This window comes from Melanotaenia boesemani, chromosome 2 (assembly GCF_017639745.1).
Source record: "Melanotaenia boesemani isolate fMelBoe1 chromosome 2, fMelBoe1.pri, whole genome shotgun sequence".
Classification (NCBI taxonomy): Eukaryota; Metazoa; Chordata; class Actinopteri; order Atheriniformes; family Melanotaeniidae; genus Melanotaenia; species Melanotaenia boesemani.
This window is the reverse complement of record NC_055683.1, coordinates 8527433-8599521: the sequence shown is the minus strand read 5'-3', so window position 1 is coordinate 8599521 and position 72089 is coordinate 8527433. Positions and strand designations below refer to the sequence as shown.

At 41.4% G+C, this 72089-nt stretch overlaps 1 protein-coding gene across 1 annotated transcript; it reads right to left on the bottom strand.

Moving 5' to 3' along the window:
- Window positions 1-25503: 25503 nt before the first annotated feature.
- On the bottom strand, window positions 25504-52853 carry LOC121653889 (NLR family CARD domain-containing protein 3-like). The gene is made up of 10 exons (XM_042007647.1): window positions 52830-52853; window positions 52633-52746; window positions 51762-51840; window positions 51397-51601; window positions 49462-51250; window positions 49268-49362; window positions 38653-38731; window positions 31925-32098; window positions 26217-26266; window positions 25504-26085 (listed from the first exon to the last, which is right to left on the bottom strand). Exons 2-10 carry the CDS (start codon window positions 52686-52688, stop codon window positions 25544-25546), a joined length of 3069 nt encoding a protein of 1022 aa, XP_041863581.1. The 5' UTR covers window positions 52689-52746; window positions 52830-52853; the 3' UTR covers window positions 25504-25543.
- Between the last annotated feature and the right edge of the window lie 19236 nt (window positions 52854-72089).

The window sequence follows — 72089 nt, the reverse complement described above, 5'->3', positions numbered from 1 at the left end:
GCATTGTAGAATAAAGAGAGCATTGTAGAATAAAGAGAGCATTGTAGAATAAAGAGAGCATTGTAGACTAAAGAGAGCATTGTAGAATAAAGAGAGCATTGTAGACTAAAGAGAGCATTGTAGAATAAAGAGAGCATTGTAGACTAAAGAGAGCATTGTAGAATAAAGAGAGCATTGTAGACTAAAGAGAGCACTGTAGAATAAAGAGAGGATTGTAGAATAAAGAGAGGATTGTAGAATAAAGAGAGCATTGTTGAATAAAGAGAGCACTGTAGGGAGCGAAGGCAATCTGTTTTGCAGAGAGAACACAAAGTTATCCACCATACATGCTGACCAAGAAGCCAACCATTGTCTTACCCATACCTCAGTCCCGAGCAATGCAGCTCTACTCCAACGCCACTCCAGAAATACCAGCAGCACAGTCTAGTGTGGAAGAATACACATTAGCCTGGTGTTTACATAATATGCATCCTACAATGTCATACTAGCATTTACCTTCACCAGCAAAGCTTGGAGAAAATCCACGGCCCAACCAATAAAACCAGACGACCTGGCTCTAACAACAAACCACGGCAACCAGCTCGTGGCGACACGCCGCACCGCCGCCAACACAGCCAAAGCTAGAGAGAGGAAGAGTAGAGATGTGACGTTCATGAACGGATCGATTCTTTTGAACGATTCTTTTAAATGAACGATAGGAACCGATTCACAACTGTGAGCTGTTCATTTGTGAGTCATTCTTTTTATATACAATTTTTTTTACACTGTCTTCTCAAATTAAATCAAATCAAACTTTATTTATAAAACGCTTTTCATGCCATAGGCAACACAAAGTTCTTTGCATGGTTAAAAACATAAGAATAAAAACACTCAGTGAAATCTTTCACACAGACACACGTATACACACACACACACACCAATGAATTTTTTTTAAGATATTGTGAGAACGAGCCAGTCTTTTGAATGACTCTTTGAAAGGAACGGATCCTCAAGATCCGGCTGCCTTCAAAGTACCATAAATCCCGTCTCTAACTAGCTACCGCACCTGTTTTTACTCTCCCTGAAGAGCCTAAGCGGAGAAACAGAAGCAGAAGTACCGCCCGTGATGCCTTCACAACCACGCATAGGGTCGGAAAACACACCGCCACAATTATCCTGGAGTAAAACCACCCGGTTACACTTCTCTGTTAACATGGACATATGTCAGGTGTGTGTGTGTGTGTGTGTTATATTGACTTGATGCTGAGAGAGAGAGAAATGCAGACCAGAAACTCATAAAGAAACGAAGCAAAATTGCATTAACGGGCTGTGCGCGCTCTTGTAGCCACGTATCTGTCAGATGAGCCCCTATTGCGATGTAAGGCAAAAGGAAAAATCATCCATGTCTCTGGGGGTTTCCGTACTAAACAAATATCAAAGGAATGTTTTTTTTTTCAGAGATATTCTGTCAGTAACTTTCTGATACTAAGACACTTCTTCCAGAATGTGATGCACTACTGAAAGAAAAGTCCAGGCAAACATAAAAGAACTGTGGACTAAAATGAGGATGATTTTTTATGAGCTTTTCTTTGTGACCTTTTTATTACTGTTTTATTATTCTTTCACCTGCTTTTACCACTTGATCACATGTTTTATATATATATTATAATCTTGATGTAAAGCACTTTGGCCAACTGTTTATAAAATGCCGTATTAATAAAGTGGAGTTGGAGTTTAAAGCAGAAAACTTGTGTGATCTGTCTGCAACACAATGCATTTCATAATCATCTTTTCCAAGCAAAATTAACTTGAGGTCATTCTTATAAAAGTTCTGGATTAATCTTTTTCAATCAAGAACAGAAGACATGTCCGACCACAGACTGTGAAACCTGGAATTGTGTGTGTTCCCAAGTTGTCCACAGTTATCTGTCAAATAGCGCCGTGGACTTCTTCAGTGGAAAGTTAAGGGTGTGGCACTCCAGTATCTTGGTGTCATTTATTTTTATTTATTTATTTATTATTATTATTATATTTATTTATTTATTCTCTACTAGTGGAGGAAGGAAAGAAGATGGAGCTGCTTCACTAGCTCGATTGCAGCAAGTATCACTAGATAATGTTTCTTCATTTGAGCATCACCTTTGTTTCTAGCAGCCACCAGTCTCATACATTACAGTGTATCGACCATCAAAACCTCCTTCTGGTTCTATTCTATTCTACTATTCTACAGTCATTTGGCAGACGACTTACATCTAAGAACAACACAAGCAAGAATTCAAAGAGGATGGATGTCATAACTAAGTAGGAGTCAGACTGCTGTGAGTCCAGTTGGACACAGGTGCTGTCATGTAATGCTAGAGGCAGTGTTTTTTTTTTCTCCTCTATAATAGTCCTTTGTTTAATTACAAGATCACAATTTTATCACACAATATCATCTTTATTCAGTGCTGAGTTGATCCACAGAGCTGGACAAATCTTTCTAACTCATTCCGACTAGTAGAAGAGTTAAAGCCCCAGTGTGTAAGAATTACTTCCATCTAGTGGTGCGCTAATATAATGCAAGCAACCGAGTAGTGTCTCTGGAACCTCACCGTTAAACACGTTATTAAAACTATGGAAGCCGCGGAGAGTCATAAATGTGAAAATGTCAACATCTTGCAAAAGTTCGAGTGTCCTGTCAGGTGATGAGGTACAGAACGATACATAAATCTGTTTATTTTTTTATTTATTTATTTATTTTTTTTGCTGTTAATTTTTGTTTGAGAAAGTTAAGTTTGAGAAAAAATTAAATAAAATTAAATAGAGAAAGAAAAGAAGGTGTTGATGTGTGTGACTGCAGACTCTCGCAATCCGAAGCAGTGGACAGAGAGGACACCTCACCGGTGTTAACGAAGCTCTTAAACAGTTGAAGTAAGTTGTGAGAAATCATGAGGAATTAAAATGGGTCCCTGTACCAGCAAAACTGAATGTATGTATGTAAAAGATCCAGATAAAGTAAAATATCTAAAGAAATGGAAAGACACATTGCTGGTAAAGGAACTATCCCATCATGCACACTGCTTACAGGAATTAAAATAAAAGCAAAAGACAATAAGAAAAAGAAGCATGAGTTAAAACAAGCAAATAAATGGCTTGAGGAGCCAGAACCAAGGAAAAAGAGGATGACTTCGGTCTTAATACAGTGTTCTATCCTCCCCCAGCAGTTTCCCAGCAACCTATACAGACAGAGGTCACAGCAGCCTAGGTTCTGCAACCTCCTCCACCTGATCCTCTTCCTCCTCAACCTCCTCCCTGAAATCCAATCTATCCCCAGCTACCACCTGAATTACAAATTCCTGCATCATCCACAGCCAAACCTGAACACTTCAATCCACCTGATACAGGTGTAACAACCTGGAGAAATGTGACAGAACCAGATAAAGCCTGGAAAGAATTAGACATGAGTAGTAGGCGTGCTCTCCCCTCTTAAAGAGTGAAGGACTGAGCCAGAAACAGAAACTGAAGAATACCCAGTGATTGAAGTACCAAACCCTAGAGCAGGTCAGGGTGAAGGGAATAACGTACGACCACATACAACGATGGTTTTTAGAGCATGAACAGACACATGTGGCTGAAGCTGTATCAGGACTGAGTGACACAAAGACAACCTGAAAAAATTAATGAAGAAATGACAGACTGGTTCAATAGCTACAGATTAAACAGTTTGGAGGTTGAGAGGGGTTTAAGGAAAGCTGTAGGACTCTACTGGGTACATGTAAGCAGGGATTAAAGTCCCAGAGATGGACAAAGATTTCCTGGTGTTAAAAGAACAAACACACAAACAAACCTCCCTGCACACATAACAACTAAATGGTCTCATTAAATAGACTCGACTATCATATAAAAGACCAAACAAAATGAGGAGGAAAGTTTTTAATGAATACTACAGGAGACTGGAGGAAATACTTTGTACTCATAATGGTTTAATTCTGGAAGCGAATGAAGACGAATATCACCAGCAGTTAAAAAATACCTTTCATGTGGGTAGTTTGTCCTCTATCAAAGGATTTGTAAAAAACACATGATAGATTTTTCATCAGGAACGAAACAGTTTTACCTTGATCACACTAAACATGGAGAAAAGGTAATGAATGAAAGAAAAAGGAAAGTAAGAAACCCCAGGCTGTTTTTGTTGTAGAAGACGTTATGTACAGTAGTAGCGGTTTAAAAGTTCCCATCCAAGCTGAAAGCCAGCCAAATACCTGCCGGCTTCCAGCCCAGTTCCATTCCAGTTCCAGCCAGCTGCCTTCCGACATCCAGCCGCCGGAGAGGCCCCCCTCCTTCTCCTGGGAGTGTCGATGTTTTAATCAAACTCCACCCATTCCTTGTAATATAGGGTAGACCCAGAAGATGGCGCTTCGCTCACAGACTTCTCATCGCCCGTAGTCTGTCAGATTTTATCTGAATTTACACTGACCGGCAGAGGCGCCACTCAAAGCACCTTCTGATGGCCAGTCACAATTCATAAAAATGCATAATACAAATCATCGTTTGACGTGGAATGTGAAATTGTAACATGCTTGTGCGCTGGCAATTGTTTTATTCAGAAATGAATGCTAGTAGGTTAATAAAACCTTTCAAATACTGGATCACAATTTATTCATTGTAAATCTCCATTTAAAAATGAACAATTTCAGGTGATGAAAAATACTGCTGGAGTGTAATAAACCTTTTTCATAAACTACGACGCCGCTGTCAGCTGCAAGGAGATCCAAATCAGACAGACAGCAGTTCGGCTCATCTCAGCGGCACTTTATTGTTTAGAAACAGACGTTTCCTTTCTGCGGATGTTGTAAAACAGCTCATGCTGCTCAGAAACAACGTTTACATGTCGGTTTTAGTCGCTTTGCTGGTTTAAAACAACAACTGCCCCTAAGTATTGCATTTAATGCGTAAAGAAACCGAGTAAAGAAAATTTCTGCTGTAGCCTATGATGAACGAATAGGTCAATCAGGGTATCACAGATGGTCAAATATGTAGGCAACACATAATTTCCATAATTTCAATTGGAGAAGTAAAATAAATTTATTAAGTCACGTAAGTCACGGGCCAGAAGTATAATGAATGGCGGCAATCAACCACGATGCCATTTGGCAGTCCGCATAGTAATTTTACCCAAAAGACTTGTACAAATGGCACATATGGAACTACGTAAAACTGTCTGGCTAACCTATTGTACGCTCTGATTACCTCTGATTATCATTCCAAAAGGTACTCAGCCCCCAACTTGAACATGCGCCTTCTTCAACATTCGCACTTGCTCCAGAAAATTACCATCTCTTAGGCTCCTCCACCACCACTTTGACTGTGGATTGATATGTAAATGAGCCGCAATAAGGCAGCTGAAGCAGTGACCCAGTTTTGTGATTGTTGCACATTGGGTAAGAGTGGTAGTCAAACGAGTCCAGTTTGTGTTGTCATGCTACCAGAAATTCAGTATGGCTAGTTGGTCCTAATGCAGTGAATTTCCATGTTAATGTTGCCAAATTCAATAGCATAGCAAGAGATGAAAAAAGAAACAATGATATTTTCTTCAACATGTTAACCAAAATATTTACCTCTTAAAGCATAAACCAAGTATTTACAACAAGCAGTGTGCTTTTTAACGTTAACGTGTGCCATAGCCTACTGCACCGCTGTTCCTCCTTCCAAGTCTTCTTTTTTATTATATTGTTGTTTTATCATCTGAATATACTACAACAACACAGAGAAATGAAAGTTTATTTTACGCTGGTATTTGCGCAGCAGAGTTTTCTGCCGCCGGATTTGTAGTCCAGGAACGGAGAACACAGCTGCTGCCAGGAAAGGTGGATTACATTTTGTTAAAGCACAGCAATCTCCGAGTAGCCTATTATAAATACCCTCTCAGTGGCAAAATAAAACACACTGGTCTGGTTTAGTCTTCACTCTGAAATGGTTCAGTCAGAGGAATATAAAGCTGTTTTAAAAATGTTGAGCAAGCTTAAAATAAACATTCATAGGCTATCTATGTGTTTTAGATTAACACAATGATAAAACAACAATAGGCTATAATGGAAAAGAAGACTTGAAAGCAGGAGCAGCAGTGCAGCATGGCAATGATGCGTTAATGGCTCGGGTCGCGGGTTAAACATCAGTCTGGTTCGGATTTAAATGGAATAAATATATTGGTGACGAGTCGGGTTCGGGAGTCATTCTAACGGGTTAGGGCAGGTATGCGTAGCAAAACAGAACCGTGCAGGACTCTGCTCTAAGCAGTTCGGACTTGGTTGACCTGGAACCATTTGACAATAAAATCTGGAGCCATCCTGCAACGCGCTTGCTTAGGCGTCCAGTTAAACCGTGTTTATTCAACCAGTCCCTACTTCATTGCATTCATTCTTTCCTCATAGCCTACGTGCACATTTTTTTTTCAAGATTGTTTATGTCAGTTTTGTTTTGGAAAATGAAAAAGGAGTCTTTGCGCAGAACTTATAACATTATTCTAATCTTGCCACTTGCCTATTTTATTATTGTGTATTTTTGTAATAACATGTAAATTCACTGCATAGGAACCAACTAGTCTACTGAATTTTGTGTGACAAAACTAACAGAACTGTTTTGACAATGCAACAATTACAAAACTGCGGCTCATTTACTTATCAATCCATAGTCAAAGTGGTGGTGGAGGAGCCTTGGAGATGGTAATTTTATGGAGCAAGTGCGAATGTTGAGGAATTTAGCCTTTGTTCAAGTTGTGGGCTGCATACCTTTCAGAATGATAATAAACAGAACAAGACACACCAAACCAGGAGCTAAGACCACCGAAGTTCAGCATCATGCTTATCTATCTTTGGCGTTTTTACACCAACATTTTTATACACTGGATAATGATAATAATTATCGATTAAAGTCACGGATAAAACTGCTGTTGTTAAAACACACCCATCTCTTACAAAATCTAAAATGTAAAACAAAAAAAACAACAAACAAAAAATCTGGATCACTGTAGAAATATCTTTATTCATTGCTGATCATCTGGCCATGGAAGCGTTTTTTCTCCATCTGACAACGGATTAGGCCTACAGCTTCTCACTCAGGCTATTTTATTCATTTCAATTTTTCGTTTTGTTATTGTTTCATGATAACAAATAAACATCAGCAGAACCATTATTTACCACTGTGACCCCCTTCATTATCAACAATAAACCTCAAAACCTTTGACAGTCCTGAGATAAGTCTGTTGCAAAAGTCCACGGTGACTCTTGTGTTCCAAAACATGTGGATGGCGTCGATGAGCTCCTGTTTGGTTCCTGGTTTAGCCTCCTTTCGAATAAAATCTTTCATGGAGTGCCAAACAAGCTCAATGGGATTTAAGTCCGGTGACTCTGGTGGAGTTTTAACCCAGTTGATCCCCTCGGACTCAATGTACGCTCGAGCAGCGGTGTGTTTTGGGTCATTGTCCTGGAAAAAGCGATGGTCAGACCCAAAATATTTTCTAATGTATGGTGCAGCATGTTCTTTAATTATGCTCTCTTCAAAAAATTTTCGATCCATTATTCCCTCGAATATGATCATTGGGCCCGCACCATACCGGGAGATCATTCCCCACACATGCAGCTTCAATGGATGTTTAGGCTGAGGTTTGGCAATGACATGATCCTTCCTGTGGAAACTCTGTCTGGCGTAGTGTTCCAACGCAACTGTTGTTTCATCTGTAAAAAGAACATTATGCCAGGTCTCTCCAGAGGTGTTCCACGTAATTGCCTGTTGCAGCCTTGCTCCTTTGTTGCGTTCTTTCACCATTTTTCTGCGAGCCGAGCGTATGCTTGTCAAACCAACTCGAACACCGAAATCTGACAGGATTTTCTGCTGCACTGCAATGGCGGTCATCTCATCGTTTGACTTTGTCATTTCATCAATGGCAACCAGAATGGCTCTGTGAGAAGAAGGAAAAGAGACCAATCCAAAATCATTAGACTTGACTTGCAGAATACAAGTAAATTTAGCCTATCAATATCAGTTTTAGCTTGTTTTACATGGATGAAAAACTTACCCGTGCATTTTCCTTGGATGTGAACGGCGAGGTTGCGGCTCTTTGAAATGCTTTCTTATAGCTCTTTGTGAAACTTTGATGCCCCGGTCAGCAAAATTTTTCTGAATTTCCCTCGTTGATTTCCCTGTTGCTCGCATCTGACGTACTTGCTGAGAACTTTCTTTGTTAATGCGCGTCATCTTAGATGCAATTAGGCTCCGACTCCGAGTGTGATAGTGTGGGAAGGGGAGCGTTTTGTGCTCAGGTATGTAAATGATGTGTCGTAAATGCATGCATCTGATTGGTGGATGCATTCCCCAGGTGTAAACAACCAATGAGGTTTCACTACACCAAAGAACAATTGTGCAGGTAGACAACAAATAGCGGATAAAATCATCATCTTTGATCATCGACTTTGCAACAAAGATGGAAGCTGGCATATTCTACGATTCAGCTGCCAAGAGGCCAAAATGTGTGGCATGGTAGAAGGGTAAGAAATCTCTGGGTTTTCTAGTGTTAAACACTGGAAGCGCCGCCAGCGGTCTTTTGATGACCGCCAGTCATGCTATCATGCTTATAGTGTATTAAAAACTAAATGGCTGAACCTGGTATTTTAGGACTTTTATTAGATAGTTGTTGTCTATAGTTTTACCTGCTTACTTGTTTGGAAAAGTAAACACATCAATATTTACGAGCAGTTTAGCACGTCTAAACTTCCACAGAGCCGCTCAGGAAGACTCTTTCTCAGCCAAACTGTCGTATATAACAAGGCTACGGACTTGTAATAAATGCCCGCCCTACTCTGCTTCTGATTGGCTGTAAGATCACAAACCCTGTGTGCTGATAGGCTGCTGGTTCCTGTCATTCCTACCAGCCTTTGCGCATGTGCCTGCTTCAGACAGCAGGCAGGCGGCTGTCCCACCGCTGATACACAGCTGTATGACGTTTTATCACGTTTTATCACTAGATCGCTATGAATAAAATCCAGGGACACTTCATTTCACAGTATAAACCATTTATTTACTTATCTACTTAGGATAATAGCACTTTGAGGCCTAATTCAGAATATAGGTTGGGCTGGGTCCGGACTTTTGTGATCCCTGCTTTACACATTATCAGTATTATGTTATTTTTACCTGCCGATATTACGTTATGATTTTGTCAATATTCAGTTATGCAGCAGCTGTATTAACCCCCACTGTGAATAACTTACGTTGCAGTCAAATGACCGCTGGCAGCGCTCCTCGGGATGTTTAGAAAGCTCGCTGCTAGTGACATTCACCACTTAGCCGACTTGAGGAGGTTGTGCTTTGCCTCATAACACCATTAGCTACACATGTCGGCTTTTTTGATACATTTATTTGACGCCATTTTCAAATCAAATCATTTTTTAAATGTTGGCAAAAATGCAACAAATGAGCGACACAGCTCATTATAAACTGTTTAGAGAGCAGCAAGATCAAATCACTGCTCCTCCCCGTGGACAAAAGAGGGATTGCAGCTATTTTTTTACTTGGGCTGCTTAGGGGCAGAGCCTCGCTGACGACGTCATTGCGGGGGATTACATTACCCCCACAGACCTGTGAAGGATCGGCCAAGGATCAGTCAAGCACCAGTCAAGGACCAGTCAAGAACCAGTCAAGGACCCATCATGGAAACAGGGGAACTTTTAAACCGCTACTACTGTATGGAGAAGCTACGAGAGGTGGAGCAAAAGGACGAGGTCGAGTCAGGTTCAGGGGCAGAGGACGAGGACAGAGAGGACGTGGTGGACGGCAAAATAGTAGGAAAGAGGCTGCCGGGGGAGACAGGTGTTACAGCTGTGGACATTTTGGACACTGGTCATGAGACTGTGCTGACTCAGAAAAAGCCTGACTAAAGAGAACGAAAAGGGAAACAGGAAGTGATGCAGGTTTAGGGGAAGAGGAAGTTTTTAACTTAGAAGAGATGCTTTTTTCAGCAGATGAGAAACCACAAAAAAACATTGTGGGTTTCGGGCCAGACATTAACTTTACTGTGTGATTCACACAGAAAACACAGAAACACACACAATAATAAACAGAACAAAGATCTGAAATTCTCACATTATTCTGTTCTGGTCCGCTGAGCAAATGGAAAAAAGGAGAAACTAACACAACCACTTAAAATAACTGACCCTAACTCTGGGAAATACATGTAGATCCTGTAGTATTTTCACCCAACTGTCCCGTCAAGCTTCTAGGACGATATTTCATGTTTAATTTAAAAATAGGTGTAGTTCCAGGAACCGTAGAAATGAAAGTAGTCAGACTGGATGAAGCCCTGTTGGTCAAAGGAAGCAATGAACCACATTATTACTATAGCTTGGACCTTATTCCTGGAAAACCAAGTAGGATTCCAGAAGATTTAGAAAAAGAAAAAAAACTAAACACATAGTAAATTCCATGTCTGTCTTTAAGTTACCTGAAGACACGCAATGCACCATCTACTTCAAACAGGCCACAGGCCCTGATCCCACATATAAAAAACTATTAAACAAACAGGACAGTTGAGCGTTAACGCTTAAACATCTTGTCTGGAACAGCATGGACTTGTTGTTTAACTGAAGAACAACTACAGTTATTTTACTCAGTCTACACGCCACACGTCTTCCTAGCAGCACAAAGACAATGTGGAAATTTTGGGATAAAAGGCCAGTATGTCTGAAAAAGGACGTGACTGGGAAAATAAAGATGGGACAGTACAGCCCATCCATACAGATGTACCACTAACCTTTCAACTGGTGCATCTGTAGTAGAAAAATTACAAAGAGTCTGGTTTGAGTAAAAGCGTAACAAAATTTATTTTAGCAGAACAAAGTTTAAGACAAAATTACTTACAAGTATGAGAGCTGTCGACCGACTCGCATGAAGTCAGTTGAGAAACTCTGATGATAAAAGTTCAGACAACTTTTATTGTTCTCTGTCTCCTGTACTTTTTTCCATCAGAGGCCTGGGGAGAGAAGGTCAATCTGACTGTTACATCCTGTCATGCCACTCCTCCACCTGCAGTTCCCTGATCCTCCACCTGCAGTTCCCTGATCCTCCACCTGCAGTTCCCTGATCCTCCACACCTGTCCCTGATCCTCACACTCCAATCAAGTCAACCTGTCTCACCTGTTTCCTACGGACTCACTAGCCCTTATATTTCCCAGCACCACACTCACTCCCTGTCAGACCTTGATGCTCTTACCCTCATGGACCCAGCTCCTCTCCTGTGACGTAAGACGATTCCTGTTTATTCCCTATCCAATAAAGATATGTTAATTATCTTTGTCTATGTGAGGTTCATGCGCAACACTGACCTTGTATTAAACTCTCACAAGCAATAGAAATGGACATCTGGATATAAAATGTAAAAATCTAATTATAAGATCAAGCAATCAGTGTAAGACAAGAACGCCTACATGAATATAAATGGATTACCAATAATAAAATGGATAAAGGAAATGAGTACAAGTGTGATTACTACGAGTATATGATGAGTATATAGGTCAAAGCAACATAATTTCATCACAACCAAACCTAATGTTTACTCAATAAGTCATGACAAAACTTCTCCATATATCTTACACAAGAAGAGGAGGAAGCCATAAGCCACCTCCCCTCTACTTTGTGGATGTAGGTCTCATGAAGGGTGTAGAGCCACACTCTAAGAAAAGTCAGTAAATATACGGACAAAAGCCAATATTTGACGGAATCTTCCATAACTACCTTTTTAAAGGAGCTTTTTCTGTATTCCTCCACACTGTCTTCTTCTTGTGTGTCATTGGCGGACAACAAACAACATTTTAGTAGTGTATTATTGCCACTAACCAGTAAGGACTGTCGATCAGAACAGGTAGGCCACAAAAAATATTGGAAAAACAAAAACAAAAACTAGAAAAATGCTGTTGTGCATTAACAGCACGTGGGATTGCGCTGTGCTGAATCATGTTGGATGAGTGAAATTAAATGCACATATTCTTAGGATAGTAAAAATGTTTAATTTTGTACAGCTGAAAACTACACTGAATAAATATATTTACATAAAGAATAGTGTAAGACGGAAAACATATGTACTCTGCAGACAGCATGTGAAACAACATTCCTGACTGACATTGAACCTGTGAGTACACACACCAGGAGCAACTTACTTCACCATCATCCTACTAGGTAGAAACCATGAAGTCTTTGACGTTGAGAAACATACACATCTTGGTATCGTTACAGTGACACGAGTTGAGTTCAAAAGTGTGAAGATGCACCTGCAGAAAGACACACTGAAAACCATGAAAACAGCAGCAGAAAGTGTGTGTGTTCTACTATTCTTACACTTATACTTCACAGTCTGGACGGGGCTCAGCTTACATGCATGTTGTACTTGTATGATGGAGCATGTTACAAAGAAACTTCTAGAAAAAACTAAACATGTTGCTTTGCGTTGCTCGTTGCTGTTACACACTGGATGATCAGACACATGTGGAACTAACAGTTCTGGTCTTTCCTACGTTTCTCAGGCCTCCATCTATTGGTGGTTTTATTGTCATTAGTTTAATTTAATTCAGCCAGTGATGAAAATAAAGAAGCTTTGTTAGGCGTCATTCACACACAAACATGCAACAGAATGAAAGATGAAATCACAACAAACATCATCATCTGTTCTACAGTTTTTCTTCCTCTAACTTTATACCATAAAACAATAATAATAAATTCTATAAAGTCCTTTGTGCTGAATTAATTTAAGGTAGATTCTCTCCTGGAGCATTAGAAGCACTGCTAGGTATGCGGCATAATGGAGTGAATAAAGAAGATTTATGGTCCTGTTAACAGTTCTTGGCAGAGGTTGGTCACCACCATGCACCTCTGGAGGAACGTCAGTGTGTCTTCAGGTGTCTCGGGTTTGCCAGCTTGAAGACAAAGTCAGTGCAGAAGGCAGAGATGATCCCTTCCTCAACATCGTCTGCTTTCACAACGTTTGGAGCTCTTTTGGTGAAGAAGGACATTTTCCAGTCTTGACCAGTCAGGAGAATAGTTGTGTGTGGAGATGGAAGGTCACGCTACAATCACACGGAACAAACACAACGAACCACATTAGAGCTCATTTTTTAATTCTTTGTAACGTAAATAAACTATTTAGTGTGTAGTCAAATGTAATTAAATAATAAAAAGTTTATGTATCCTTTCAACTATTTCTGTTTTAATTACATAATTTCAGTCATACAATCAATAAGAAAAGTTAACTTGCTGACTTTGTTGTGTGTGTTTGGTTCAGTTAAACACCACATGTCTGCATCAGAGTCTCCAAGAGGGATAAAAAGGTTCATGTTCTCCTTATAGACGTATGGGAGAAATATAAAGAGTCAATACCTGCAAGAGAAACAATACATTTAACATCTAAACCAGGTTTTAATGCTGGAAATTCTTGTTTCTGTATTTCAAAGGTTTCAGAAACCTGAAGACAGCAAGAGGGTGACGTAGAGAAAATGTTGCTTCACTGGTCTGGGCGACATGGTTTAATATGCAGCTGTTAACTCCTGGTAACTCTTCAACGAGAGCCTCCTCTCTGGCCTCCAGGTACAGCTGGTATGGCAGAGATTTCTCCGGAGGCAGGTGAAGCACTTTTTGCAGACGCAGTCAAATCTTTGTCACTTCTTTCCCAAAGCTGGATGTTTTCGCTCCACTTCATCACAAACCTGCAGCTGAAGAAATATCAAACTGTCTTCAGTTTTACAATAACTGTAAATTTGTCCTCAACTAATCTGTGGTTCAGTACAGCCGAAGAAGGTTTGTAGAGATGGTTTCTGTAGAAATTGGTCCAGCAGCTTACTATTTAGACTAAAATCAGTTTAGAAAATATTTTCTGTAAACCTGAAACAGCTACACGTCAAAGAAAGGCCCAGAAAAATAAATAAAAATTAAATAAATGCTAAAACACTGGCTCTGTAATTGTTGAAACTTCATTTACAACGTGAAGGACTGAAAGTGAAAAAGTTTCAGCAGGAAGAGAAAGGGAAGGAGCAGAAACAGCTGAGTTCGTGTCCACATGGGGACGAGTTTAAGTGTAGCCATAAAAAATGTCCAGTGTTTGGACATTTTGTCCTCATACAAGCAGCATTTTGGAAGCTTGTTAACACTCATTTTTGGAAGCAGGTCCCAAAGTGAATTAATCTGAAAGATCCATAGTTTTGTTTCTGCGTCTGTAGGAGCCATTTTTAAGTATCTGTATATATCTTGTTTGGCCACCAGGGGGCAGCATTGTACAGTCTTTTGTCAGCGCCTATATAAGCAGGAACCTTCCTGCAGGAGACAGCAGGGCCGGAGTGGGACTCATTTAATGCCTCAGACCGGCCGCTTCACATCACCACCTATTATTATTAAAATCATGTCATTATAACCTTACATGTTACGTCTACAAGAGCACAATGTTCTGTAAAACCTGGTAATTCAGTATAATTTTCTACAATATTTCTAATCCAGTGTAAAAAAGGGTTGCTTCACAATGTAGATTTATTTCAACATGAGTCCTCATCTCCAACATTATTCTTTACATCCTTTCAACAACATCAGAATCTAGATTCTGTTTCAATAAGTGTTCACAGATATTCAAACCTTAAAAAGAATAAAGAGAATATTAAATATGAAACAAGATAAAATAAAAAGTGTTTAAGTTTATGAAGTTTTATTAAACATGGTTTAGAAGCTATTAGAAAATAATTTTGTTTTTCTCAATAGAAATGATGAAATTTCCATTAAAACATGAATCAATCTGAATTAAACTACAAGGGAAGTTTATTTGTACTATAACACATTTTACATACGAGACAATTCAAAGTGCACATAAAACATTAAAATCATTACAAATGCTGCAAGAAAGCAGAAAAGACAGAAACAAACAGCAAAAATCACAATAAAATGATAAATTAAGTTAAAATGATTAAAAGCAAGATAAGTTAAAAGTTAGCTGCAGATTTCATGCATAGGTGCAGGAGAAAAGAAAAGTTTTAACCTGATTTAAAGTGTCTACGTTTGTGTAGTGATGTGATGTATAAATTTAGTGGCGCTGTCACTGTATAACGCTGGGAGGTACAGAGAAGAAGTTCTCCAGAGAAAATGTGTGTTCTGAACAGCACGTTAGCTGTACGTTGTGGAGATTCCTGTTATGGAATAAAGTCATGTAGTACTTCAAAACGTGTCAAGTTACTACAGTTTGGTGAAAGTTTAATCTCCACTGGCAGTTTGTTCCACTTGTTTGCAGCATAACAGCTAAATGCTGCTTCTCCAGGTTTAGTCTGGACTCTGGTCTGGACTAGTGGACCAGAGTCTACGGATCTCAGAGCTCCGCTAGGTTTATATTCTCTGAATTTATCCCAGATGGATTCTGGGCCTAGACTACAGTGTTCTTTGTCTTTCCCAGGACGAGCTGTTAAAGACCAGCTTCAGCCAGACTGTGTGCTATATCTCTCATCAACCAGCAAGACAAGACTGTGTTGTGTTCAAGGGACAGACTGCATGTGGGACACTCTGCACACAACATGCAAAAACACATGAACAGGAGTTAACAGGTGCATATTAAATGATATGATCCATACCAGTGACATAACCCTGCTGCTGTTTCCAGGTGTGTGAAGCTTTGAACTCCATGTGTTACACACGGGAGAAATTCAGCCATGCTCCTCTTCATGAAAGGCTTTATTCATGCTGATCCCTGGAAGGACGAGGAACAGTATAGATCAGCGGTGGATGCTGTCAGCTGTTCTGCCTGACCGGCTACTTCCTCTAAGAAATTCCAGCTCCGGACCGGTCACCCCCATTAGTAGAGCGCTACTGCCACCTACTGGTGGAAAGCAGCGCAGCTATCCTCTCTAAACCAGCTACAGATTAACTGGAACATAAACATATGTAGACGTCCGAGTACGGATCTCACCTGGAACCACAAGGAACAGTATAGACCTGCGTCCCAATTCAGGCTCTGAACACGTTTTAGATTTTATAACAGAAAACATTTTACATACAAGATGCAACTTAAACAGCTTCAACTGAACAAGGCCGAAGACAACAGATACAAACGTGGAGTTTTTATTTATTTTATTTTACATAGAAAAATGAAATAATGTGCAGTTTCTTCAAAATATCAAGAGTTCTTGTTGCTTTCTGGTTCTTCACATTTTCAGCTGAGCTGGTTTAAGATTTCAGATCCACAATAAAAAGATTAAAAAGGTTTAGATCCAGAACATTTACACTTGTGGACATGAAACCTGCCAAGAATGATTAATAGCTGAATAACAGAGTTTACATCACTGACAATCCTTTCAATATAAAATATAAGATGAAAACATTAATGTGGATGTTGATGTTTAACTGAGCCCAGACGAAGCTTTCCATGTCGGACCAGAACTGTTTGGTGGGAACACGTTGGAAAATATCTGGAAAATTGTCTCTTTGTTAGCTTTGCAGAACACACAGGCATCATCAACATTTATCTGGAATCTTTGAAGTGTTTCCTGAACAGGAAAAATCTGAAGTTAAACCTTAAAAGAAACTTCTTCCAGCTTGTTGTTAATCCAGTAATTATGAAGAAGTTTAGCAGCTTTTTCCCTGTAAAGCAGCCATGGTAGAGTCCCAGAAGAACTCTGCAGCAGCTGGAAGTGAACCGGACGCTTCATTCCTGATTTATTTGTTGCTCCAACGTTTGTCTGTGAGATCAACATCAGCCATGAAAACGTTGTTAAATTCCGTGTTAATCTCTGGGAATGACGTGTTCTTCAACATGTGACGAGCCTGCAGGAGCTGCATTTAAGACAACAGCCAACTCTTCAGCTGTTCCAGGTAAATGACTTTTTTAAGGAATTCTGAATGTCAGAAGTCCCGTTTTTATCCAACAACTGACCTACAAACAGAATTCCTTTTCCACACCATGTGGGATAAAACAGATTTATTCTGATAAAGAAGTCCTTGTTGTTCCAGAAATAACATCTACGGGGCTGAAGTTATGTTTAGAAACCAATAACCAGATAAAAGAGCTTGATTGTGGAAGTCAGCCGGATTTAAAGGAATTTTACCAACAGAAAAATGACCTTTCAACAGAAAATTAAAGCCACCAGGATGATTAAACAGAGAAGCTGGAAAAGCGTTCCAGATGCTGTCGGGTTCTTCAGAAATTCCAGAATCCGTTTCATTTTAAATGTGTTGTTTAGGGAGTTAAAGTCCAGAACCTCTAGACCTCCTTGTTCCCTACAACCTCTGATGATGTCTTTCCTGAGATAACGGGCTTTTTCCTCCACATGGCATCATATAGTATTTATCCAGTTCTTTAATGATGTTTTGGGATGTGAAGTGACGATGAGACATTTATAGATCTGGATTTACCTTCTGCTTTAGAAATGAAGACTCTGCCACATAGAGAGAGATCTCTCATTAACCAAGAACTCAGTTTAGATCCTGTTTTTCAATAATTGGATTAAAATTTAAGTTGTAACGTTCCTGTTTATCTTTACAAATTATAATTCCAAGATGTGTCACTTCCTCATTAACTGGTATTCCAGCGTAATGGGACCAGTTCCAGTTTTCCAGAGGAACCTAAACAGATGTGTCTACATCCATTTGAACCCTGATACATCACTAAATGAATTTATACAACTCACTGCGCTTACTATGTGATGATGATCCCTTAAAAAACTGCCGTATCATCAGCGAGCTGACAGGTTTTAAACTCCTTACCTACAGCAGGAATTCCCAGAAAAGGGGACGTTTTGATATGGGTGCCATTATTTGTGCTACTACCAGAGAAAGAAAAGGAGATCCAGGGCAGCCTTGTCTACGTGGAATAATGAATCTGGTTGATGAACCAGATTTCAGTTTAACAGAACCAGAACAAACATTATATAAAGTCCCAACTGCATTATGAAAATAATTCCCACATCCAGAGAAGGAAAAGATTTTACAATAAAGTTCTGCTCCGTGGTGTGAAAGGCTTTGTAAGAAGCGATGAGCAGAATGAAGCTTCCATCAGGTAACAGGTGGTTGTAATCTATCATGTCTGATATTAAACGGATGTTGTTGCTAATGAGCCTTTTCTCCATAAAACCAGATGCTCTTCGTCTGTTTTCTGACTCCAGCCGTGTTTAAGTCTTCCAGCAACAATCAGAGCAAATAACTTTCATCATTGTTCAGTAAACTGACGGCTCTCCAGGTTTCACTCTGGAATTTATCCTTGTTTGCTTTGGGAATTAGTGGGATTATCCCTGTTTTAAGGTGGGGGGCTCACCTTTTCCAGTGGCTTCTTGGAATCCAGCTAGTAAGAAGGAGGAAGTTTATCAGTGAATCTTTAGAAAACTCCCAGTCAGGCCGTCATTCCCGGGAGCTTCATTTTCTTCCAGATGTTCCACACATTCCACACGTTCTGGTAAGGAAATCTGTCCATCACAAATATCTCTAAATTCCTCATTTAGGTTTTAACATGAGTAGAAATGTTGTTTAAAAGTTTCTGAGTCAGAAGTTGTGGCTGAAGAGCAGAACTTCTGATAACAGCTGGCCACATGTTTGGAGATTACATCCTGATCACTGGGAACGTTCCCGTTTACCATCACGTTACTTACTGGAGCATATTCAGCATTCCACTTTTCTAATCCAAGAAAATATTTAGTATTTTCTCTCCCTGCTCCATCCGTCTGCGTCTGGTTGTGATAAAGGCGGCTTTGGTTTTGTCCACATACATGTTGCCTAACTGGCTTTTAATAAACTCAGATGTTCTGTCTCCTGCTCATTAAGCTTCCATTAGTTTTCTTTTCATAATTTACTTTTGCTTCAATAATGTTTGATTCATTTTCTCTTTTTTTGCCAATAATTTACCTTTTTTAATAGCCGTCATGTGAATTTCATATTTCATTCATTCCCAATAACAACCATATTTACCAGAGTCACGTTTGTTTCCAGAATCTACCAATGATGGTGTCAACGTCCCTTTTTACATCCAAATTATTAAAATATTGATCAATTTCCAACATCCTGAAACAATGTTCTGAGTACAACAATCATTAAGAGCAGTTCTACTGAATATTCCCTGATGAGCTGTTAAGATGGAGGCTTCTATCATCACGTCTTTGACCACATCCACAAGATGGTTGGAGATGAGCCAGAAATCTGTTGGTGATTGAAAGGAAAGGCTCCTGTTGCACCAAGTACACCTCCTCTGTTCTTCCTTCCTACAGTAGATGAGACAGCTTGAATCTTTTCCTGGATTTAATCTGATGTTGTGTAGAAGTACAGACATGTTGATGTGGTTTTTATCCAGATAAAACAAAGCAGGCCAGCATGAAAAGCAAACACTTTCCTAAACATCACGTCTACAAAGAACTAAATTCATCCATGTGTTGACTTTCATGAGAGCTTCCAGCTAAACTTCCTGTTTGGGTCCCAGAATTTACAGTTTCCAGCAGAAATGCAGCAGAAAGCAGTTCAAGAGTCTAATAATTGAATCCTCAGTGAAGATGTGAAACTAGTGTTCACCTCTGCTCAGAAAGAGAGTCTACTGCACAGCTAAGCTGGAAATAGAATAGAATAGAATAGAATAGAATAGAATAGAATAGAATAGAATAGAATGCCTTTTATTGTCATTATACAATGTACAATGAGATTAAGCCAACCCCAATGTCAGTGCAAAGAGAGCAGTATAGAAGATAAATAAATAAATAAAAGATCTAAGGTATAAAATATTTACAGAAATAAACAGTTGTGCACACTCGAGTTATTTGCAGATATAAGTATGAAACCTATTCAAATCAAAAAATATATTGCACATTCAGAGTATTGTTGCATGTATCATGATATGTTGTACATGTCATGTGACAGAATGTATTGCACATATGTTGTTAGTGTCCAGCGTATTTCAGATTTGAAGTCCTACAGGAGTTCAGGGCAGTTATTGCTTTTGGAAAGAAACTGTTTTTGAGTCTGTTTGTTTTAGTCTTGATGCACCTGTAGCGCCTCCCAGAAGGCAGCAGGGCAAACAGATCAGAGCCAGGGTGGGAGCTGTCATTTATGATGTTTCTGGCTCTGCTGAGGCAGCGGGAGGTGTAAATGTCCATCAGGGAGGGGAGAGGACAGCCAATGATCTTCTGTGCTGTCTTTACAACTCTCTGTAGCCTCTCCCTGTCTGCTACACTGCAGCTGCCGTACCATACTGTGATGCAGTATGTCAGCAGGCTCTCGATGGATGAGCGGTAGAAGGTCAGCAGCAGGTTGGAGTTTAGTTTGTGCTTCCTGAGGACTCTCAGGAAGTGTAGCCGCTGCTGAGCCTTCTTGGTGATTGACGTGATATTCTCTGTCCAGGAGATGTCGGCCGAGATGATGACACCAAGAAACCTGATGGTGTGGACCCTCTCCACACACTCGCCGTTTATGTAGAGGGGGGCTGGGTCTGTGCTGAACCTCCTGAAGTCGATGATAATCTCCCTGGTTTTCTTGGTGTTGAGAGCGAGGTTGTTCTCAGAACACCAAGCAGCCAGCTTCAGGATCTCCTCCCTGTAGGCAGCCTCATCACCCTGGAGATGAGTCCGACCACTGTAGTGTCGTCAGCGAACTTGACGATGAGGTTGTCATTGTGGGCCGGCCTGCAGTCATGGGTGTAGAGGCAGTACAGGAGGGGGCTCAACACACAGCCCTGTGGGGAGCCGATGCTCAGCGTGCGGGTGGAGGAGAGGTGGGGACCTAGTCTCACAGTCTGGGGTCGGTCTGTTAGAAAGTCCTTTATCCAGGCACATGTGAGAGGGGGGAGGCCAACAGTGTCCAGTTTTGTGCATAATCTGTCCGGGATTATTGTGTTGAACGCAGAACTGTAATCCACAAAGAGCATCCGGACGTAGCTCTGCTGCTGCTCCAGGTGGTTCAGAGCAGAGTGTAGAGCTACAGCTATGGCGTCCTCAGTGGATCTGTTTGCGCGGTATGCAAACTGGTGGGAGTCGAAGTCTGGGGGGAGGTGGTCCTTGATGTGCTGAAGAACAAGTCTCTCAAAGCACTTCATGATTACCGGAGTGAGGGCCACCGGTCGGTAATCGTTCAGGCTGGTGATGGGAGACTTCTTCGGCACCGGAACTATTATGGAGGATTTGAGGCAGTGTGGGATGACTGCCTGATCCAGGGAGAGATTGAAGATCCTGGTAAGGGTGGGGGCGAGCTGGTGGGCGCACGCTCTGAGCACTTTGCCCGGTACTCCATCTGGGCCAGTAGCCTTCTTGGTGTTCACTGCCAGGAGCACCCGTCTGACATCGTGCTCCTGGATGGTGAGTGGGGTGGTGCGGGAGCCAGATGGGGATGTGGGTGGGGGTGTGGGTGGGGGCATGGTTGGAGCAGATGCATGCTGCTGTGATTCGAACCGGGCAAAGAAGCAGTTTAGCTCCTCTGCCAGTGTTGCACTCTGATCTGCTGTCGACACATCACAACCTCTGAAGTTGGTGATGTCCTGTATGCCCCGCCACACCTCCCGAGTGTTGTTGCTGGACAGGTGGGACTCTATGCGCATCCTGTGGTCCGCCTTGGCTCTTTTTATGCCTCTTTTCAGGTCAGCTCGAGCAGCACTATACAGTGCTCTGTCCCCTGACCTGAAGGCAGCGTCCCGGGCTCTGAGGAGTGCGCAGACCTGGCTGGTCATCCAGGGTTTCTGGTTAGGGAAAGCCCTGATGGTTTTGTCCACAGTCACATTCCCGATGCAGAACTGAATATAGTCCAGTACCGTTCCTGTAAGTGTCTCCAGCTCCTGTTGTTCAAACACATCCCAGTCTGTCTGTTGGAAACAGTCTTGGAGTTTGGCGAGGGCATCTTCAGGCCAGGTTGTTACAGTTTTTGTGGTGGGCCTGTTCCTACGTCTGAGGGGGGTGTAGGCTGGGGGAAGCAGGAGGGAAAGATGGTCTGACTGTCCGAGGTGGGAGAGGGGTACGGCCCTGTATGCATGCTTGATGTTAGTGTAGACATGATCCAGGGTGTTCTCCCCCCTTGTAGCACACTTAACATGCTGGTAGAACTTCGGGAGTACAGTCTTTAAGTTGGCCTTATTAAAGTCCCCCGCAATAATGTGAACACCGTTGGGATGAGCCCGCTGTTGTTCGTTTATGGTGTTCAGCAGGAGAGAGAGCGCCGTGTTTACACTGGCGTCGGGTGGGACATACGCAGCTGTGACGATAACAACAGTCAGTTCTCTCGGCAGAAAAAAAGGCCGACATCTAACAGACATGTACCGGACAACAGTGTTGGTCTATGATTGTCCCGTTGTTACACCAGTTGTCGTGCACATAGATACAGAGCCCCCCTCCTCTGCTCTTACCGGAGTCCTCTGTCCTGTCCCAGCGTAGCAGAGTTCGGCCTGCTAGCTGCACGCTAGCATCGGGTATGTCCGGGTGAAGCCAGATTTCAGTGATAATCAGTACACAACAATCCCGGACATAGCGGTTTCCAGCGAGTAGTAATTCCAGGTCGTCCGTTTTATTTACCAGGGATCTGGCGTTGGAGAGATACAGGCTCGGAAGAGGTGGCTTGTGAGGTTGTTTTCTCAGCCGTAGCATGACGCCGGACCTGCAGCCCTGCTTCTGCTTCCTCTCCCTCCTCCGTCTGCGCCGCCTTCCAGACCCGATAACAATTCACAGAGAGTCCGGTGGTCTCGCTATGTCGTCTGGAATGTTGTGCGTGTGGTGGAAGTCACTCGAAATAGATATCTGGTGTTGGTTTCCGATATCCAAGAGCATCTGGCGGGTGTACGGGACTTTCGCATGACCAGTCGTGCACAAAAGAAAGAAAAACGACAGAAAAAGAAAGAGAAAAGAGCACTGGAATGAGGAGCCGTAAGCCGCTGCATCCATGCGCGCCGCCATCTTGACTCATAACTGACACATTTAATGCTCACCTTATAAAAACAGGCGCTGCTGAGGAGGGAAGCTTAATTTTTACTCAGACTGGCCCAGCGGATCAGGGGCCTGGAAGAGAAAGGAAAGAGGAAATTAAAATGACATGGCAGTGAGAAACTAAAACAGGAAAAAGATTTTAATAGAAAAGACTGAGCAGAAAATTATAATTAAATGAGAAAAAAAGGTGTGTAAGGAAGCCGAGAGCAGCCGGGCTGGCATGTTTTTTACCAGCGTACTGGACTGGAAGACCAACAGCCTGGCTGTACAGAAGAAAGTGATGAGTCAGCTCTTTTTCCTGTGAAAGCTGATGTTGGAGATGTTCTACGAATCTGTTGTTGCCAGCATCTTGTTCTTCACCATGGTCTGCTGGGGGAGCAGCATCGGAGCCAGACACAAGATCAAATTCAACAAACTGATCAGGAAAACTGTCTCTGTGATTGGCTGCAGGCTGGAAACATTGGAGGCCGTGGTGGAGAGGAGGACTGCAGACAAACTGTTATCATGGATAATCCAGACCACCCTCTCCACCACACGGTGGACAGACAGCAGACTCCTTCTCCAGGACTCATCCAGCTCTGCTGTCACAAAGAACGCTACCAGACCTCTTTCCTGCCACAGACAAAAGCTCTTTATAACAAGTCTTCACTGTCAGACAGAAACTTGCTGGGGGGCTGCTGGTACCAGAGGTACCCAGCCTGCTGCACTTTAGGGGAGGGACCGGGGGTAGTCGTGGGTCTGGAATTGGGGCCTGCTGCTTTCTTGCCAGCCCAGGCCACCCTTCAGAGTTGGTGGCTGGGGGAAGTAGGGGACAGGAAAGGAGGAGGTGGCTGGAAAATGTGCTGCTGGGGGCAGCTGGTCTCTTGGTCCCGGGGCCCCCTGGGATCATGGCATTGATCGTTGTCACATTTGCACGATCACTGATCATATTCATTCCTGTTATTTACAAACCTGCATGCTGAGACAGTCACCGTGTCGTGTTGTGGGTTTAATGAATAAAACTGCAGTTATGTTCATGTTTTTCTTTGTGTTGTTTTTGTTGTTTTCTACATCTTGTCTGTCTTTGTATAGGTGCTTCTGATGATTGTCAGTTTTGTTTTCTGAAAGATGTTGCAGGTGATTTGCTGTTTGTTTCCTTACAGGTGAAGCAGCTGGTCATTTTTTTTCTGCAAAGACTGAACAGCTGATGTCGTTACCTTATATCTGGTATATCCTTGTCTTTATTTCCCTCTCATTTTTCTGTCATCTCTTCACTCTTTTATCTTCTTTCTTTTGCTTACCTTCTCCTTTCTTACCTTTCTTCTTTAACGAGACAGTGAAACTACTTGGTAGTACTATGGTAATATTGTGATAATAACTTGGTAGCTGCCTGGAAATGTCTACAAATATCTATACTTAAATAAAGGAGTAATTATGGTGACATAATGTCATTACTACTTAATTATAAGTAGACGGTTTTGTAATAACAACAAATCAGGACTGTAAAATTATCCATTGAATGTTTCCATTTTATTTCATAGTAATATTACATTACAGCAGACATTAACATATGAAACAATTCCAGAAAAAATATTAAATGATTTATTAAATGAAACATAAAGAAATTAAACATGATAAAAAAAGATTAAAACTTCTAAAGTAAATTTCAAATGAGTAAATTAAAAGAAAAAAATAACACAATGAAATCAAATGAACTTTGAGATAGAATATTAAAACCACATAATTAAAAGTATTGAAATAAAAAGTGAGCAAAATTAGAACATCATTTTACTTTTCATTAAACATAAAATATTTTGACAAAAAGTCTAAAATCATTTTTAAAAATAAACATAAAATGTATAACTGAAAAATTTTAATGAAAATTCTTTAAATTCTACATTTCAAGTAGAAAGTCAACATTTGTGGTGAAAAATGAAGCAAAACGAATGAATCATTAACCTGTTAAGACCCGACCCATAAAGAAATGGTAAGAAAAGTCCAATTTTTAAATATGAGGTTTATTTTATTATTTATTTGGCCCTTTAACAAAATGCAACAAAAAAATTAACATTTTTCGGGGGGAGATATAATATACCATTTATTTCCATGTCATACATTAAAAATACTATAATATGGTTTTCTGCTTCTGGGATATTAGTGGACAGAAGAAAAGTATCACATTGTATTCAATAGGATTTTGAACAAAGTTTGTACTATAAACTGAAGCAAAATGTCTCAGAAACTGTATGTAACAAATATGTCATGTTGGGCTCTTATGTGTTAATTCAACATGTGAAAATGTCAGAAAGTCCAAATAAAGACAGAATGAAGCAAACAAACTAAGAGTGAAACACTGGGAGGATTTTCATTTCCAGCATCATGAAGTGGAACTAACTGCAGCTGACATGAAGTGAACACAACATCCTGATATTCAGTGTGAAGCTTTGACTGGAAACAACATGTGGATCCTGGAAGAAGCACAGCTTCCATCTTTAAAGGACTGGAAGAGGAAGAAGTTTCCAAGGAATCATTTAGAAGAGTTTCACACACAAACTGATTGAATCCATGAATCTGAAAAGATGTTTCTGAGTGAAAGAGACAGACATGTACAGACTGAACTATCTGTTCACCAGTCAGTTTCTCTGCTACCATCACGCTCTTTACACTCAACACAGACACACCCAGGAACCAGACCTGGAACCAGACCAGGACCAGAACCCAAATCCAGCAAAGAGAGGATGAGTGAATGTGGTGATGAAGGTGTGGAGGTGGATCAGTGAGTCAGAGGAGACTCTGTAGAAGGACAGAGAGCCAGCAGGACAGTCCACATACACTGCTACTCTGTTAGAGACAGAGGAGGAGGAGGAGGAGATGCGTGTTTCTCTGTTATTGTGACAGACAGAGTAACCTTCATAATCAGAGCATCTCAGACTCCAGGACTGATCATTGAATCCAAACCAACAGTCTCTGTTTCCTCTCCTTCTGATTTCTCTGTAACTCACTGATATAAAAACGTTTCCTCTCCACTCGACCTCCCAGTAGCAGCGACCAGTCAGAACATTTTCACACAGCAGCTGAGGACAGATAAATCTGTCTGGATGATCAGGATATGACTGAAGCTTCTCCACATGTGTCACCTTCCTGTTGTTGTCAGACAGTTTGAGGTTTCTGCTCACTGTGTCCATGTTGATGGTGAGTGGACAGGAATCTGATGGAGAGAACAAACACAATCCAGCTGCAGTTATTGATCTATTGACACTTTGATGCTGACTGATGAATGAGTGATGGGACAGTGTGAAGATGGTTGAATGTGATGAATCCAATGAAAAACACACTTACACTTCCTCACACCTCCTGGTCTCAACCATGGTTCTCCAGCAGGCTCCACCCTGAAAGGAGGAGGGGGGTCAGAGCATGCTAACATGGACATTACATGGCTCTCATACACACTTTGTCCTACACTGAGAAAGGAACAGTCCAACATCTGGACACGTCCACCTGATTGGAGCATCTCCAGACTAGAAGGAGCAGAATCAGGAAGCTGATTGGTCCACACCCACACCAAGAAAACTGCTTTGTGGAAGTCCCAGTTTCTTCTTTCAACCATCTTCTCCTTTTCATCTCTTCACAGATGAAGAACTCTGCAGAAACTCCTGATCTAACCAAGAGCTGCATCTTCTCTCTGCCCTGAAGTCTTATTGATCAGCTTCTGACAATAATCTCCTCTGCAGAGCAGATTGGCTCAGATTCTTTGTTGTGACTCAGCTGGGAAATGTTAAAGTGACTTCTTTTCCTGCACATGAAGCTAAATGACTGTCAGAGACTCTGTTTGAGGCCATGATGTGTGTGTTTGGAGCTGTGACGGCTTGTTTCCTACTGACCACTAACAGCTGCTTCATCATCACACTGAGGATTTGTTCCCTCACATTATTCCTGCAGATCCTGCTGCTGTGTGGACACAAACACATTTCTGTCTAAAGCAGGAACAAATCAGAGGGATCAGCAGCATCAACTCACCACACTTCTTCCACATCTGATCCAGTCTGCTGATTCATTTCCAGTTTGAAGTGCAGCCACATCACCAGCTTCTACTGACTCCAACATCTACACTGTTATTGAAGCTGATTGATCATCTGATGGATGATTGAATTAGTAATTACTGAATCAGCAGCATGGGATCATCAAAGCTCTAAAGTCCTGAGTGAAGAGGAGAGGTTAGACTGCCTCTGGTGGTCAGACATGGAGCTGCAGCTGCTGAAATACAGGATGTGACAGGATTCAGGAAAGTCTGTCTCATCTTTCCTCAACATCAGCTGTGAACATACTGAGTCCTTTCACGTTAACCAGGAAACCTGATGTAACATCATCATCTTCATCACAACACACACACACACTGCCATCTCCATCACCTCCTCCAGCACCCGATCCAGCCGTTATCACATGACTGAAGCAGCATTATCAGTGGTTATCAGTCCATTCCTACGGGACAGTAGGGCTCTACTCGGCCTCCTAGTGGCTCCAGTAGGTCCTTATCATCTATTTACACCACTGATCAGCAGCACTGATACAGGAAGACTCTTGATCCAGATGTTCTCCTTGGAGACTCTCCTACTCACATATCTGCTGTGAGCAAAGGAAAAAGGCTCCTACATGTGTGATGGTTCATATAACACTCATATCCAGCATGAAGCAGGACTGAGTGAAGGACAGAGAAAATGTCTGCAGATCTTCCTCCTCTATCAGACATTGTGTGGCTGCAGCAGCCTCTCCATACCTGAGTCTGTGTGGATCCTTCAGTGCAGCCATCAGCAGCTTCACTCCTGAGTCTCCTGGATGGTTGTATCTCAGGTCCAGCTCTCTCAGATGGGAGGGGTTGGAGGTCAGAGCTGAGGCCAGAGAAGCACAGCCTTCCTCTGTGATCAGACATCCTGACAGGCTGCAGAAAACAACACGTATGACACAAACTCTGAGAGAACTGCTGTGAAACTAAAGCTGAACGTCATCAGATGTTCAGAGAAACTGGACCTGTCTCACATTATTGTCTTTGTGTCTTCATTGTTTTTATGCTTTATTCAAACCTGACAAACAATAAACAGACAGTGAAAGTAAATCCAGTCCAGTTTGTACAAGATGCACATGAAGAAAGAAACGGAATGAAGAGGAAAAATAAAGTAGAAAATAAAATAAAGTATAGAAAGTAAACAAATAGAAATAGAAATGAAAGAAAAACTGGCGTGACAGACTTCATAATATTCTATATATAATAATAGCATTTGTGAGAGTTTATTGGCTGAAAAGCTGTGAATGAATATTAATTATTGATCTGCATTTCTGATTAGAAATCAGTTTTAGAGACTTAAAGTAAAAATCAGCTTCAATCAGAAACAGCTTAAATGCTGCTGTTGGATTGTGAAATGTACTTTTATGGATGTGGAATTTTCCTCCTAAAATATAAAGATTGACAAAAGTGCATCATTTTTTTCTTTGGTTCAAACTAAGTAACGATGTTCTTCCTTCTATGTTCATTTCATGAGTTGTTCTGCACAGAACATCGTTCTCACCTTCTTTTCAACATGCTTTACTGTCTGGAACCAGAAAACAAGCTGCTTTTAATAAAGCTTTATTGCTTTACAACATGTCTACAAACATGTGGGAAAAGCCACTATATCCATGTTATCCGTGTTCTTTGTCTTAAGGCGGCTCTTGAACTCAGAGGAATAACATAAAGGAGAACAGAAAGGGGATTAAGAACAAACAGCAGGTGGGTCTCAGCCTAGTAACATGAACAAGTCCATCCAGGAAAGAAGTCTTTGGTTTCTTTTCATTTTCTACAAAGACATTCTGAGAAGATTTTCACTTCATTCTTCCAACCATTAAAGTGGGTTTAGTTCTGGCAGATTTACATCTATGAATAAAATGTTTGGCCAGCAGATCAAGTTATTCCCAAGAAATTCCAAGTTCTTCTCCTTTAATGTTCCAGCAGTGACTCAGCACATATTCAGAGGGGCGCTGGGATATTTTCTGAGTGAAGCCACTTTGAAAGACGTCCGAGATTCATACGCTTGTTTGCAGTAGAAAAATAAGTTCTGTTGTTTCCATTTCTGTCTCACAGAATCCACATGAGTTGTTCTCCAAGTTAAATTTCTCATGTAGGAAGTTGTGTGATGGGAATTTTCCATTTAGGATTTTAAAGACACTTCTTTAGTTGTAGGTAGAAGTGGATGAGACAAATATCTTTTCCTTCTTTTCCTGATGTTTCTGTATCATCGTCCTTAAGAATGTCCTTTCTTTTTAAGTGGAAAGGGTAATAGTGGCTGTTAAGCCGTTTCCAATGAATCTGTTATTGAAGTCAAACTGTTCAAGTGTCGCCGCTGATCCAGAGCGGCTTCAGTTCTACTGGAATATCAGAACGCTCCCTGGTTTGTTGGATCATTCTTCTCACAGTAATGGGAACTGCTTTTAACTTTATTATACTCTTGAACTGTGCAGTGAAATTTCAGTTAATTACAGGAATCTGGATCATTTAATAGTTCACCTGTATCGTCCATTAGGTGGGTGATAGACCAGATTCCCTTTCCATCCGAGTTCTTAAGAACATTGATTTTCTATTCCATAGGATGTATCGGTTGTTCCAAAGGGGTGTATTGTGTGGTGTAACATGATGGCAGAACAATAACTTCCAGTAGAGGAGAACTTTCTGGTGGAAATCTGATCATTTGCAGGTAGTTTGCGTACATCATCGTCACATCGTAGTACAAAGTCAGCACCTCCCATTTTTTGGAAAACTTCCCTGGGAATGCAGAACCAGAAGGAATCTCTGTGTCTAGTAAAGGAATTTAAGCATTTAAGTTTTAAAGCTCCTTTCATTACAGCAAAGTCTATGGCGTGTACACCAGAGGCGTTTCTAGCCCATTGTGGGGGCTGAAGCCCCTGTAGTAAAGACTGGGTTGTGGGTGTGAAGGACTGAACCTCTGTGACGGTGGGAGGGAAGTGACGTAGTAGAGTTGGGGTTCGTTCTGGTTTTAGCCACGAGTGAAGCAGACGAGTTCTGCTGTAGAAGTTCTCCTCTGTCTACGTGAGACGTCCTACAGAGGTTTATGTCAGCTGGTTCATTATCCTGAGTGTTAAGTCGATGAGGAAAGTGAGGATTTCCTGTTGGCTCAGTTCTATCTGATACGAGCGAAGTTAAGCTGAGACATTTACCCGTAACAGGGCGGAGTCTCTGTTAGGTGTTAGTCAGCAGACACTTCCATAAGTCTGCCTAGATATCCGTGTTCTTCCACGGTGCAGGTGAGGGTTTCGTTAGGAGGAAAGGAGACACGGTGCCATGTTCATGACGGGAGAGCGTGAGCGACACATGCTGCCGTGGACGTATACCCGCGCTGGCCACCAGGTGGCGCCAACGCTCCATCTGGATTAGTCCAGCCAGCGAGACGCTCCTTAATAGTAATGCTGACATTATGTGGGGACCAGTTAGCTGCTTGGGGTTCTTCAGGCAGGCGGATGTTTATCCTCAGACCTGCTGGTTTATATGTTACTGTTTAGTGCAGGTCTGCTTAAGGGTATTGTGTGTATCATGCTTGTGTAACACAGCCTGTAATATTGTCCAGTTACTGACTGATGTCTGCTTGTTGTTGCAGGACTGGTATGACACTGCTGAGCTGAGCTACTGTAAATAATGTACAGGTCACCAGTCTGCGGCAGGGCCAACACAGATAGACAAACAAACATTCACACGCACACTTTCTCCTAGGGACCTATCATGCATGTCTTTGGACTGTGAGAGGAAGCCGGAGAACCCGGAGAGAACCCACGCATACACGGGGAGAACATGCAAACATCCACACAGAAAGGCCACCACCACCCAAGTTTGAACCTCCCCCCAACCGAGGCTCGAACCGGCGACCTTCTTGCTGTAAGGCTGCGGTGCTAACCACCACACCACCGCGCAGCCCACTAACTAATTGTTTCATTAAATTAATCCACAAAAGTATTGGCTTGCACCTTAGCCACTAAGTACATTTATTGAGAGACAAAACAGCAACAGATTCAGCAGAAGTGCCACAAATCAAACTGTAAAATCCCGTACTGCAGGACTAGCTTTGGACAGACAGCGTTCTCTGTTAAGAGCTCTAAGCTCTGGAACTCACTACCATCTGACATTAAGACCAAAGCTGACGCTAAAAGATTTACTTCCAGGCTTAAGAACTGGCTAAAGACAAACCAGGACTGTACTAATTTTTAAATACTGTAATTTCCTGTGTGGGTGTTAAATGGGTGGGATTGTTGTATGCGCTGATAACTGAAGACATTGTTTTATTTTTTTATAGTGTTTTATTGAGGGGTGAGACATGTGAACGTCCCATGTTGTATTTGTGATGTTTTATTGTTTTGTATTGTAGTGTGTATAGTCACTGTTGTCTGTGTTTTGTGTAAAAGCCTAACTAGGGACGGGCATTGAGAATTAGCCTTGGCTAAAATGCTGTCGTGTGTGACATGACTCATGAAACATACTTGTCCCTACCAAATAAATACATTTTGATTTGATAAAAAGAAAATGCAGTAAATTTTGGTTTACAAACACTACATCAGGAGTCTCCAACCTGCGACTCTGGAGATGCAAGTGTCTCTCTGGACCTTCCACAATGCCTCTAAATACGTGGCTAAAATATTCTTGTCATTAGGTTGGAAACTATGGACTTTTTTTTTTTACTTTACATCATTTTCCACAAATATCTACATCCCTTAGAAGAAAGTCTGTCTATTCTCTTTCTATACAAGTTTTATGTTTTTCTTTATTTTAAAACCGATAAATGGAAATAAAAACGAGACTGAAGATGGGTTTAGCTTTAACTGTCATGTGACTGTTGCATGTTCTACTAGTTTAGCAGCAACCTGTACACACATGGACTATGAAGAAAAAAGTTGTGGTGTAAGAGACCTAAATCAGAGACACACACACATCTGATATTCATACAAACATCTTCCACAAGTTTGTTACTCATGAATAAAAACTCTTTTAAACTTTTAGTTAGATGAATCCTGACCTGAGAGTTTCCAGTTTGCAGTCTGGACTCTTCAGTCCACCACACAGCTTCTTCAGTCCTGAGTCCTGCAGGTCGTTGTTACTCAGGTCCAGTTCTGTCAGACTGGAGGACTGGGAGCTGAGGACTGAGGACAGAGGTCCACAGCTTGTCTCTGAGAGACCACACGCACTCAGCCTGGAGAGAAAGTTACAGAGAAAATGTAAGACGTGAAAAGACTGAATCAGCACTCATGTTGAACTGGACTCAAAGAACACCTGTAGAGAAAATCAGGTGTAACTCCACAGTGTTTTACCTGTTTCATAGTGTTCTTACTGTTTGTTGACTGTTTCATTTTACACGTGTTTACCTGGTAAATGAGGTGTTGGTAAAATAATTTCATTTCAGAAGGACCAACCTGTGACCTCAGAGATGAGTATTAGACACTGATTTATATATGTGCAGCCTCCACAGATGGTCCAGTCAGAACAGATGAGGTATACAGCACCAGTCCAACACACTTCTACTTATGCCACACTTTATTGTTGCTGAGTCACTTTCTACGTATGAACACACGTATATCTGTAAGTCTGTGGTTTCTATCAAGAGAAATAAAATACACAGACTGATCCTACGGAAGCTGAGAGTGGTCACGCTCATGTTTTTTTAACACTGCCTGCAAAAACAACACTGGCCGGAGAAAACGAACGCAGAGATGGAGAACATGCGTCAAACGTTTTCTACAATCTTTACTCCTGTAGCCAGACAACCAAAACACGTCCCATTCTCCTTCAAAAAAGACATCTTCTCTTCTTGTGTCCTTTTATCCAGAAGAAGGCAAATATCCAAAGAATGACCAGCTCCACAAAACAAACTAACGAGTTCTTCTCTCCTTTATTCACAGGTTCCACTCTCTTCTGAACAGATGTTACAGTTGTGGCAAAACTACAGCTTCTAGTCTCTGAACCAAGTTGAGACTCGACCATTTTCAGGTCTTTTCTCCTCATTCCAGGTTCATCTTGGATATCTCCAAAATTCCCCTCTACCTCTTCTCCGGGACTATACTAAACTCAACCCTAGTCTTCTGTGCGGTGGGTATTTATGTACCCAAATACCGATAGCTTCGAACCAGACTGACCAGCTTAGAACCAGAACTACGGCAGCATTCCCAAACGCAACGCTTCAGCCGCTTCACACACGAACAAAAACACTCATAAAATCCTAAAATAAACAAACCAGTACAATCAGCTTATGTGAAAGTACCGCTCAGCCTAACAGGGGAAAAAAAACATCCTTTATTAAAAACAACCATAAATGTTCTCAAACACACTGTGTGTGTGTCGTGTTATAGCAACGGCTACGACAGCAAACAAACAGCAGCAAATTGTGAATGAATGGACTTTACGAGACTTCAATGCACGTTCACGTCTACCGCTCACAACTTTAAAAGCAAACTCAAACATCCAGGGTTGTACCGATAATACCATTAAATCTGCTTCAACAAGTAGGCGAATATCTTCTGTTAACAAGATGCTTTTTGTTAACAAAATAACAGAATAATCTCCGTTGACGGATAAGTTACTAGTTGACATTTTTTCTCTTGACAAAAATAATTTTCTGTTGACAAATAATTACTTTCTATTGACAAAATATTGCAGCGCACCAACTTAAATCTGAACCCAATCACCGCGACAGGATAAGACATGAGGATTTGTATCAAAGACACGTCACACTAAACCAGTGCACTTGTCACCATGTTTTATTTTTCTTTATCCATGTTACAGTAGTAAGAAACAAGCACGTACTTCAACTGATGAGCTTCAAGTTGTACAAGGATATATCAAACGGTGCATTTAGATGACGGTTAATAGAAAATATCTCCCTAAGCTCACCGTGCCTCCATGCTCCAGGTCCAAACCAGACACAGGTGAGCATACCCATTAATGAAGATAACACACCCACAATCACCGGTGATGTCACCACGCATGTGCACACACACATTTTATGGGAAAAATACATAACCTGACAAATGGCTCCTAGAAAGGATGCTACCGTGGAGAGAGTTGTAGTGAGAAAGGCAAAAAAATGATGAAAAGACAACCTAAAAATTTTAAATAAATAAATAAATGAAAACTAAAGCAAAATTCTTCAGTCAATATTTTCTTTGTTTTTAAAGTTAATTTTAACAAGTGTAAATTGTTTTTTAATTAGGATGTTACAACACTTAACTTTTTAGATATGTATGTCCACACTCTTCATTAATAAAAAATAATATGTGACGGTAAGCCAGCGCGGGATCAACCAGCAGCAGCTTTGTACGTTTCATTTCCAGACTGGAAAGAACATTTTCGTCATGACAGCTGATGTGGTGAACTATTAGCAAATCAGCTCAAACAAAGGCAGGAAAAAACAACCATCTCCAACATTAAGGACTCAGCAGGAAAGCCGACCCAGATACCTGAAGAGATTAATAACATGTTTAAAGAATTCTATGCAAACTTAAACTCATCTGGGAAAACAGATGAGGAAAGAATGAAGTTATTTCTAAACAACATCAACCTACCACAGTTAAATGAAGACCAAGTTAACATGCTGGACTCACCAATAACACATGAAGAACTTTACACTGCTCTTAAACATCTGCCTAATAACAAAGCACCAGGACCCGACGGCTTTCCTGCTGACTTCTACAACATTTCTGCTCATTCTAGCTCCCCTAGTTTGCTGAGTCATGTCTGAAATACAACATAATTCCAATATACCAGAAAACATGAATAAAGCTACAATCTCATTCATTTTAAAACCCAACAAAGATCCAACATGACCAGCTAGCTATCGTCCTACATCTCTCCTTAATGTAGACTTAAAACCATCACAAACTGGCTCATAGAGCTGAAAATATAATCTCACCTATCATTCACCCTGATCAAACCGGTTTCATTAAAGGCACACACTCATCCAACAACACACGTAGACTTCTTAACCTTATAGACTGCTCAATATTACAACAATCCACAACCATTATAGTCCCACTAGACACAGAAAAGACATTCGATAGAGTTAACTGCTCATTTCTCATTTCCACATTGTAAACATTTGGCTTTGTGGAATCATTTATTAACCAGTCAGGCTTTATGTCCAGAAGACACATAATAAACAATATCAGGCTTGTGCTGAACGTTCTTGATCCAGAAATAGTAAATAATAACGGTTTTATGCTATTTCTAGACTTTTATAAGGCCTTTGATACGGTGGAGCATCAATTCATTTTACAATCTTTAAAAACTTTTGTTGATGACTTCTATTCAGCTATCGTCACTCTATAAAAACAGTAACAGCTTTATTAAATTAAAAGCTGGTAAATCCTCAAGATTCAGTTTATCTAGAGGTATTAGACAAGGCTGTCCTGCCTCTCCACATCTTTTCCTGTTAGTTGTTCAACCCAATCTGGAATAAAATACCTCTACATTTTAAAAATCTGTGGCATTGGTTCCTTTTTAATGTGTAATTATCATGTTGGTAAAATCCACTCAAACTGTCGGCTTTCATCACCGAGCCTTCTTATCATGGTCACTTATCTATAAACACAACTTTCCACCACACACACACTATATCTGGAATAACAAGGACATCTTATTTAAACACAAACCACTTTATAGAAAACTGGTTTCATACCAGTATTATACTGGTAGATCAGCTGTTTAACAACGAGGGCTTCTTTTAACTTATGAAGAATTTCTGTATAAATACAACATCCCTGTAACACCTGTGGAGGACGCCAAGGTGTTTGCAGCTATCCCCTCTGGAGTGTGTATGCTTTGTAAACACCAACAGAGGATTGATACCAGTACACACCCCTGCTGTCTCCTCTTCATCCTCCTGTAGGGAAGGTGTGTCTGTCCAGTTATTCCAGAAATAATAACAGATCAGGAAGAACATTATTTCTAAAGAATATTCTATCATTACCTTGTGCTGTTTGTCAGTGGAACATGTTTGTGGATGATGTGCCATGGAAGCAGGTTTGGCTAATTCCTAATAAATCTCTGATCACTATTAAAAGGAAAGAAATCTCCTTCAGGCTCGTCCATAGCATTTACCAGCTAAAGTCTAGATTCAGAACAGATTTACATGAAATATTCATATACTTTGCAGTTTTAGTAAAAACTCTCCTGAAACCAGTGTTGCCAACTTGGCGACTTTCTCGCTAAATCTGGCGACTTTTCAAACCCTCTTAGCGACTTTTTTTTGTCAAAAGCGACTAGCGACAAATCTAGCGACTTTTACTGTAGTTATTGGAGACTTTCTGGTGTTTTGGAGACTCTTTGAAAGCACATGTTGTTCTGCAGTTACTGTCGTGAACGAGCAGCGTGTGCTGCAGGAGCCCCTCCCCGTCCCAAAGCACTCACACAGGCAGTCAGTCTCACAGTAGCTCGGGCAGAGGCTGCAGTCAGAGCAGCAGAGAGGAGACCCACACCGCTCCGCTTACACACTGAAAATGAATCGTGATGCGCAAAGGCGCCGCTGATCCCGCCCTGGCTTACAGAGCGGGATGTAAATGTAAATGTTTTTTTCGCTGTCATACTAAAAAAAAATTGCAGTGAATAAGTCCAGTGAACACTGTTACATGGCTGAAGTTTTATACTCCATGTACAGTGATCCTCAAAACATCTTGTATCTGACTTTTTTGAAGTCAGGGCTTGGTGAGGTACAGTTGGCCATCAAGGCTTTTGAGGGTGGGCAGGTAGATCCTCCTAAAGTTCTTGACAGCTTCAAGCTTCAAGCTGTGCTTGGTTAGCCTGATAAAGTCTGGGAGTAGCAAGGTGCTGAATCCAATGGCAAATATTGATGTGCTCAAAGAGCCAGTTGATGGATACATCAGTTGTAGGCTTCTAAGTGCCGCATAAGGTTAGAAACTAAACTAAAAGTAAGAAAACTAAAGAAAAAAAAACTAACTCTGCCAAAGTGTCTCTTTTGTGTTACTTTGCCGGTCCCAAGCCCGGATAAAGGTGGAAGCATAGACATAGAGCAGTTCCACGCAACTTAACAGTCCTTCGGTTAAATTTAATATTCTAACAATTAACAATAAAGGACAAAATTGATTTATGTAATGTGGATCTCGACAAAGGTTATCAAAGCTTAGTTTTTAAAAGTAATGGCCTATTTCAATAACAAAAATACAAAACAAAACAAAAAAACAAACCAAGAATCAACAGAAAAAACTATTTGTAGTTCTAAACATTTTTAGGGTGTTTTTGACTCTCCTTTTGTCTCTCCATGATGTTATTTCTTTCTCCTACAATGGCCGTTACATTACATGCAAATTGCCAATTATGCAAATTAGGCGATGACGTCATTTAGCGACTTCTAGCGACTTTCAGGACAGCCAATAGCTACTTTCCTCACTGAGGAGTTGGCAACAGTGCCTGAAACGATGGTCCATTTGTTTTGGTCTTGTCCAGCTGTAAAAGTGTTTTAGTAAAAGATCTGCAGTCTGATTCAGGATGAAATTGATGATGTTTTTGCTTTATGTGGAAGGATGTAGTGCTTGGTTTTGTAGCGAAGGATCTGCACAACAGTCCTAGTGTGAACTTAATTAATCTTCTTATTATTATGGCCAGATTTCATGTTCATAAGTGTAAATTTACAGGTAGGAAACCAGGTTTCATTTCTTTGTTTGATTAATTCAAACATTACATCCTCTCTATACATTATTCTAAAAAACAAAAAGCAATTAAAACTGTGTGTGTGTGCAGGATGTTTAATATGTAGACATAGTCTTTAACCCCCAGTATGTCTTTTTTCTTTTTCTTTCTCACTTCTCTCTGTTCTCATGTTGAACCAATGTTTCTACATTTAGATACAATAAGTTTTCTTTACTATTTACATATTTAAGTTGTCAATTTCCTGTATTCAGAAGCTTTATTTTATTATATAGACAACTGTATTTATTGTCTTTGTAAATGCTTCACGTGTAATAAAGTAGAAATAAATAAAAAGTAAGCTGGTGTCCTGCTTCTGGTGCCTCTGGTCCGGGCTCTGGCCGCCATCACAACCGGCTCATACACCAAAAAACAGCCTGCACAGAGCAGCAGTTTTTACTCATTATTAACCTCTTTATCTCTTTTTATTCATCTTTCTACATCAACTGTACACTATTCATTCTCTTTTTAGTGAACAATTATGAATTAAATCATGCTCCAATCATGTTTAAAATGATTAATTAAATGACCGTCTCTCAATAACTCCACAGCACACTCTTATATACCTCCGGCTGGTTTTAAACATTGTTTTAGAAGCATAATGACACACATAATAATAATATATCCACAAAATGAGCAATTAGTCGTGGTCGGCAGCAGCTAGCATGCTATGCTAGGCACTAACTGTTATCACTCACCGGAGTTTTCTCTCCACAAAAACACAATAACACAGTGATGTCCGGTAACTCAGAAACCTCCTCGTGGGTGTGGATACCTTCCAGAATCAACAATTCTACATGAAATGAAGCTTTAACCACTCTTCATCCAGTTATTAGCATTAGCATTCTCTCTGTCAGCTGAAGTCTGTTCTCATTGGCATCAGTGCAGAAGAACTAAAACTGGTGAACTGGTGAAAATAGAAACTACAACTACAAACTCATTCTAACAGCAGCTATAACTCAGTGGTTCTCACACTTTTTCTACCTGCCCTCCTTTTGGAGAAATAAATATTCCATCCCTTTAACATTATATATGAATTTGACGAATCCTGACCTGAGAGTTTCCAGTTTGCAGTTTGGACTCTTCAGTCCATCACACAGCTTCTTCAGTCCTGAGTCCTGCAGGTCGCTGTAACTTAAGTCCAGTTCTGGCAGACTGGGGGACTGGGAGCTCAGGACTAAGGACAGAGGTCCATAGTTCCTCTCCGAGAGACCATGCACACTCAGCCTGGAGAGAAAGAGGGAGATAAAATTATGGAGAAAGTTTTACACACAGTGCATGCACCAACCTGTGTATAGCGTGCTGCAGTCACTCCTTAGCTTTTCCTGTTTCTTTAACTTTTAACCAGCTTTTTGTCTTAATTGTTACTTTCTATATTTTACTTTTCATTGAAGCTGCACCCACTCCTACAGGTTGGTTGAGATTTTCTGCCGTTCATTTAGCTGCAGGACTGTTCCTGTCATTGAGTCAAGGGACTGCAGCACTATTTCATGCTGCTCTGATTGTTTACTCCAGATGTCAGCTGATTGTCCTGCAGCCAGCTGCCTTATTGGCCAGAATAATAGAAATTCCTGCTGTCAACACAGAGGCTGCAGAGGTGGAATGAAGACGAGGAACAAGAGAGCTGGGTTGCTGTGATCCACCTCTAACCATGGAGAACACAAAATCACTAGTCAACAAGATGGATGAGCGACATTAAAGGGAGAAAATACACTTTGTAAAAATTTAGCGATGTCATTGCGAAGTGACCTTTCTGGTTTGTGAAGCCATTTTGATGTAAAATACCTGAAGGAGGTGATATTAAAAAAATGGTTGGGAGACAAAAAAAAAAAAAAAAAGCACCAGATGTCAACTTGATTGTGATGACTTCAAAAACCACTAAAAAAAAAGTCACCGAGAGGCTGAAGTTGGGCCTTTCCTCTTTGTCCGACGCGCACATTAAAAATCCGCTGAGATCCAAAATTATACGTTTTATAACTTTATTGAAAAAAAAAAAAATTTAACTTAAGACAACGTATACTAACTTAATCTAAAACAAAAAATAAATCACAGCGATTAACTAAGGTGGCGGTCAACAAAGAATACGGCGACCCACACACCCTCTCTCTACCAGACCAAACACACACACATCACAGGTGTCTTAATTAAACTAGAGAACCACCGCCCATAACCATGTGACCAACCCAAACCATAATCACTGTAATAAATTAATACAAAACAATCCAATAAAGAGAAAATACAACATTTAACATTCTTAATATTTATGGCTCCCACACACCAGCCCCTAATTATTAGGTTATTACATAATAATTACTTTATTCATACAAGTAGGAGACATAAAATTAAAATCAATTAAAAGTCCATATCAATTTAATGTATTATGAGCAATATCTTATCTTCTTCCATCAAGTCCTAAGCCTAAGTTAGAAATCAATATTCCAGAACAAATCAGACCCAGGTAAATCAAAAGTCAAATTTGAATCAAGGTTAGTGTCAAAGTCCCATGATGCACAAGAATTGCTCCTCATTCAGCTTCAGCTTCTTGCATCAGACAAACTTTGGTAATTGGTCGATCCAGAAGGCTGCTCTTTGTCTTAATGCGTACCTGACGCACAAATCCTCTTCTGTCTGGAAAGGTTTGAAGAACTTTTCCAAGAATCCAAGAGTTTCGGACCCCTTTTAATACTAAAGTCTTCCACCAGGTGAAGTTGCTGCAACCTGCTGCTCCATTCGTTGGTTACCAACTCAGGAACAATGTCATCCCAGCCTCATGATCTCCTGCTGAGATCCCTTAAGATTTTCTTTGCAGACAACACGACAGGACTCAGTATTCCAAGAGGATCATAGATGGAACTTACAGTTGAGAGAATTCCTCTTCTAGTGAGTGGCCTGTCTTTTATTGTTATCTTAAATTTAAAGGTATCAGACTGAATACACCATTCCACTCCAAGTACTCTCTCCACTGATAGATGTCCTGCGTCCATGTCTAGCCTCTTCACATTCTTGGCTCTGTGGATTTCCGGTATGACAGCCAACACTCTTGGTCTATTACTTATCCACTTAGTCAGCTGAAAACCACCATTTGCACAGATGGAGACAAGTTCATGCTGAAGTGACATTGCATCCTCTTCTGTAGCCGTAGACACTAAGCAATCATCCACATAGAAATTATGCAGAACTTTATCCACAGCTTCTTGGCTGAACTGATCTTTATTGTCCTCTGCACATTTCCGAAGAGCAAAGTTGGCACAACTAGGGGATGATGTTGCTCCAAAAAGGTGCACGGTCATCCTGAAATCAGTAAGGTTTTTATTCAAATCTCCATTAGGCCACCAGAGAAACCTCAACAAGTCAACATCCTCAGCTGGCACTTTGACTTGATGAAACATGGATTCAACATCTGCCATGATAACCACAGGTTCTTTCCTGAATCTAGTTACCACTCCGATCAGTGAACTGGTAAGATCAGGACCCTGTATGAGCTGGGAATTCAGCGACATCCCCTGGAAACTAGCTCCACAGTCAAACACAACTCTTAATTTGTGTTTTGTAGGATGGTAAACACCATGATGCGGGATGTACCAGATCCTACCATCAGCACGCTCCAACTGACCTTCGGGAATCTGTTCAGCATAACCTTTGGCGACAAGATCATTCATGAATGTGACATAGTCTGTATAAAAAGACAAGTCCCTCTGAAGCTTTCTTTTCAGATGTAAAGCACGCAGCTCAATGACTTTTCTATTATTTGGCATGCTGAGTTCCCTTTCCCATAAGGGCAAGCTGATCTGATAATGACCATCCACTCGTTGTACTGAATTGGTGACTAGATCCATAAACTTCTGATCTTCTCTGGATAGTCCAGGTTGTTCTTCTGCTGTACATTCAGGAAAGTCTGTCTTGAATTGCTGCTGCCAAAGTTCATCCAAATTCACAACTGAAACTCTGTTGACTGTTAATGCTGACTGTCCACAATCTGCTGCATTCTGACCATCTCCTGTTAGTGGTCCATTCACAGTCCAGCCAAGCATAGTCCTGATTGCGTAGGGCCCACCATCAACACTACTTATGACCTGCAGTGGCTCCAGGGCCCTAGGAACATTAGTCCCAATCAGCAACTCAATTCCAGCATCAATTTCTGGCAACTTGACATCCCTTAAATGTGGCCAACCCTGTAGATCCTTTTGTCTTGGAATATTTTGTTTATTTACAGGCATACATTCCTGCGTATAAACTTTGGGAAGTTCACAAAAGTTATTCTCTTTTAATCCAGCCACTTCCAGTCCCGAAAGAATATGGCTGCTTACAACCTTCTCCTGACCCATAGTTCTTAAAAGTATGTTGGCCCTTTTACCTGTCAGGCCGAGCTTCTGCATCAAGCTCTCAGTGCAAAACACAGCCGTACTTCCTTGATCCAAGAAAGCATAAGTAGATATGATCTTGACACCTTTCTTTGCTTTAACTTGCACTGGAACTATGGGAAGTTTACAGTCATGGTCGCCAGCCCCTGTTAGACCACTTGACATCAGAGTGCTATCAACCATCACCTCTGGTGTCGGCTCCACCTGCTCTGAGGGTTTGTCCTTTTCTTTTGGGGAAATGTGTAATAACGTTGGATGCTTGAGGCCACATTTTTCACAGGAAATCCGTCTTTTGCAATTTTTACTGATGTGCCCAATACACAAACAGCCAAAACAGACTCCATTCTCCTTCAAGAAGCCAATCTTCTCTTTATGAGACCTGTTTCCCAACTGCCGACACAACTCCAATGTATGTCCTCCTCCACAATAAAGACACATCCTCTTTGCATTGTGAACATATTCCTTTTCTTTATTCACATGCTTGTTTTTCTCTTCCACAGGGGCCACCGTAGTGGCAAAGGCAGCTCCTCCATATCTGGAATGCGATTGTGATGTGTGTTTATTTACACCTTTAGTTGCTGTTAATATTGGTGCATCTTGAATATTTCCAAACACAGGGTCACTCAGAATTTTCACTTGCTTTTCAATAAAATGAACAATATCATCAAATGTAGCTCTCTGGCAGCACCTCTCCTGCAGCTCACATGCTGCAGTCCTCCACTTATCCCTCAGTCTGTATGGTAATTTCTTGATTACTGTCTGCATATTTGAAGGCAGGTCTAATTCCTTCATAACTTGCACTCCTTCCCTTACATTAGAACACCCTCTGAGAAAAAGACTATAATCTTGCAGAGTTTTAATGTCTTCCATTTTAATAAGGGGCCATGAAAGTGCCTTTTCCATATAAGCATGTGCTATTTTATGCTCATTTCCAAATTGTTCTTTTAACAACATTTTTGCTTTAATATATCCTTTTGCAGGATCGAGATGCTGGCAACTGCGAACAAGCTCTCTTGGATGACCACTTGTGTACTGTTCCAGAAAATAAAGTCGGTCACTGTAGCTCTCTGTATTTCTTTCAACCCCATTCTCAAAAGCTTTCAAAAATGTATGATACTGTAATGGATTACCACTGAAAACAGGAATCTCTCTTTTTGGCAAAGACGAGAGACATTGTTGTTTTAACAGAAGTGTAGTTATTTCGTGTTGTTTTGTCATGATACCAAACATGCTTCCATCATCATAGTTTTGCCCAGAATTGAGATTCAAGGTATCTCCACATTGTGCTTGGGTTCCCTGTTGAACATTGTGTTGAGGTGAACTTGGTGAAGGCATGTGGTGCTTTAAAGACGCAGATTCAGAACACACACATTTATAACGCTTTTCTTTGGACCTTATTGCTGGATCTCTATGGCTTTTTCCTGGTTCCTTTTGTGTTGTTATTTGTGGAACAAATGTAGCTGCATTTGGAGACAGAATGTGTGTTTTGGATTTTCCCCTTTCAAAATAAGAGTTCATACCATCAGAGATCCTTGTTGTATTTCTCCCACTTATGGAGCTGTGTGATCGCAATACAGTTAATTTTGCTGTATGAGCAGCTATTTCTTCTTCAAGTTGAAACTGTTCCTTTCTTTTCCTCAACTGTTCCTCCTCTTCTTGCAGTTGATGTTTTTCCTTTAATAATCGTTGTCTGGTTATTAAAGCTGCCAAATCAGCCTCAGCTTTAAGACGAGCCGAAGCGGTAGATGAAACAGCAGACTTTCTCCCAGTGGCAGAAGTTTGTGCTCCAGTTACTCGGCTTCCAATATTTGAGACACTGTCGCTTGGTTTCACATCATCTTGTATCTCATCCTTATTGATGGAAGACAGAGCCTGCATTTCCACTAGAGGTTCAACTGTCTCTGAAGACGAAGGAAGCGTAGCTTGTTCATTTATAGCAGCAGAATCAAGGCTATCATTCTGGAATAACTCCTCTGGTCCACTTAGCCACTGTTTCACAGCTTCTTTAAATGTATTACTGTATTCCGTAATGCTTGCAAACCACTCATTTTGCCTATTTTGTTCGTCTTCAGGAAGTAAAGGAATCAGTGTGTTATGTGACAGAGTTGCAGTTTCCCCAAAGATTAATCAAACTTTTCATCTGGTGTCGCAAATCAGATACATTGTCTCTTGTTATCATCAGACTTTTCATTTCTGGAATAAGGGTTTTGATTTTATTAACAACCATGTTGCGTTCTTGCTGCTGTCTCTCGGTTTTATTTGCCAGGGCCTTGGCTGTAAGCTTGATTTCTCGTTTTCCGTTATTCATTTCAGAACTTTTGACACCAGCATTTTATTGACTCATTTTTCAGCTTTCATTTAATTTATATTTCAGCACATTTTTCGCAATGTCCACAGTTCACAGTTCATCCAAATAAAACGTCACATGTCCACAGCAGCGGTAACTTCGAGACACACACACACACACACAGTTCATAACTCTCAAGAATGCTCTACACTTGAAAAGCCATGCGATATCAGCGCACTGGGTAATCCAACTCAAAACGGTAACCAAACAGTCAGAAGGTACAGATGATCATAAGGCTCCAATACGCAATCCACATCCTTTCCATTCATCGACGAAAATACACATCCTCAGGTGCGCTTACCTTGGTTGCATTCTTCATGTGTGTGTGTGACTCCGCGAATTGTTTGCTAAGCAGGCAGCGCATACCTCTGTCTTGCATCCAACACTTGGTCAGAAATCCAATCCATTTGATATTAATCCTTATCCTCGAGATCCATTCATTGACTCGTTTTCCTGAGGTCCGTAATATCGTGTTCTTTGTTGACAAGATGTGATGACTTCAAAAACCACTAAAAAAAAAAGTCACCGAGAGGCTGAAGTTGGGCCTTTCCTCTTTGTCCGACGCGCACATTAAAAATCCGCTGAGATCCAAAATTATACGTTTTATAACTTTATTGAAAAAAAAAAAATTTAACTTAATACAACGTATACTAACTTAATCCAAAACAAAAAAATAAATCACAGCGATTAACTAAGGTGGCGGTCAACAAAGAATACGGCGACCCACACACCCTCTCTCTACCAGACCAAACACACACACATCACAGGTGTCTTAATTAAACTAGAGAACCACCGCCCATAACCATGTGACCAACCCAAACCATAATCACTGCAATAAACTAATACAAAACAATCCAATAAAGAGAAAATACAACATTTAACATTCTTAATATTTATGGCTCCCACATTGATGAATAAAAAAGGTTTATTACAAAAAGTGACGTCTCAAACAGAGCTGCAGAATCCGTGAGGTCTCTAATTCAATGTCAGGATCCGAGTGAAACATGGAGCCCAGAATTCACTGACTCTTAGCAAATGGCTGCTACATCTGCCACCAAATATAGTCAAAGATTTTTTATACTCAGGTTCAGTTTTATCAGCCTGGAGGACTGGAAGCTGAGAACTGAGGACAGAGCTGAACATCCTTCATCTGAGAGGAAACATTCACTCAGTCTGAAGAGAAGGAATCAAACAACATTAATGATATTTGTATTAAACTTATGTTACATTTAATGTTTATGAACAACTAAAATACATTCCTCAAAATAACAAATCCAGAATTTGCTCTGTACAGGCAGAATATCTGCTGAACTTCTAATGGGGAGCTTTGAAAAGTGGAGATACACAATCTAGTTTCATTGTTAGTTCTCTATCCACAAGTTTTATCTGACTTTCTAACATTTATAGGAGAGATTGTGCAAATATCTCCCATCAGCTACAAATATCTCACTATCCACAAACATGTTTAATCTAATTAATAACAGCGTCTACATCTTCAGTTCACCGTGAAATGAAAGTGTTAAAGGTAGAGCTAGTTTCACAGCAAAGACCTGTGTGGACTGATAATTACATGAAAGTCTGATAAACCATTTCTACATGTGAAATGTATTTCACACATCTTTAAATCTCTTCTCAGTCTCTGGATGTTATTTGTAGCAGAGCAATATACCTGCAGAAGATCTGGGGCCTCATTTATAAACCTGAGCGTAGCAAAGCAGACTACAGGCGGCGTCCGCAGGGAAACAAGGAAATGCAGCACAAAACTTCCAGATTTATAAAAGCATGCGGACGCACGTCCCACGTCTGTTTCCGTTTATAAATCACAATCAACTCTAACGTTGGTGCAGGTGAGGGAGCGCCTTGCTCCGCCCACATGGTGGCTATAAAAGGTCAGGTGAACGCCTGTAATACATTTTCATCACATCATTTCCATGATGGCTCAGGAGGGAAAAGATGGAAGAAGAGGATTTCTTTGGAATGTCAGACTGAGATCCTGATGGACCACGTTGGAAAACTAGAACAGGTTTTATCTGGTGGGGGCGGTGTGGTCATCACCAGGGTCAGAAAGGTGGAGGAGGGCAGCAGGTGGAGATGCTGTCAACGCCGTGTCAGAGGGAAGACACGCCAGAGAGGAGGATGGTGCTGCTGGATGACACAGCTGGCAGGGCATCCGTCTGCCATGCGGGAGACCAAAGTTTGAATCCCACAGGGGTGAATATTAACTCCACCCTAACACTACAGCCCACGGTAAGCGTTTGCTAAATGACAGTAATGATGCCGGTAGTTTAGTCTTTAACGTATAAAATAAATATGTACAGATACATCTGAGATTGGTAGCAGTTTATTTAGTGTTAAATAATATTTCTTTCTAGTTCCCGGTGTTCCAGCTGGGTGGGCGGAGCTGCAGCTGTGGTTGGAGAGGGTGAGGCCAGAGACTCCACCCAGCACCTCAGCAGCCGTGTCCTCAGAGGAAGTCCTGCAGGTGCAGAGGGACACCATCACTGCTATTAACCAGGTGGACAAGAAGTTGTGGGAAATAAAGGAAATCCACCTCTTGTGTGTTTCCTAAGCGTTGCATCACTTCTAGACCTCCAGCCTCCAGTCTGGGTCCCGCTCTGCTGGGTCTTAGAATGAAGGACCGAAGCTACTTCTCACATTTTCTTTTACTGACTGGTTCATGCAGGCAGCAGACTGTCCACCTTATTTAGCTGGATGGATTTTATAACATCTAAGTTTTGTTTCACAACAACAGAACATATTTTAGTGGTTGAGGTTCTTATTAATACCATCTCCCTTTTTCTTGGAAATCCTGTTTTTATTTCTGAGCGTGAACTCTTAGGAGAATTAATATGGAATTATTCATTTCTGCAAACAGCTTTAATATCTAACACGTGGTGTGAAAGGTAATAGTGGATTGTGTACAAATGTCTCACATTTCACATCATTTCCTTGATTTTATTCTGGACCGTTGGTGTCGCCATTTCCCGTTTTCCCAGATTTTGTGCGTACGCCTGGGTCAGAGTTGCCGTGGAGGTAGGAACATTTTCCCACCAAGTTTGGTTTTTATAAATCCCAAAAGTTGACTATGAGCTGCGTACGCCGGTTTTTGTTGCTACAGCTTGATAAATGAGCCCCTGGTGTAGCTGCAAACTGCACCAACATGAGGTGCAGTTAGTAGCTGCAGCAGCAGATGGCAGCATTTCCCACATGAGCTGACAGAACTACAGTCTCCACTGAGAGAAGAACAAGAGTCTTTACAACACCTGGTCTAGTCTAGTCCGTCTAGTCTAGGGACGGCAGTACCAAAATCTTCTCCGTCAATACGATACCATTAGTTTATTAAACTTTTCATCGATACTGATACCGATATTGATGCTTCTTGGCCCTTAAAGGAGAATCATGATTGCACAGTGTGTATTATTATCTTTATTACAACGGCAGCATGAAACATAAATAAAACTCACAAATGTAAATACCTGAGAGGCTTTTAAAGCCATAATAAATTACACTGATTTACATTTAAAAATATAAAATCTTTTGAAATAATGATAAAAAATAGTTAAACTACAGATTAATAAGATTATTCTAATTAAATGGGAAGTTAATAAACTATAAGTAATAGTAATATGTCAAATATAATAAAATATATTGTGTAATAACCTGCATTACACCAGTAAAATATCTAAACCTCATCATCACTTACAGACGCAGCATCATCATGACATCCTGACATCTGAAGCCACGATCAGCTGCCATGATCATGTGACACAGAAGGAATAACTGTTGCTGGACTTCACACACAGTTTTAGTGTCTAAAACTCTCAGAAGTGAAAACAAATGTCTTTTTTTGTCTCAGCAGAGCGGTATCTCCATATTCACACAGTATCAGATCTGATATCTGACTGGCTGAAATCAAAGTATGGACTCCAGAGTATGGATACACCATCCCTGGTCTGGTCTAAGTGTCCAGTCTGCTCCAGAACCTTCCTTACAGAGTGAAGAACCTGGAAGTGTGTGAGCAGCAGCCATGGTAAGAGCTGTCTGAAACCATCAGATGCTAATGAAAGCTGCTCCAATGCTTTCTTTATGACCTCTTTGAGGAACAGCGTAGCTTCCTTTATGAAGGGAGATAATTCCATAACACACTTCATTCTGGCTGCAGCCTTGGAAGCAATGCTGGTGTTTATCCAGTTGTACTAACTGGTAAATGTGTGGACATATATGAGGACAGTGGGGTGTGTGTGAGCAGCTGTGACAACATGTTTTACTTTTCCTTCCCTTTAATCACCAAGCTTTATTATAAAGTCATATTTTATATCTGAACACGTTCACATGACATATAGTTTCCATGTCAGTGTGATCAGACTGCATTAGATGAAATATCTGAATCCCTTTCTGTAGAATATTTATTGAACATCTGTAGTTTCAGAGCTGCAGAATAAAACCACAGGTGAGGCTCATTGTGGTCGGATTCTCAATGCAACGCTGTCATCTTTGCTTGGATCCCTCTGAATTTGTCCCACCACCTTTCCTAAACTCCATGATGTTTTCCATCAGGGTAAAGGAGTTTAGGCAGGAAAAAGCATTGGGGGTGATTCTGTTTACTATGTGACTGAACCACTGGATGGAAACAACGTGATAAACAAGCAGGACGAGCAACGTTTCAACCAAAGCTGAGAGACAAAGTAGAGCATCTTTATTTAACCAGAGGCTCATTTATACCTTTAAGTCCTAAATAAAACACATGTTCCTTCATTTTAAAAGATGCGTTACTCTGGACATATTTCATTCACAATATTTCAAAGTAGTTTAGAAAACATTGCAGATTATTCCATCACAGAGATGTTTGAAGCTGAAACAGAGGAAAAACATGTGAGAGCAGCAGAGAAACCTGACCTGAGAGTTTACAGTTTCCAGTTTTCCAGTCCATCACACAGCTCCTTCAGTCCTGAGTCCTGGATTCTCAGGTCCAGGTCCTTCAGTCTGGAGGATGTAGAGCTGAGAGCTGAGGACAGAGCTGAACATCCTTCATCTGAGAGGGAACAGCTGCTCAGTCTGAAGAGGAAATAATAAGACAAGTAATAATCTGTCCCATGATGTACCCTTATACCAGCAGCAGCATATTTCTCCACATCCTGCTATATATGTACTTACAGAGCTTTGCTGGAGGCTTTGACCACTGGCAGCAGCCTCAGAAAAACCTCCTCTGAAGGAGAGTATTTCTGCAGATCAAACATCTCCAGATCTTCTTCTGATGACAGTAAGATGAAGGCCAGAGCTGACCACTGAGCAGGAGACAGTTTATCTGTGGAGAGACGTCCTGATCTCAGGGACTCATGGATGTCCTCCTCTAGAGAACGATCATTCAGTTCATTCAGACAGTGGAACAGATTGATGCTTCTCTCTGCAGACACATTCTCACTGATCTTCTTCTTGATGTACTGGACTGTTTCCTGATTGGTCTGTGAGCTACTTCCTGTCTGTGTCATCAGGCCTCGTAGGAGACTCTGATTGGTCTGCAGTGAAAGACCCAGGAGGAAGCGGAGGAACAAGTCCAGGTGTCCATTTGGACTCTGTAAGGCCTCGTCCACAGCTCTCTGATGGAGAAGGTTTGAATCTGGTTTCTTAAAAAATGCGGACAACCTGAAGTGTGATTGTTGTTCTTCCATCAGGTTGATTCCAGACTTGATGAAGGTCAGACGGACATGAAGAGCAGCCAGAAACTCCTGAACACTCAGATGGACGAAGCTGAACACCGTCTCCTGGTACAGTCCTCTCTCCTCTTTAAAGATCTGTGTGAACACTCCTGAGTAAACTGAGGCTGCTGTGATATCGATGCCACACTCTGTCAGGTCTGATTCATAGAAGATCAGGTTTCCTTTCTGCAGCTGATCAAAAGCCAGTTTTCCCAGAGACTCAATCATCTTCCTGCTCTCTGGACTCCAGTGTGGATCTGTCTCAGCTCCTCCATCATACTTGACCTTCTTGACTTTGGTCTGGACCACCAGGAAGTGGATGTACATCTCAGTCAGGGTCTTGGGCAGCTCTCCTCCCTCTCTGGTTTCCAGCACATCCTCCAGAACTGTAGCAGTGATCCAGCAGAAGACTGGGATGTGGCACATGATGTGGAGGCTTCGTGATGTCTTCATGTGGGAGATGATCCTGCTGGCCTGCTCCTCATCTCTGAACCTCTTCCTGAAGTACTCCTCCTTCTGTGGGTCAGTGAACCCTCTGACCTCTGTCACCATGCCAACACAGTCAGGAGGGATCTGATTGGCTGCTGCAGGTCGTGTGGTTATCCAGAGGCGAGCAGAGGGAAGCAGTTTCCCCCTGATGAGGTTAGTCAGCAGCACATCCACTGAGGTGGACTCTGTAACATCAGTCAGGGTCTCATTGTTGTGGAAGTCCAGAGGAAGTCGACTCTCATCCAGACCGTCCAAGATGAAGACAACCTGGAACTCTTCAAAGCTGCACGTTCCTGCTTCTTTGGTTTCAGTAAAGAAGTGATGAACAAGTTCCACCAAGCTGAACTTTTTCTCTTTCAGCACATTCAGCTCTCTGAAAGTCAGTGGAAATGTGAACTGGATGTCCTGGTGGGCTTTGTCTTCAGCCCAGTCCAGAGTGAACTTCTGTGTTAAGACAGTTTTCCCAATGCCAGCCACTCCCTTTGTCATCACTGTTCTGATTGGTTCATCTCTTCCAGGTGGGAGTTTAAAGATGTCTTCTTGTCTGATGGTTGTTTCTGGTCTGTCTGGTTTCCTGGATGCTGTTTCAATCTGTCTGACCTCATGTTCATCATTGACCTCTGCAGTCCCTCCCTCTGTGATGTAGAGCTCTGTGTAGATCTGGTTCAGAAGGGTTGGGTTTCCTGCTTTAGCAATCCCCTCAAACACACACTGGAACTTCTTCTTCAGACCACATTTTAGTTTACGTTGACAAAGTTCTGAAAGAAAAGAAGAAATAAGACGAGTCAGTAAAGATTTGAAGCCTCTGAGGAATGAGGATGTGAATATGTGATGTTCATGTGTTGAGACATCAGTAAATGTGTCGTTTATCCAGCAGCTTCAATCTTTAGAGAAATCCTCTTACTGCTCTGCAGACGCTCAGCCAGCTCCTCCTGCTTCATCCTCCTCAGGAAGTCCACTGTGATCTTCACTAACGCCTCTCTGCTGCTCTTCCTCTGCTCCTCATCCTCACCCTCCAACACTGAGCATTCTGGGTAATCTGGACTCAGAAGCTTCTGGAACTTCTTCAGCTCCTTCTTCATGAAAGTGATCATGTTGTCCTCCAGCAGCTGGAAGAGAAACGATATGAAGGACACAATCAGACTGAAATCATGGAGCCAAACATCAGATCCATGTTGGACACACTGACAATCCACTGGTCTACAAAGGTCAGCATGGAGATGATGTGGACAGAAGAGATGGAAAAGTAGTTGTTGTACATGTACAGACCATAAATATGGAGTCCAGCTGTGTTTGATGCTGCTGGGCAGACTGACCACTGGGAAGCTCTGAGCTCTGCTGGTCCACTCTGTGGAGGAATCAGGAAGAATCACATCACATTCTGTCACATGGAGAAGCTGCTTTCAGCTTTTAGGAAGCTCTCACCAACACCTTCATGAAGCTCTGTGCTGAGGTGCCCTGGAGCAAGGCAGCCACAGCCAGTGTGTGCTTGGATGAGACTGGTTAGACTGGGCAGCTCCCAGTATAAATGTGTTTGATGTTGGAGTTTTCCACTAAGAAAAAGTTTGGTGTGTTTGTGAGGAGCCAAACTGACTGCAGGTCACTTAGTAACTGAGGTTCAGAGAATCTCCTGAACTTCTGGAAAACGTCCAGAATCTGTTTCCTTTTTCCAGAGGAGGAAAAACTCTCGTCTGCTTCTACGTTCCACAGATGAGAAAGTTGAATTATGGAGATTCTATGTTTCCTGCACTGAGACAGAATCCTCCTGATTATTCTCAGCTCACAAGAAATATTTAATAAAACTCACATGTTTATTATTAGAGCTTCATCTGGATATTTCACCTTAAATACTGAAGATATCCTTTATTATTATTATTATTATTATTATTATCATTATTTATTATTATTATTATTATTATTATTATTATTATTATTATTATTGTTGTTGTTGTTGTTATTATTATTATTATTATCATCATTATCATTATTATTATTATTATTATTATTATTTTTATTATTATTATTATTATTATTATTATTGTTATTGTTATTATTATTATTATTATTATTGTTATTATTATTGAGTTTAAACACAAGATGGAATAAGACTAAACTGATGCCACAATTTCACGCAGCTCACCTCTGTGGCTCTGATTTAAAATAAAGAGGAGGATCCATCGACCGGTCGCTCTTCATGGACAAACAGCTGGGCTCAGGTTCAGGTCCAGGTCCAGGTCCAGGTCCAGGCTGGTTCCTGTGAATCCAGATGTTTGGTGATGTGAGTTGTGATCTCTGACATGGAGAAGAGTCATGGACAGTTAGAGATGGACATCTCACCTCTGAGTGGTTTTAGAGGGAGGGACTCCCTCCTCTCTGTCCTGATCCATGATGCTGGATTCACATCAGCTCACACACACTTTCTACCTTCACCTGCAGAGGAAACACACATCATTCATCTGAACATCTACTGAAATCCTCCTTTCCATCATCTGCTGCTCCTCCTCTGATTGGCTCTGAGTTTCTGCTTCATATCAGAGTCAGATGGATGCAGTCAGACAGCAGTGAGGAAGAGGAAGCTGCCTTCAGCTGCTGGACTTCTATCAGGACACCAGATGGAGGGATGGAGCTGCAGACCAGCCTCAAAAGAGGAAACATTTCTCCTCCTTTTGTTACCATGAACAGAAAGTGAAACTAAATCAGATGAAGATTTAAAACAGGAAGCAGGAAAAAAAGTTTGACATTTTTTGTCAGAAACAGAAACTAAAGGATGAAGTTAAAGAAGGAAAAATGAAGTGATTCCAGTTTGGATGGAAAGTCTGACTGAAGGAGCTGCAGAATCACACACTGTAGGTTCTGATCCGTTAACCTGCTTCCTGTCAGCCACTCCTCATCTTCATCATCTTCACCTCTACAGGTGGATTATCTGCTCCATCACAGCTGCTCACACTGAAGCTTTTTTCCACATTTAGGATCAATTTTCATTTCAGCTGTTTCACTGAAAATCTTCCTGCAGCAGTTTGACTCAAAGAAGGTGAAAGTGTTCAGATCAGAGCGGAGACCAGTTCTACAGAGAAGCTTTACTGGTAATCTCCTGGAAACTGGAATAAAGACATAAAACTGTGTGTAGCAACGAAAACTACAGGTGGTGTATGTAGGGGACGCACAAAAACTTTCAGATTTATAAAAGCATGCGAACGCACGTCCCACGCCTGTTTCCGTTTATAAATCACAATCAACTCTAAAGTTGCCACATGTGAGGGAGCGCCTTGCCCCTCCCACATGGTGGTTATAAAAGGTCAGATGGACGCCTATAATTATTCATCATATCATTTCCATGACAACTCAGGAGGGAAAAGAGGGAAGAAGTGGATTTTTTCGGAATGTGAGATTGAGATCCTGATGGACCACGTTGGAAAACTAAAACAGGTTTTATCTGGTGGGGGCGGCGTGGTCATCACCAGGGTCAGAAAGGTGGAGGAGCCTGTTCTTTCCAGAAAAACGACCACAAGGGTCGTTTTAACATGCAGCTAAATCTGGTCGATTGTTACGTTTTAAAGTTAAGTGGCCTCTGTTGGTTGTGTAAATATTAGGTGTGTCCCAATTCAGGGTCTGCACACTTCGAAGTGTCGGCTACATACGTCATTGTGGTGTACCAAGCACTGTCCCAAATCAGAGAATTAGAAGGAGCCTCCGAATCCACCCTACAAATCTGCACTTTGGCCTCAAACAAATGGAGATGTGACTGTTAAAGACAGCTCCTGTGCGCCTGTGAGAACAATCCAGATGGTGAGCGGATGATATCCTGCAGCAAACCAGAGACTTGTGCGTCTCGTGTGCCTAACTGATCAAAGAATAAGCTATACAATTCAACCGTTGAATATTTACCTTACTCCAATTAATATCAGTTAGTTAGTGCTGTTCAAACCATAGTTGGTGTTCAAACTGTAGTCGGAAATGTTTACATTAATCAAAGTTGCCGTCCTGCATTTCCACCTGTCTAATCCGTACAATATTCTGTGTAAATAATGCTATTTATTCTTTATGTGTACCTTAGTTTACACCTGTATCACGCCAACAGGTAGTTGTAATATTGTCTAGTACAGGTATTTGAGTTTGGTACGTTATTACACGTGAAAGAGGACTTTATTGGTTAATCTTTCTTGTACAGACAGGAGATTGAAGGTGGTGCGTGTCTTCAGAAGCAAACAGATGGCAGCATTGTGTTTTAGTAATAAGTAAAGCTGGTCTGACAGGCAGATTAATACCCACCTGAAAACATGTTTACTGTTATACAGCCACATAATGAGAGTTCAGCATGTAAATTTGTATTGTAATTATTGTAATTATTCCTTTTTATTTGTATTACAGAACCACATACAAAAACAAAGTGGCTGTAATTATTATTTGTAGCCACTGTGTTGCTGTGCTGTACCAAGCCTGAGTATAAGAAATAAACACTGGACGGGATGAACCTGTATGAATCTCCTTTCCTTGTGTTATGACCTACACTCCAGGGACACATTCACATCACCCCCCTTTACTATACAGTCCACCCTACGCCTTAACTATTTAAAAGGGATGTTCATGAATGAATCAATTCTTTTAAACGGCTCTTTTGAATGAATGATTGGAACCGATTCACAGCTGTGAGCTGTTAATTTGTGAGCCATTTTTTTATAAAACATTTTCCACACTGCCTTCATCATAGAAGTCTGATGTCCTACACACTCCATTCATGTGAAGCATCTATGGGCAGAGAGTATTGTTTGGAAATATCTATCCAAAACATTTACTAGAATTTTCACTGGCTGCTCAGGTTTATCCTTTTTTGTCTATATTTTTCCTATATTCTTTTTAAATCTTGTATAATACATTATATATAGGTACATAATTCGATTGTTATCATTCTTATATATTTACATATGTTAAATTTTGTAAGATATTCTAAGAATGAGCCAGGCTTTTGACTGACTCTTTGAAAGATCCGGCTCCCTTTGAAGAGCCATAAATCCCATCTCTACAAATGAAGGCTGCTGGTGCACAAGATGGTGGGGAATCAGCAACTGAGCTCAGAAGAGTAGTTTTAGGTTAAAAAAAAGTTTTGTTAATAAAAAGTATGTTTTTTTTAAAATTACACTTTAGTAGAAACATTACAAAAACAAGTACATTAAAAACATGTTTTGTAAATGATGAAATTAAAATTCTGTATTATTTTATTTTATTTTATTTTTTAACCTGTCTTGTCCAGCAGCAAATTAATGATCTGGTTGCTGTATCTGCTGAACAAATTTGCTCTGCCAAGGGAAGGCCTATGGGTAAGGCTCCTTTTGATAGTCTGATTAATTAATTTATTTATTTACTTTGAATCATGTAATCTGTGTAATCTTGCTGGACCTGACCGGAGGAGACAGAAAAATCTTATATAAATATATATATTCGTGTTTTTTAAGGGGTCATTAAGTGTGCACCAGCTGGAAAGCGACAACGTCTGACACTTTTTTTTTTAACATTATTACCCGGTGGGTGTAACGTTCGCTTAAGTGTCCTATTATATGCAAACGGCAAATTCAGAGGTTTAAATAATTCAACGTCCTGTGTTGCTGCTATGGGAAACTCTGGTTAGCGTAGGCTGTCCCATTTCACAAACTTAAAGCAGACTTCGAAGTGTGCAGACCCTGCATTGGGACCACACCTAATTGTCAACGCTGCAGCAATGATGCGTTCAAGTTCTCTCGTAATTCCGAGTGCTTCAGAATACATGACGTCATTACCAGGTATAATGACTTCCAGTAGCTATATATATATATATATATAGTAAATAAAGTAGCACATTTATGAGCATCTACAAGTATGCCATATAAAGCTAGAAAATCACAAATAAATTGTTAAAAAGAAATAAATAATGCTGTTAAAAAGATAATGATTAATAAACCACACATATTGACTCGACATTTCACGAACACCACCACAACATACCTCGTTCACAGCAACCCTTCCTGGTCTCACATTGTTCTGTTGGACTTCTCCTCCATTCTGGTTCTAGGTTTTTCTGGACACTCAGTCTGATAAATCAAACCAAATAAAAAAGGCTTCAGTTTTACCTTCAGATGGAGGATTTCAGCTGCATCAAGACGTCCTGAGAGGAAATGAAAGTAAACCCAGAGATGCGTTTACTTACCCAGTTAGAAATCTGACATATGACAGTCTGTTTTATTAGTGTTGAACTACTCAGAACTGCTGGAGGTTTCCTCAAAAGAGACAGAAAATTGATCCTGGACCAGAATCTGAAGCTCTGAAAGCCTTTAGTTCTGGTTCCAGTCTCTCGGCTGGAATTCAGAACCAGTTCTTAAACTCTATTTTTTAATTGTTCGTCATCTTTGTCTTTAAAATGAGTTCATTGTGTTTCAGCTTCAACTGGTCCCAGATGGAGGAGAACTGGGAGTCTAGCACCCCCCTTTCCTCCGTCTGGAGTTTTACATCAGATTCAAGATGTTTATTTTTCACATGATCTGCTGCACGTACAATATGCAGAGAAACCTGAACCCAGTCACTTCCACACTGCAGATATAAATGTAAAGAGGATTCAGATTGGTTCGGATCTGGTTCAATGTCCCGCAGAGAGGACGGTTCAGACCGTTGACCTGTAGAAGGTTTTAAGGACCACAGAAGAGACCCCGAACCTCCTCAGGTGGTCAGCCGCCATGTTGGCTTCCTGACCTGAGCCTGTGGGTGTGTCCCAATTCAGGGTCTGCACACTTCGAAGTGCGGATTCGTCAGCCACATACGTCATTGCGGTGTGCGAAGGACTGTCCCAATTCACAGAATTTGATGGATCCTCCAAATCCACCCTTCAAATCCACACTTCGTTTGGCCTCAAACGGAGGCTGCTGGTGATGCATCCTTCGTGGCCTCTTTTCTCCCAGACTTCATTGCGCACAAGACGGTAACGAATCAGCAACCGAGCTCATAAGAGTCGTATTAAGTTTAAATAAAGTTTTATTTTAAAAATAGTCTGCTAATTTAAACTACACTATAGCATAAACATTACAAAACCAAGTACATTTAAAGCATGTTTGTTAAATCGTGACATTAAAATTTGGTAATATTCGATATTCATGGACTTTTAAGAGGTTAATGAAGTGCACCAACTGGAAAACAACAGTCTCAGACCATGTTTTTTTTTTTGTTTTGTTTTAAATTGATGGTGTTGCCGGTCTGTGTTCAGCATCCACTGAAATGTCCTATGAGTAGTTTTAGAGGTTTAAATGGTTCAATGTCCTGTGTTGTTGCTATGGGAAATTCTTGTTGGCTAGGTAGGCTGTGCCATTTCATGAACGTTAAGCAGACTTCGATGTGTGTCGAATTGGGACACACAATGTATGTGGGTGGTCCAGGTTGGTTCAGGTGTCCACCAGCTGCACACAGAGGTCTTTGATGTTCCTCAGCTTCTCCACTGTAGCACCACTGATGAAGAGGATGGATGAAGAGGATGAAGGAACGCTGCTGTTTCCTGCTGAAGTTTACCACCAGCTCCTTGGTTTGGCTGATGTTTAGCTGGAGGTGGTTGTCATGGCAACATGTCTTCAGGGTCTCCACCTCCTTCATGCTGGTGGTGTCATCGTTGTTGGAGACAAGACCGAGCAGCGATGTGTCTTCAGAGCAGCGAAAGTAAAGATAAAGTAAAAACACGGAGCACAGGAAGGCGTCTGACCACGGCCGCGCCATCTTTTTACACTCATACATTTATTAGTAGAAACATTAACTTTATTATTAATAAGTACACATGTGTGTGTGTTTTCTATTAAAGTCTGGCTGCTGTACTTCTAGAGGTCTGTGTGTTATGAAGGAAATGTAAAATAAACATGATCAGATGTCTCTTCTTTACTCAACAACATCAGTAAACCTGTTTATTGGAACCTTTTCATAGAAAAAAGAAAGTCCAGGTTTTCATTTTCTCACACAAAGCTGAGCTAAACTGGGCTTGTTGTTCAGCTGGTTTGTAATAAAATTATTCTATAAAATGTCCATAAATGTTGATCCAATAAAATGTGGACAGGAAGTCCAGCGCTGTACTGGGAAATGACCAGTATGGGTGGAAGTCCATCTGCTGCTGCAGGACACAATAAAACTGGAAATGAGTCCTGCAGCCAAACTGCTGGACTCAAACACCTGGAGGTTTACTTTTATAAAATGAAAGATGAGCTGATTCAGTCACAAGGATGAAATATTTCAACGTAGGATCAGAACATAAAGTTTATGTAGCAGCTGCTTTCAATAAGAAGACACCAGCAAAGGTTTTCACTGGAAAGAAAAACACTAACAGTAAAAATCTGAAAGAAGAGCTCCATTATTTCTATTTTAATAATTCTTCACTTCATCAGTTCATTGAACTGACATCCTGCTGTTCACATTTTCACCAGCAGAGGGAGACAAATCACCATCAATGAAGACTCCTCTTCCTCCATTCACACATCTGAGCTAACAGGATTGTGTGTTGATGTTTTTCTTTTATGGGCAACCAAAAGTGTTGTTTCTAGCTCCAAATAAAAGGCCCTCCACCTGCTGTCATTCAGCATTTTGCAGCTATAATCTTCACAGTGGAAGGTCTCAAACCTTCATGAGTCTCTTCAGTCTTCATACATTCAAAGGAAGAAACTCGCTGCTAAGATGTGACGACCACATCCTGAGAGCTCTGAGTTCCAGGAACAGACGGTGGGAACAAGATGATGGAAAAGCTCAATTGAGCCGAGCACATCAGGGTTTATCCACACAAAGCTAACATGGAAATATCAGTGATACTGGGAAAGAACGGCTTCCTGGACTTTTCATTTAGTAAAGACGTCCTGATACCAACAATAGAATCCATGTGCAGGAATAAAAAGCAGATTTCTGGCAGACCTAGCAGTGGAAACTTCTTTCTAAATGTCTTATTTACCTGGTAAAAATATTGCTGAGTCATGTTTCCATGTGTGTAAAAATGGAATAGTGAGCATTTCCATGTATTACAGGATGTTTTACAGAATATACAAACATTTACATACAATAGTTCTATGGTTCATTAAAGAGGTAAAAATAGTAAAAAAGGAAAAATATCAAGAACAAATCCCTGATTTAAACAAGTTTTATATCTGAACTTGTTTTTCTAACTAATCACATGACCTTTCTTTCTAGAAACAACTTCACCAAATTCTTAAAGGTGATTAATAATTAATAGAAACATTAAATGAATGCTGCCATGTATTAAATGAGCAGTGAGGATCATTTTTAAAAGAATCTAAACTTTAACAGTGTTGTTGTAAAGAAGAAGCTTTACTTCTTCTGTGCTGGATATTGAGTCTCTATTTTTATCTATTATCTATTTAGTGATGAGCAGAGAAGTGAAGTGTTTGCAGCATCATCAGACATCAGAGCTGATATAGCAGATGTATATTTGTAGACATTTTACAGCTGCAGCAGCTGATTTAAGATGAAAACATCAGATGGAAACAGGAACGCTCCTGTGTTTCTACCACTTCATCCATTATTAGCTTCTAGGCTTTATTTAGCTTCTACTGGCTGCAGTGGAAACTGGGAACCTTCACATTAGTGCAACACAGAAAGAAACTGTTCTCTGCAGCAAGAATTTCATTGGAACAAAGACTTTTTCCACAGAGATTTTTATGCTGTTTAGTTGTACGAGAGCGGCTTGATTCCAAATATTCCTTCTGATGCTGGTTTCTCCACATTAAGCTGCTTTTTACTAGATAAGCTCGTTTATCCTGTTATCTGCTTCCTGACTTTGATCTATTGAGATTAAAGCCAGAATGAGAAGAAAAGTCAATCTTTTCCTCCAGATGTGGAGATGTAGCTGCTGCAGGTTGGGCCAGTCTAGGCTTCGTTATTCTGAAGACAAAGACCTTCAGAGAACAAATGAAAACACTTCTAGTTCACCCCTGAAACAGCAGCTTGTTGCTGGAAACTCATTTTAAATGGAAACAAACTTCAAACTGAAATCATGTGATAAGCAGACGTCTGATATGAGCAAAAAGGGGAGAATTTGTCTTTCCCATGTTTGCATGTTCCACATCTTTAGCGGTGAAATCTGCTGGGAGCAATTCTCCCAGTGTTCATTTCTTTTCCTTTTCTTCACACAAAGATTTTTACAGCAGAAAAAAAGACTGACAGGATTTATTTTTGTCCTCCAGACAGAAAGTAAAGAAAACCTTGTGCAGCTTGGCCTCAGATTCCTTCAGTGACATGAGCAGAAGAAGAGAATTGTGTGAAAAGGATCCTAAGTGGAAGGAAGGGAGGGAACAGAGTTAAAGACAAAGCTGACTAAATGGAGCAGAGTTCAGCCATATTAAGCAGGCAGAGAATAAAGGTAAGGCCTTCCTGGAGTTTATGAAGAGCAGATTCACTCAGATGTCTGCAGACAGCAAGCGTGCAGAGCTGGAGAAGGAGCTGCTGAAGTGTTGAAGGACACTCTGGAAGGTCTGGAGAAGCTCCACGTCTTCCTGGATGCCGTGGAGAAGCTGGCCGCCACCTCACTGCATGTGTTCGCTGAGAAGCAGGTGTTACACCTGCCTGAAAAGATCCCACTCAGTCATGTTCAGGCTGCACCACTAATCTGTCCTCTCCTCCTGGAGGTTCAAAGAGATGCACAAGTTTCCTTCCTTCCCAAACTTCCCAATGTGGAGGTGTTGGCTTCCCAGCTGGACAGATACATGCACATCACCAAGACCATTTGTGAGGAGATGAAGAAAAGCTGAACTCATATTTAGTCAGCAACACGTTTTATTCTTTATACACACATTTTAAAGCTACACTAGAATAAAAGTGTGATTTTATTGTAGATGATTTTAACAGGAAACTGAAGTCAGCCGTTGATGCTGCAGCTCCACTTAAAACCAGAACTAGAAGATCCAAACTCACACCATCGCGGAGAAACGAAGAAACCAGAAACCTGGAAAGAAGCTGCAGGAGAGCAGAGAGGAAACGGAGGAAATCAAGATGAACTTTTCATTTAGAAAGTTTGAAGGAACAAGTCAGAGTTTACAATAAAGCAGTGAAACAGGCCAGAACGCTCCACTTTTCATCTGATTCCACACAATAAAAATAATCCCAGATTCCTTTTTAAAACAACACGTCTTTTAATAAACCCAGATTTGAACAAGTCCTCCATGACAGCATCACATGCTGCATGTGAGGACTTTGCAGACCACTTCAGAAGTAAAATCAATGCTATTAGATCCAGTTTTTATCTCAGCGACATGTTGATCTTAACAGACCTGAAGCTTTGTTTTTACCCGAGGAAACACTGGAGAGTTTGTCCTGGTTGATGCAGAGATGCTGCTCCAGTTTCCTCCCAATTCAACCAACAAGCTGCCTTTTAGATCCATTCCCACATCACTTTAAACATGTGATGCTTTCTTTGAGCGTGAGCTTGTAGACGTGGTGAGGTCCTCCTTCAGACGGGCGTCTTCCCATCTGCCTGTAAAACAGCAGTGGTGAGGCCCCTTCTGAAGAAGAGGAATTTACACCCAAACCTTCTGGAGAACTACCGACCTGCATCCAACTCACCGCTTTTATCTCACATGATGGAAAAAGTTATTTTTATTCACTTACACAAGTTTCTGAATGAACAGAATATTTTAGAAGGATCTGAATCTGGTTTTAGGACCAACCACAGAACCGAGACGCCCTTTTAAACATTGTTAACCACCTCAGGTGGAACTTGGACCCACAGAAACTTCCAGTCCTGGTTCTACTGGATCTTAGTGCCGCCTTTGATCCAGTAGATCAGCAGGTTTTATTAGGCAGACTCAGAAGTCTGGTGGGTCTCTCAGGTCCTGGTCTTAAATGCTTTTACTCCGATCTCACAGATCCACAGTTTCCAAGCTTGAACTGAGCTTTTGTTCCTGGACTTGAACATCTGCGAGTCTCAGAACATGATGATCCCACCACTCTCCTTCTGTGGGACACTTCCACATCCCAAACATCCCGTTCATCCACAGGAACTCAGTACACTCCTTTTCCACCAGCACTTTACTTTCTACAAGGCTTGAAAGCAGCTGGATCTCGTCTTCTCAACACACAACTAGCAGCGTGAAGCTTTGACACGTTCCCTCATCTCTGCAGCTGCACAGCTGAACATCTTTCAATCAGGAGTTGTTGCTGCATCTTCAGGTAGAAAAGGATAGAAAATGATCAAACCTCTTGAGCCCTCAGATATGAAGTGTTGCATTCTACCATTATTCCCATTAGCTGAGCAGGACCACTGGCCTTGTTTGTGTAGGTTCTGGTTCAGAAAATCCACTTCTAGTGTCTCATACAGCCGTTCACAGATGCTGAAAAGCTGTCAGTTTAACAGCTTGATGTGTGTCCAGCTAAATACTCATGAAAACGTTTCTGCTCCAACATTCTTCTAAAACGGCAACGATGCAGGAGCAACAAACGGACTCGTTAAGTACGGACTGATGTGGTCTTCAGGGAGAAATGGTTCACCATGGTGGAGGAGCCAGGGATCAAACCACGGCACAGGGGCCAAGCAACATAGCAGCATTTAAAACCAGGAACAGGACTCTCATTTAGTAGATCTAAATGAAAATGCACACACTCCAACATGAGTCCAAAGCCATCAGATGGACACATGGAGGCGTATATGAATGTGTAGGAAGGATTGTAGGAAGGAAAAGTGGGATTAACGTGTTCCTGCCTTTAGACGTCTGATCTTGTGATTGCTGCATTGTGTGATAAGGATTTGTACAGAAAGCAGGAAAAATGCTGCTTTGTACTTTTTAAGCAAATGCAGGTTTACAAACTCCTTCCAGCTTCATGAAGGTTTCACACTTTTACATTCAATGTATTTGTTTCATTTATGAACTAGATATTGTTAAATAAGCCCCCCCACAATGAAATTCCTGCTTTTATCCATCCAGCTGGAATTACTACAAGGTACTCAGGGATGTTTAACAGCCTTTAGAAGCTACTGCAGCTGCATGTGTAAGAATGAGAAATTTCAGGGACCCCAACCTCTTTCTGCTTTTTAACATAGAAACCATGAAGGAACATTAATGTGACCAGAGTAAATCCATTTTACATTTCCATTTAGCATCTAGAGTTTAGCTCACATCACCTCTTCTGTAATTCTGACTGATAGGATGAAACGACACATCCTGCAGGTCAGATGTGTTTGTGTTCGTTGTAGAATAGGATCAATTCTAGATATCAGATATCAGAGAGTTGGGAGTGGTGAACTAGAGAAGCCGACATGCTGCTGATGAACAACAACATTAGCACTAAACCGTCCTCTGTGCTAAGTAGCAGAAGCAGGACGTTCTGCTGCAAATATCCACTTACTCTTCCAGAGTTCTCTACCTGAACAAAGGTCAGTGAGACACATTTATGATCAATACTGAACCTCCAGAAGCAAATCTTCCAGTCCTCAGTATGAGTTCAGCTTTTAACCTTAATGGCAAAGTTGCCACGACTCTTTCAGCCAACAAGCTCTTACATTATGGCACAAACATGCAAACTGGGATCAGACTGGTTTGCCAGCTTGAGGAAAAGGTAATAAAACTACTTAGAGATCTACACAACAATCCTCTGCTTCTTATAGAATAACAACAAGGTGACCAGTCTGACACTAGTGGAGATAAAATCTATTAAATCCAGAGTAAAGATCACACATCCCATCATAGTTTAACAAGCCATGTTCCACCAGATGAACACCAGTAAAGTGGACGCAGCTCTGACCAACATTGAGTCTTCAAAGTGCTGCCCCCCCACAACATGACGAGCCAGAATAGGCCACCAGGCTGAGGGAAGCACCATTAACTGTCCCTAGATAAACAAAGGGAGGGGATGCTGTCAGACCAAAGACCTGACAGCATCTACATTCTAGAAACAGAGAAACTGAAGCTGCTTTTACCACAATGAGGACTGAACTTAATGCAACAGGCTGATTGGATGAACATATGTAGCAAGTCATCATTAGAGCAACAATTATGACGCGGTGGCCACGAGACACGATTAGAAAGTAGTGGAAAGATGTGGAGTGGAAACGTTTGTGTAGTGAACTGGAACAAAAGACGGATCATTGTGCTGTACGAAGGCTTCAGCATCATTGTAGAATAACGGATGCAAGAAGGACTAATGGTAGACTAAGACACACACACGGAAACCAAAGTGGTGGCACGGCAGCCGTCCACTCCACAGTAGAATAATAAAACACAACTTACCTTTGGTAGATTAAAACTAACATTCATCCAAGCCGGCATTTATACGGGACTATTAGACGACGCTACAAGGTTCAAACATGGCACAGCAGCCACGTAAAACAGCAGAATTTAAGAAGCAGGAAGCAGCTTTAGATCTGACTTTTAAATACAAAAGAATGGAAGATTTTCCAAAGAGGAAATGGATCCATTCCTAAATGAATCCACACCGATCTGATCAATGGATAGACGCACACACACAAAAAAAAACTTCACATTTAGATTTTACTTCACCAAGAAACTTTAAGACTGCACGCGCAAGAGAGTTAACGAGAGAATGTGTGTGTTCATGTATTTGTTTTACATTTTTATTTCTTCATTTCATTCCAGCAGCTTCTTAATTTCATTCTGATTTCTCTATTTTCTGTCTCCTTTTCTCTCAGTGCAGCTCAAAGTTTTTCTGATTCTAGATGTGAGACGACTGAATGGAAAGTTATTCTAACAGTTTATATATGAGAGAAGATGTGGAAGAGTTTGTAGAAGATGTGTGAGGGAAGAGCAAGGCTCAGAATAAAGGAGATAAAAATAAGGCTCACCGTGTGGAGATCTACCGAGGAGGGAAAAGTTACTGCACCAAAACAACTAAATAAGCTCCGCCCTCATTGTGATGAAGCCTCCACATTAATGCAGCTTCAATGGAAAAGCAGACTGGACAGAAATGAAATGACAGAAGCCATGTTACAGAGATTGGGGGGGGGGGGGTCAGGAACGTGGCTGAGACAATGCACACAGCCATGGCACGGAGGCCCACCAAGACCAGGAGGAGGAAAACCCCAGTGGGACTTACTGGTTGTAGATCAGCTTCAACTGTCTGGAGAAGAGGAAAAAAAAGAAATCAGGTTTTTGTGTCGGACTAATTGAAGCCAAATCTAACATTAAAGCTACGTTGTGGTGCACAGACAGCATGGTGCACGACTGGGATACAAGTTCTAACAGATGTGAGCTTCATTTAACCTGAAACAGCTGAAGATGGATGAAGATGCAGCTTTTGCTATTTTATCACATGCAGAACATTTCATTTCCATCCCACTTCCTTCATCCAGCCTTTACTCAGTAGCTTCAGCTTTTTATTCCAGTAGAGAAACTTGAGTTTTAGCTTTTATTTTTAGGGCTCAGTCTTCAGAGTTTCCAAGTCACACATCTTCTATCAGATAAAAAGATTCATGTCATGTCTCGCCTTTACTTTGACTCTACAGACTGGATCATTAAAACAATTCATTCCTGCCAATTACTACAATAGATGAGACGGCTTGAATCTTTTCCTGCATTTAATCTGATGTTGTGAAGAAGTTCAGACATGTTGATGTGGTTTTTATCCAGATAACTGATACAAAGCAGATCAGCATGAAAATGTGAGAGGGAGCGGCTGCAGATAAGATGGCAGATCATGGACACACTGTTGAACAGCAGGTGTCAAAGCTGGAAGAAAATGATCCATGAAAGTAGAAGCTGAACTTTGTGCACATCATTTAGTTGAAGAACAAACTGCAGCAACTTTTAGAGGCTCTGACCTGAAAGCAGAAACATTGTCCTGCCTCCACATGCAGTCTTCTACATGTCTGATACCAGAGCAGCTTTCCAGCTTCTGGACATCATGTTGTCTCAGTATTTAAGTGACAGACCTCATTTCTAAGCAAGACTTTAACAAGTCCTGCAGCACATCTTAATCCGGATTATCAGACCTGTTCCACTGGATCAAAGCTTGAGGTGGTGCCGTCGTCTTAATGCACTTGATCCTCAGCTTCATCCTGCATCGTTTTTTCCTCTTTATAATAATAAATCCTGATCTGATAGAAATCTAAGCCGTCTACTATTCATAGTCATTTTACACCATTTCACACCAGTTTTAAAAAAGTGCAGCTTTGCTGATAATCTGACTAAATTCTGACATTTTCTTTTGTTATAATGAAGCGTGACTGAAAGTGTTTAATAGTCTGTAGAGCGGTGGAAGTCACCAATATCTCACATTCAGTGTCTGCAAGCTCTGGTTTTCATGTCAACTGGTTAAAGACCATTTTATGTCCACAAAACTTTAAATTAGCTGCTTTTACAGAGACATAAAATTACCTCCTGGATTAAATAAAAACTGTAAATCCTTCAATGGCTCATTTAAATGCTTCCAATGCTTTTACTTTCACAGTAATATAAGCTGAAATATTTCCTGAAACTGGGACTAACGTCCACTCAGCTTGTAATATTTCCTGTCAACCAGGACAATGTCCTCTTTAAACTGGTCCCCCATGGTTGGACATCTTGTCTGCAGTTACATCCTCTTAAAGAATTCATGTCATGTCATGAACAGACCCAGAACAGGATTTAAGTTAGCAATAAAATACCAGCAGAGCAGCATCTACTAACAGCAGCATGTTATTGGATCAGAATGAGATTAAAGAGGATGGAATTACCTCTGACAGTTATTTAGGGTTCCTGCCTCCATCAGCAGCTGCTGCCTGTTTTCCAGGCCAGACGCAGCTCATCTCCATAGAATCTGATGAGAATCAATGCATCAAAAATGGTTTTATTTATCACAGCGCCGTTAAAATGCTGAGAAAACCAAATGCTGACCATGTGTTTAAACACTTCTTAGACGCAACTTTATGACGAGAGCCACAGGAATTATGAGCCTAAAGAAAACACACTAAATGACATGAAAGCATTTTCTTTACTTCTACTTTGTGTTTAAACTGAAACATTTCCATTTACATAAGTTTCTCTTTTCCATTTCTGGTGGAAATATTTTGTACTTTTTGTGTCCTTGGTGCTGGGAAGCAGCTTCTTTATTCCCATTTTATAAACTGCACCTGCTGTGTGATTTCATCCACTCTGCAGGTTAAAATCTGCTTCTGAACACATTCAGGGTGAGAAGCAAACACTGTCCTAAACATCACATCTACAAAGAACTAAATTCATCCATGTGTTCACCTGTAAAAACAGGCGCTGCTGAGGAGGGAAGCTTCATTTTTTACTCCGACTGGCCCAGGGAATCAGGGGCCTGGAAGAGAAAGGAAAGAGGAAATTAAAATTACATGGCATTAAATCAGGAAAAAGAATTTAATAGAAAAGATGGGCCAGAAAATTAGAATTAAATGAGAATAAAAGGTGTGTAAGGAAGCGGAGAGCAGCCGGGCTGGCATGTTTTTTACCAGCGTTTTCTGGTCATAACGGGATCATTTCTCTGGTTATCTGGAGATAACAGATTATTCAGATGCAGGGTGGCGAGGGGGCTGGAGCTGGTCCTGGTCCATCACAGAACCACCACAAAGACCAACATTCAATCACACTCACTCCTAGAGAGAGTTTACACACTCACACCAGCCTCACATGCAGGTCTCTTGTCCCTGAAGGAGCTCTGCAAGGCTGTCAGGGTTCAGGAAGAGGGTGGGGTGGTGAGAAGGGGGGCTGTCTTTCAACATGAATGAGAGCTTAGCCTCCTCTCTCCTAACACCTCAACTGGTGGGTCCAAGGGGCATCCCAGTGAGCTGTTCTGTACTGGATGACTCAGTCCAGTCAATCCAGCAACGGATGCAAGCTGCCGTCAGATGGAGGCTTCTTAGTGTTTGCATGAAAGGGATCCTCAAGTAAAATAGGTTTGGAACCACTGATGTAGATCATAGATGAAATGACTTCCTCCTGTTTTCTTGGCGGTGGGCAGCGATTTGGATGCGTTAGCGCCACCAACTGGTGAGGAGGGGAACCAGAACGTCAGATGGACGACTGAGTGGTCAGTTTATCAAATGGGTCATACAGCGGCCACCCTCTAAATGTAAGGCTGGAAAGCTGTCAGAGTCTTCATAAATGAGGAGGATAAAGTGGATCTAGTTTTAAGAGCTGCTACAAAAGAAAAAAAGTCCATAGAAGCAGAGTTATGATGCAAGCTGGTGCAACATTTATGCTGAGATGAAGTGTTTATGTCTCCTTGCTACATAGCACCCAAAACTATTCTTAATCTTTTTTAACTTTTAGTTTCTATCTCCTTATTTAGTGTAAACTGGACTTTTAGTTCCCTTCTTATGTTTTCTTTTGTCAAATTGATGTTTTCCGTGTTTTGTTCTGTTTCTAACAGAAGCTTTAAAAAATGTTCTGCTCCAACACACAATTCAAGAATCAAGAATCTTTATTGTCATTGTGCAAGGCACAATGAAATTTTGTTTCAGAAGTTCTCGGCTTAAAAGGCACACTGTAACACACGAAGATAAAAGTATGGAAAGGCAAAAGGCAATATACCTTTAGATAAATATATATATATATAAAAGAGTAAAAGTAATAACAGTGCAAATCAAACAAGTATTTAAAGTGTTTAAAGTGACTGGCATGGAAGTGATCCACATATTGCAGCATATTGTCCCAAAGTGCAGTCTGAGTGTGTGCCTGTCTGCAGGAGTTTAGTGTTCAGTCTATAGATGAGGGGTGGGGGGTGGAGGGAGATGGGGTGATGGATTTCACAGCTCTGCGGAAGAAGCTGTGTTTTAGTCTGTTGGTGTGGGCTTTGATGTTTCTGTATCTCTTTCCAGAGGGAAGAGGTACAAACAGTTCGTGTCCTGGGTGGGTGGGGGCTGCAGCTATACGACAGGCCCTTCTCTGGACCCGGCTGTCGTATATTGAGTCCAGGAGTGGGAGAGGACTCCCTACAATCCCCTGTTCTGTTTTCACCACCCGGGCCAAGACCTTCCTGTCGTGTGCAGTGCAGCTCCCGTACCACACTGTTGCACTCAGACAGAGGATGCTCTCTATGGTGGCTCTGTAGAAGTTTATCAGAAGCTGAGAGGAGAGTCCAGTCCTTTTGAGCTTCCTGAGGAAGAAGAGCCTTTGTTTGGCCCTCTTCACCAGGTGCGATGTGTGTGCGGACCAAGTGAGGTCAGATGTAATGTGGATGCCCAGGAACTTGGTGTTGTCCACCCGCTCCACCTCCTCCCCATGGATGAGGACAGGGGTGTGCTCCATCTTTCTGGATCTCCTAAAGTCCACAATGACCTCCTTGGTCTTGCTGGTGTTCAGCACAAGGTTGTTGTCTGAACACCATCCTGTCAGGTGCTGGATCTCCTCTCTGTAGAGGGTCTCATTGTTGTCCGATATGAGACCCACCATGGTGGTGTCATCTGCAAACTTCAGAACCATGTTTGTGGGATGGATATCAAAACAGTCATGTGTGAATAGGGTGAAGAGGGCCGGGCTAAGCACACATCCCTGTGGTGTGCCTGTGCTCAGGAACCGTGTGGATGATGTGCGGTCCCCAATCCTCACCACCTGAGGCCTATTTGTGAGGAAGTCCCTGATCCAGAAGCATAGGAGGTTGCACAGTCCGAGGTTGTGGAGTTTCAGTGTCAGCTTCTCCGGGATCACCGTGTTGAAAGCTGAACTGAAGTCCACAAATAACATCCTGACGTAGGTGTTAGGATGCTCCAGGTGGGTCAGAGCCGTGTGCAGTGCCAGTGAGACTGCATCCTCTGTCGATCGGTTCTCCCTGTAGGCGAACTGATATCTGTCCAGAGTAGCAGGAATGACGTCCTTGATGTGACTTAAGACGATCCTCTCAAAGCACTTCATGATTACTGGTGTGAGAGCGACCGGACGGTAGTCATTGAGGCAGGTGACAGAAGATTTTTTCGGCACAGGCACAATGATAGAGGATTTGAGGCACACAGGAACTGAAGCAAGCTGCAAGGACAGGTTGAAAATGTTCAGAAAAACTCCAGCCAGCTGTTGTGCACACAGCTTCAGAACCCGACCTGATACCTTGTCTGGTCCTGCTGCTTTGCTAGTGCTGATCCTCCTCAGCGTGGAGCTAACCTGGTGTTGCTGCAGGACGAGAGGCTGATCTGCTGGTTGCTATTCCTGTAGTCTGTTAAGGTTTTGATGCCTCTCCACATTTCACGTGGGTTGTTGTCAGTGAAATGCTCCTCAATGCGCTGTCTGTACCTGTGTTTGGCCTGCTGGATGCCCTTCTTCAGTTTTGACCGGGTCCGGCTGTAGGTCAGCCTGTCACCTGACCTGTAGGCTGCGTCCCGAGCTTTGAGCAGAGACCGCACTGTGCTGTCACACCATGGTTTCTGGTTTGGAAACACCTTGATGGACTTTGTGGGTAGAACAGCATCAGTGCAGAACTGCACGTAGTCCAGGACAGATGATGTGTAGGCCTCCAGGTCTGAGTCATCTTTAAACACTTCCCAGTCAGTGAGTTCAAAACAGTCCTGTAGTGCTGAAGAAGCCTCCTCAGTCCATACTTGAACTGTTCTGGTGGTTGGTTTTGTCCTGTAGATCAGAGGTTTATATGTTGGAATCAGCCTCACAGAGATGTGGTCTGACATGCCCAGGTGAGGAGCTGCTGCCGCCTTGTATACTCCTGGGATGTTGCAATAAACCTGATCCAGTATGTTATTGTCTCTGGTGGGAAAATGTATGAACTTCTTGAATTCTGGAAGCACTGCTTTGAGTTCCACGTGATTGAAGTCTCCAGCCACAATCACAGGTGCCTCGGGGTTGGAGTTCATCTGTCTGGTGATCAAACAGTAGAGCTCCTCTAGCGCTAGCTTAGCGTTAGCTCGCGGTGGAACGTAAACAGCTATGATCAAAATGGAGCACAACTCTCTCACCGTCTTGAATGGCCTGCATTTCACAGCCAGATATTCCAGGTCGGGTGTGCAGTGTGTTCCGATGGTGTGTGTGGCTGTACACCAGGAGTTATGGATGTAGAGCGCAAGCCCTCCACCTCTGCTTTTAGCCGAGGCTGCAGTCCTGTCTGCTCGGAACAAAGAGCGCCCCGCTAGCTCCACCGCGGTGTTGGATGTATTGCAGTCCAGCCAGGTTTCCGTAATGATGGCCACACAGCTGTCCATCCTCCGTGAGACGATCCTCAGCCGAATCTCGTCGATTTTGTTGGCTAGTGATCGAGCATTTGTCAGGAAGAGACTGGGAAGAGCTGGTCAGTGTGGGTCGGCTTTTAGCCTAGCTCGCGCCCCGCTCCTCTTACCCCGCTTCTGTTTACGTTGTCTCCTCAGTCTCCTAGGCCACAGTGGAGGGATGGTGAAAGCCATGGTGGTTCGAAGGACCTCTGGTGGTATAAAATCTGACTCAGGGTGTGCGTAAAGTTGGCAGTTTCTTCCGAAGTTTATTAATTCAGCCCTGCCATACTGAATTAATGCCTCCAGTGACTGGAGCAATAACAAAAACACGAACAAAACAAACAAAAGCCGAGAGCCCTGAGCCGCTGCGTGCACACGCGTCGCCATCACAATAAGCAAAAAAAAAAAAAAAAAAGTCTTCAAAGTGAAGATGCTTTTTAACTTGCTGCTCTGTCATTGATTAGCACACCTGTTTTACATGGTTGGTTCATTGCTGCTGCAAA

Excerpts from the sequence above, each read along its gene's own strand:
- LOC121653889 (XM_042007647.1), bottom strand. The coding sequence starts at position 52,688 with ATGAAGAGCGACCGGTCGATGGATCCTCCTCTTTATTTTAAATCAGAG. Across the intron at positions 49,363-49,461 it reads AAAGCCTCCAGCAAAGCTCT|ACTGAGCAGCTGTTCCCTCT; the intron begins GTAAGTACATAT and ends TTTCCTCTTCAG. Across the intron at positions 26,086-26,216 it reads ACCAGGAGGTGTGAGGAAGT|ATTCCTGTCCACTCACCATC; the intron begins GTAAGTGTGTTT and ends TCTCTCCATCAG.